The sequence below is a fragment of the Excalfactoria chinensis genome, chromosome 1 (genome assembly GCF_039878825.1).
Source record: "Excalfactoria chinensis isolate bCotChi1 chromosome 1, bCotChi1.hap2, whole genome shotgun sequence".
NCBI classification, from domain to species: domain Eukaryota; kingdom Metazoa; phylum Chordata; class Aves; order Galliformes; family Phasianidae; genus Excalfactoria; species Excalfactoria chinensis.
In genome coordinates this window covers 107,428,421-107,500,509 of record NC_092825.1, presented here as the reverse complement: position 1 = coordinate 107,500,509, position 72,089 = coordinate 107,428,421, and the positions used below count along the sequence as shown (strand labels likewise).

The following is a 72,089-nucleotide window of genomic DNA, read 5'->3' as shown; positions in this document are numbered from 1 at the left end:
AGCCTACATATTACAGATGCTATTGTTTTTCTTGGGTGAAATGGAGTTGTGACTGTTAGAGGGAATTTATAGAAGCAGAGGTCAGAAGACTTTGTTTATCTCACGCCTTAACTCATTTGTTGAATACATTCATATAAAACAAGTGAGCAACTGAAAAATTGTTCCACTTAAAATAGAGACTGTACAGATGCTGGTGTAGCTGACAAAATGTTCTATGACCAGATTATTCATGGCCTTAAAAATGAATAGAGACAAATGGCCTTCTTGAAGTTAACTTGTTAAGAAGCAGAGATCTAAAACATAGGAAGAATAACAATTTTAATGCTGCCCTATGTTATTCAGGGGCAGTGGTATGTTAACTTGACTGGAATGAAGCAGATACTGCCCACACAGAATTGTGTAAGTCTTTCACCTTCTGTAATTAAAAGAAGCTTGTGGGCCAGCTGCACTGTACATCATACCCAGCGTAACTTAAATTGTCTTCCAACAAATAAGCACAGCATGTAAGCTTTTGATAGTGTTGCCTGACATGTTTAATGCAGGAAAGTCAAGATTTTTTTTTTCTAATTCAAGACAGACCTGAATGAAATTAGATTTATCTCCAAATTTTGTTCCAAAGTGGAAAAACGGCTGCTAGAAAATTTGACTTGGGAAATTGGCAAGCAAGGCCTGTGGATTAATGGGCAAAATGGCACAGAGCATTATGAGTTTATTTCAGAATAACATGAGTGATGTGTCCCACTCTTCACTGGCTGTGTTTTACATTAAAAACAACAGAAAAAATCTACTGAACATTTTAAGTTTTTGGCATCTTTTTGTTTGTGTCGCACATAAGAAAGTGGAGAAGACAGAATGGAAACTTCATTAAAATGAAGTAGTAGTATGTGTAGCGTTTCAAATCCTATTCTTTCTCAGACTATAAAATGCATGCACAGTTGTGTTTTTTTACCTCCTAAACTCTATGTGGCAATTCTCGATGGTATCATTCTGTAATTAAAAACAGTGTGTACAATGACACAGCTTGAATAAAAACTAACACAGTATCACTAATAGCCTAAATATGTTGACTAGTGGTAGGTCAAGCTGATGACACATGATAGAACCTGAAGAAGCAGTATAAAGTGTGTCAGAGGAAGGTCAGGTTGGATATTAGGAAAAGGTTTTTCACCAGGATGGTGGTTGAGCACTGGAAACAGGTTCCCCAGGTCAGTGGTCATGACATGACACTGACTGAGTTTAAGAAGCATTTGGACAGCACTCTCAGTCACAGGGATTGAATTTTAGGTGTTTCTTTGTGGAGCTGGGTTCGATGATCCTTGTGGGTCCCCTCCAATTCAGGAAATGCTATGATTCTGCATTGCCTCTTGCTTCAACTTCTTTTAGCCTATTAAGTATTTAGAAACATTTTGTATTTCAGTAGATAGCCTTTCCATTGCAGAGGCATTTAAGAAATAGTAAAGTAGAAATAATTACATTTACATGCCACAGCCTGATTGTCGCAGTGCAGAGAGATCCAATGAGGTCCTCTTCCATTATCCAGTCCTATTACTATATCTGTTTTAGTTTAGCTGCTTTGATGATGGTAGCTTGCTAATGTGCAGCCATGCCTGACCAGTCTAATTTACTTAGTCCTTTGTTTCTCGGCTATGTCCATCCTTACAGCCATTTAATAATACTTGATTTCTGGGGACGGAGGTGCTATAGAGTGAGGTTGCAGTATAGTATGTTTGTAATAATGAAGATGCAGTGATTTTGTACTATGGATAGACTGATATTCAGAAAGGTTATGCAGCTTATTTATCTCAAGTTAACTTTGCTTTATATAATTTCTCTTCTGTATTTTTTTTAATCTTGTCCACTGGGTTCTTTACTTCTTTGAAGTCTGCTGGAGATGTGTACAACATCTGAGTTTGTAATATTACAGTAGTATCAAACAATCCCCTCAAGTTATTTTTGATGCATCAGTTTTCTTGGAAGATAGCGTTGTGTACATTAAGCATACATACGTAAATGCCATGGAAATACTGACTGCCTTTCATATTGTGTAGGGTTGGAGATTTTTATATCTTCAGAAGTATTGTGTGAAATGGTACCGTTAATAATAAAGGTAATACTCTCAGGATAGCAAAGGCTAGATGGCAGGAAAGAGTTTGCAAAACTATGTGGCACTGAGTGGAAAAAAAATGAAATTCAGTGTTACCAAATGCGAGGCTCACTAGGGAGGAAGGATCATTCCTCAGATATATATACACATATATGTTTGCCTCTGGAACAAGAACTGAATTTATAGATTGTCTGTGAAGACTTGAATTTTTTAATGCTTAGCAGCTACACAAAAACAAATAAAAGCCTGTATGTTAAGAATCCTGGGAAGGGAACAGAGAAGAAAATGGGGAATGTAACTACGTGACTGTTCACTTGAATCTTGAATGTGTCATGTATTGCACTTCAAAAGAGAGTAAGTAGCTGAGGAAAATCCAGAGAGCCTGGGAAGCTAACTTGAAAGGTTTATATAACAGCTATAGATTGAAAACAGTTAAATCAGGGAACATGTAATAGATGTCAGTAAGGAATATGAATATTGATCAGAGGTGAATCATTTAACATCCTTCTGACAGTGGAGCTTAAAAGGGTCTCCAAGGAAATAAGAAGGTGCAGGTTCAGAGCAAATAAAAGCGTCTCTTCTCACCACAAGTAGTGGAGCTCTGTGACTGTTTGGCCACAGGAAAAAGCTTATGTAGCTTCAGAGAAGATGAAAACAATTGGGGACCATTGAATAAAAGGAGTCAGTCAGCTTTATCCAGTGGGAGTTCTTGAAGTACAAATATGTGAAAGCTGCAGGAGTGTCACTCTGCTTATGTCTATACTCTTCTGCCAGTCTGTGTTTGTTGTCAGAAGATAATAAATTAGGTGAACCTTACTCCTCATCCTGTAAAGCTATGCATATGTAGAAGGGATAACCAGATAGCACTTTACATGATCATTAGGCAGTTGTCAGAGTTTGTTGGAAGGCTCAGAGATTCGCAGAAAGTGACTGCAGGGTGACATGGTGTGTGATGGAAGCTCACTTCGCATTTCTCATCCATTAACTCTGGTTTTAAAGTGATACAGCATCATTTAAAAGAAAACACAAAACCAACCAGCCAAACAAAAAACCCTCATGTTTTATCCATAAGTGTAAAAATGCTAAAATGCCTAGGAAGCAAGTCAGAACTTGACAGCACCAGCTCTAAAATGTTGTTATCCAATAAGACGTCAGTCTGCATGTATTTAATTATGAATGCTGGGTAAATATCTGGGAGAGAAGGTGTAAATCTGAAATTGAGAGCAAACAGAAGAAAGCAGAGTAGCAAGTATGCTCATTTCCCATTATTTGCCCTTTACCTACTGAACACCAAACAGTCTTCTGATTGACATATTATTAGTCTACCTGACAGCAAGTCAGATGACTTGACCGAGTGTCATTTGAGGCTGACAGTGCTGCTGAATGTGTAAAGGCCTCAGCCACAATTCTCAGCAGGGTACTCTTAACTTTGATGTGGATTCAGTGTTCCCATCTGAATTGACTGAAGTCAACTCTGTTTTTAGTAGTGATAGTGAAATATTAGACATAAAGGGAAAAAGAAGGTGGCAAATTGTCCATAGCAGTTTGTGTGTGATGCTCTTGAGAATTCTCTTGGTTTATTTCAAACTGGGGAAAGTTAGTTCATGGCAGGAATTTATACTAGATGATTTTAGGCCTTTCTCATTGCAGTTATCTGATGCTGTAGCCTGCTTAATGTAGTTTTTCAACCTTTTAAGGCATATATGTCTTGCAGCAGTGCTGTGCCCAAGGGTAAGTGATTGCTGGAGTGCCCTTTTCATAAATCACAAGCTCTTAGTTTTGTCAAGTAAAAAGTCCTTTTTTGTTCTTCTGGTTTAAGAGACCAAATACTGTGGAAGGGATGTTGAAGTTTTCCAAGTTTCAAACTACTCTTTAACATTCTGTATGACTTCTACAGCTGTCTCCTAGAACTTCAGTATTTCTCCTCTTGTTTTTCCTTAGCAGACTGTATGAACCCTCACACTTCAAGTTCATCAGAGTTCTCTGTGTTTTTGTTTGGTGATGGACAGTACTTGAATTTGATCAGTTGGCTTGTCTTCCTTGTGCCACCGCTTTTACAGAGCAGCATAGCTGTGACAGAGCAGAGGGAAGAGCTGCTCAGCAGCTGAGAAACTCAAACCTGAAGTATTGGTTTCTTGCAGTTCTGGTAAATTCCAGAACTAAGGGTCGTTATGGTTCCCTTTGGTACTAAACCTTGAGTTTAGTACACTAGCATGCTGTTTTTCAAAGGGAAAAAATAAAGCTTTTCTTTTTTTCCACTTTATCTTTGTATTTTTCATTTTGTGAGGACCTTTATTCCTATCTCTGCAATACAGCCACAGACTTGAAGTCAGGTATTTCAGTTTCATGAAGAAAGTAGAGGTATTTTCTCAGGCAGATACTGTTGAGCTAGAAGTAGCATGGAAACATTAATAGAATACCAGTTACAACTTACCACCCTTACGTTGGGGAGGATACATTTTTCTCTACAGTCTCCAATATAAAATGCATTGCAAAGGCAAAACTGACTTTTTTCTAAATTTTCATCTAAACCACCTTTGCCTCTACAGAGGCTTTAAAATGACGCGTTTCTTCATAGTTTATTTGGTGACTTTCAGTAAGTCTTTACAGCTTTGGCCTCAAAAACAAATGTTATACCATTCCCTTGCTGCTGCTGCTGAAGTAGCAGAGCAGTGAAGTGAGAAGCTTGGTTCCAGTATAGACAACCACAGTTAATAACGCTAATGAATCTCTGTCTTTTCTGCTGCTTTAGTTGAGTGTTTGTTATTTAGTTCTGTTCAAACCAGATGGAAAGGCAATGGGTAACGGGTCTTCTTGTCTGTGTTGACAAGATCATCAAATCTTGATTTGATGGGGAAAGGTAGGGTGTTTGGTTTTGTTGGACTCTCTTTCAATCATGAAGAGACCCTAAGCCCAAAGTCGTGCAGCTCTGAGATCTGCTTGGTTATGTTATTATCTGTGTGACACACTGTTACATTATCTGTGGTGACGCACTGGAACAGGTTGCCGAAGGAGGTTGTGGATACCCCATCCCAGGAGGCATTCAGGGCAAGGCTGGATGTGGCTCTGGGCAGCCTGGTCTGGTGGTTGGTGACCCTGCACATAGCAGGAGGGTTGAAGCTAGATGAGCATTGTAGTCCTTTTCAACCCAGGCCATTCTATGATTCTCTGTGATTCTCATGCTGTTCATGTGATAGTAGCCAGTAGTCCTGAACTTAAAAGGAAAAATATATCTATAGATCTGAACTGTCTGTGCACAAAGTCTGCAACATGAGTGTATCACTGACTAGTTGAGAAATGTTTGTCTTTTTTCCTGGTGAGAATTTTTTAAATACATTTTTGTAAGATGTTACTTGAAGTGGATGCTTGCATAAATCTGAACAGGTCACATCTCTGCATTTTAAAAGGAGGCTGCAGAGTTCAGAGTTTCTGGCATCAGTTTCGTTTTGCTTTATTTTTTGCTTTATAGATTGCTATAAAACACTGTGGAAGTGATTCTTGATAAGAGAGGGTTTACATTACAGATGAAGTAGGGTATACTCTTCTTTGTACTAGTTTTGCACAGCATTCACTGCAGAGCAAATGGGAAGGTGATGTGATCTTTGTGCTCCTGCTTGTGCTTGTTAATAATGTAGCAAAATTACTTAGAGTACTAGTCCTCCTTCAGCTGTTTTTCCCTTCTTGTTTTCACTTTCCACTGTTCCATTTATCTATAGCTGTGTTGTCAAAGTTTCTAGAGTATAATAAGCTGTGTAATTTTCTCACACTGCTAAAGCTGTATTTACCTATAAACAGAGGATTTGAAGCAGCTCAGAGTAGACCAACGATTGCTTTATGAGCCAGAGGACAGAGGAATTCTGAATTAGGAAGTGACAGTACAATGTTACTATGCTTTGCTAAGATGGTTTGTTGTTCCAAAGCAGTATTTTGCTGTCATGTTGCATTAGCATATTATAGTTTAAAAAATTAAGTAATAACTTTGAGCTTGAGTGGTACTGAAAAACTTTGGTCCACTACATGGCTGATGTGCATGCCGATTAGATTCCTTATTCCTATCTGTGCTGCAGATTTTTAGATATGGAAGTGCCAATACAGGATTATTACAAGTAGAGCAAGGAGCTGGTGTTTTAAAAGCCTTCTGCTTCTGTAATCGCATGAGAAGAAAATTTATTTTATGTGCTTATTCATATCAGTTCTCGTATTGATCATCGGTAGTTAAAATGCCATTTATTTTCCTCATTCATTTAAAACAGCTTGAATAAAGTCTTTGGTTTGGTCTTTTGCTTTTAATGTCTTATCATTTCTGACTTATCCTGTCTTGCTCTTCTAGAAGGAGTTCTGGAAAGTCTACAAAAATGGACTTCAGGGAGAAAGTAACACAGGACATAGCTGGTATTCATTTTACCTTGCATTTCCGTTAATCATTGGCCTTTTCGTTATCCTCATTGTCATTTTTGTCATATGGAGATGCCTGTTTAAAAAGAAAACACGTAGACAGTCGGTGTACGCGCACAGGGGAGCCCACGACGCAATAGGTGATGGTGCTGACGGCAGAGGTTCGCTCCCGCAGCCTCTCAGCATTGTTCATTCCCCACAGGAGGAAATGTTTGAAGTCAGTGGGCTTTCTCCAGGAGGTCTGAGCTATGCGGATACACGATCAGACTCAATATCCACAAGGCTGTCGAACTGTGATCCTCCTCCTTCATACGAGGAAGCCACTGGAGAAATCGGTCTGAGAAGAAGTGAAGCTGAACAACATTTAGATCCACCCCCACAGTATGAAGACATTATGAGTTCTAGTTCAGCCAATGCAATTGCACTATCTCCTGTTATCACCAGTACAAAGTAAAGCAGGAAGAATGCTTCTGGACTTTTAAGAAGAAAAAAAAAAGAAGTTTTATAGCACTTTATCTTGGCTTATTATGCATTTCTGTGATTTAATGGACCTGTACAATGAGCTTCCCTTTTGTTTTAGATTCACTTGTTCTTCAAGTCATAGATTTTTCTTTTCCCCTGTGTCTGTCCTTAGAAGATAAGGAGTCTGTATTGTGAGCCTAATGCAGGTACAGAGATGGTGCTCTGTCATTATTCTTAAAAGTATCTCTGCTTTGAGGTATGTCACTTGTTTTATTCCAGATGCTGACCACATTCCTCACAAGATTTGTGGAATCCCCCTCCCTTCTTGCTGCAGACTCTTGGAATTACCTGAGTCACAGAACCGGGCCAAACCAGCCCATAAACCGTTGACATGGGGAATCCTTAAGAAACATTCTAGAAACTTAGTTAAGCTAAAGCTAACTGATTTTGAAGTATTTCCCCTACCTGGTTGGTTCCTTTTTCTCACCTGGAATTTTTTTACATGCCACATTGTATCTTGGGCCCTGGAATGGCCAAGAGCCATATGCCTTGGTATTCAAACCAATATGGCTTCGTAGCAATAATTTCAGAGCCCAAGCAGAGGAGAGAGATTCTAAAGCTTTTACTATTAGGATTGATGTTTAGAAGCTAGTAATTCAAGACAGTAATTAGTGAATTTGAGTACTTTTTTTTGTTGTTCATTCTGCTTTTCTTCTGTTTTTTGTCTTTATTAGTTTATTCTAGGGCTGAGAACTGTGTGTGTGTTACTTTCACAGCTTGAAAATTCACTCAACACTAAAGAATGAAATACTGAAGAATGAATAAAATCCTGCTTGTTTTGAAGCAGATACCAAAACTACCATAGTCTTCACTGGGAGCAGGATTTCATCCATTATCTGTAAACACTTAAACCCAAAGATACTGTTTTCCCTTTAAAAGTAAAAAAAAGAAAAGAAAAGAAAAAAAATAGTGTACAACTTCTTTCCACCATCCTATGACTCTGTTCTCAAATCCTGACATTATTTTGCCTCTTGCATACTTAAGTAGTGTCACATGCATGTGTTGTGTTAGTGGCTGTGGAAATGCATTGCAGAGAATTTTGGTAACTTTTGTCAACTGGTGTATTTATTGCTGATTTCACGTTTGTTCATTCAAGTAAGAGGTGCTGGAAGGCATGGGTAATGTAGGCTAACTCAACAAATGTGGCCAGTGTAGTTCTGCTATCTCCTGATGCAGGGCAAAACCATGAGGACCTTCTGTGTTGTTGCATTTCTAGCAAAATAACGCAGACATAACCCCAAACTTTAGTTTGGAGTGTTCTTTTGAAGCTGTAGAGATGTAAATTTCTGTAAGAACTGACACAAGTTGATTGAAATTCTATACAAGCCTCAGTTTCAACTGCTTTAGACACGGATGATGGTTTAGGTGGTGCACGCTGTGATTTGCTGATTTATTTTTCTCTATTTAAGAATTCATTGATCAGTTTAGCTTGTGACTATTTTTTCTTCTCACGTCAAAGTGGCATGGCATTAATTTTAGTATTGTTCTGTTTTCTGCTAATGAATTAGCACCAACTGAAACATATTTAGCTCTGGAGGACTGCTGTATTATGTTGGCTTTCTTACAACACAAGCCTGAAGCTGTGTCATCTTCCAGAAACCCCAATTGAAATACCAGTGCCATCCCTTTGAAATTGCTGTTAACGTGCTCGGTTAATTGCCTGTTGGCATCTACGATCTTGTGTGAGTCTGACCCACCTTTCTCCTAAGGAATTTTGTAGAAGATTGCTGAGAAGAAATGGATGAGTACACGGGTGTGCGTATGCGCGCTTCTGTAAGAATTTGATACAGTAGTTTGACAAATGAAGTTACGATCCTGTGATTAATTTTATATTCTCATTTTTGGCAAAGAGTAGGTTACCGAAGATCTCTACTGGGGATCTTCAGTTGCTAAAGCAAATTTATTGGAGTTAATGGATGGAGCTCCAGGCTAGACTGTTGTCAGAAAGATAACTCATGTATTCATTATTCATTATGGATATCGAGCAGATAAGTACTATATATTTTGGACTCTCTGACCTTTTGAAGTGCTTTTAGCTCTTGGGCGAAGTCCTAAATTGCCATTTGTAGAAATTTAAGCTCCTTTTATACTGAGCAACAGTTATACTGCCTTTAGCCAGACATTACCAAAAGAAAGTGCCTCGTCTCAGTTGCAGGAGACACCTGAAAGAGCTGGAATTTATGTCTATGCCATATTGGCATCTCCTGTACCTGCCAACATAGCTGGCAGTTTTAGCAGTAATTTTTTTTAGTTTAGAGATTTGGTTTTCCTGTAGGAAATGCCTGGAGATAACCCATTTCACATTAGCTAACTCAGTAGCTGTCAACCCCTGAGCAGTCTGGTTTAGAGGTGAGCCACCTTTTTTTCCTCTTTGTTTGTCCATATTCTATTAGAAGTCTTAACAACTTTCACATTTCTGTCTCCTAAGAAGACTATGTTACTGCATTCTGTAGACACTTCTTTGTGCAATGCAAACATAATGTTTGTCTTTCCAGAAAAAGCCACAGCCAAATATCTGAAATGATCTGTGACTAGGATTTATTGGGCTATGCCTTTTCTGCATCCACACACATGAAATGCGAATGCTATTTAGGGCTATAAATTTTAAGTCTTGGTGTGAATAAGCTTTCATAAATAAACTGAATTTGTACATGCCAGTTATCTGAATGCTTCCTCTGAGACATGAGCAGCTTTCTTCCTGTCGGAGTAATGTCAAAGTACTTATTATTTTATTTTACTTTGTGAAATGTGGGGAAATAACTGAAGTCTTGGGGATAGCTGTTCTGATCTGGGGAAAGTGTAACATCTCTTTCATAGTGGGTTTTCCTACAGCTTTGTTTTTCAGGGCACTTACTGATTCTTCTTCTCTTGTAGTTGCATTATCATGCCATAAACATTATAAATTTATAGTCGTGTCTCTCTAAAGGCTTTCCAAGTCTGAATGCAGTACTGCCTTGACTAATGACACAAATAGTCAGGATTCTGCTTTCCCCACTTTCAATTGTAACACCAAATTTGTTGGTTAAATCATTTTTAGTCCTACTAAAACAAACTTGTCTTTAAATGTCACGGTTTGAGAAATTATGGAAATTAATCATGCTTCGATGGTTTTTAGCATTAATGGAGGTTGTTGTGTCTTCACTGGGTGTAAATAACGTCTGATTACAGTATTGCGTATTTTGAAGGGGTCTGGTTTACATTAAATTATCATATTTAAACATTCTTGACTGTTTATAGAAAAAAAAAAAAAGTTTTGTAACATTTGTTTTTGGATATGCTAAATAAAACTTTTTAAATGCCCGTAGTGCTCCCTAACATCAATCCCACGCATCTGCAGTATTAACTTTGTGCGTTTAAGTGCTGTTCTTTTCATTTCTGTTGATCACCAAATGTATTGAATCGGTTGCAGGGAGTCAGTTGATTTATTTTGATAATTAAAAATGAATCTAATTGTAAGGTATGAAGGTATGTTCTTTCACAATTTGATCTCATTTTTTTTAATTAGATTTGTGAATTTGGTTACTTTGCATCTCAATGTATTTGTGTAGCCGTAGTTACATAGCAGTCACGAGCACGGGGAAAGGAGGAATTAATTCTTTATTATAACAAAATGAAACGGTACACCGTAGAAAGATTTGTAGCCAAGAGAACTTGATCTCAAAGTTGGCTTCAGCCATTTCAAACTGTTTTGCATCAGCTCTGTGATCTACAATGCATTACTGATGATTTAATAGCAATTAAAAAAAAACAACAGAAAACCTTTTATGGTGATACATGCTGGAATCCATTTCCATTCCAATCCACAAACTGTCTTCCTTACTTGCTCAGCTGCTGATAAATAAGATATGTCCCTGGTATTTTTTGCTAGCTTACTACGAGTGCAGTCTGTTGCAGAGCTTAGCGAAGTGTTACTGAAGGTACTGTGAACGTGTGCAGTTTCACACCGGTCATAAAGTGCCAAAAAGAATCACGAGGGTGTGAGAAGAAAACAGACAGCGTGTGCAAATTTCCAAGCTGTTGTGTGCATACTGCAGCACTTTCATCCCCGGTAAGCTTTTATTTGAAGAGCTCAGAACTTTTCAGAGTATCAGCACACACTGTTTTCAGATAAGTGGCCTTTACTGTGCATGTACACGTCCAGGATTCTGACCATGCATCCGTCAGCGTTGGCTAACATGTTTGCACGTGGTTCAGCACGTGATTGCCTCTGCATGCCTGGCTTCCAGCTATTGAAATGTAGAGGGTATAATGTTTAACTGGTGTCGTGAATCTTGATCTCTATAGAAATCAAGTCATCTCACCAGGTTACTTGGTGATGAATGTTCATTATTTATTGTTTTGTATGTCTAGAGCACTGCTCCCTGTTGTTCTAAATCACGCTGATAGATTCCTTTTTATCTTTGTATAATGGGAGCCTTATAAATATTTCCTGGTGCTGTCTACTGGTGTTTCGAAGAGAAGCCACGTTAGCTGAAGATGGGGAAGGTAACATCTGCACTATTTCATTGCTCGCTGCACACAGCTTTGATTAATTTGCTGCAGGGTAATTGAACTTTGAGCTTTGCCAAAAGGTTGAACTACCCTTTTCCTCCTGCAGCAGGAGCTCGATAATTGTATTTTTGACTTGGCAATGGGCTATTGAATGCTAGCTAACAAGTTGGTGCAAGAATGTCTTGCCTGTATTTTTTGGAGTATATTACAGTATGCAACATTTATTTACCTTTTAGCACTATGCAGTGTTTGCTGTAATGGTAGTATGTGTTTTCTTTCTCTGTCCTGTTTCAGCGTGTTGTGCATTGTAATCACACTGACTGCATGCAGTTTTTCTCTGTCCTAAAAGCAACAAGACCTAAGAATCAAAGCTGTTTCTTTTTCCAGGTGAAAGCTTTGTATGGTTCTCTGACCTGATTGAGTAGCTTAAGCCAAGAAGGAAACAAGCGCTCAAACAAATGCCAGTATTGAAATCTCCGCATAAGAAGGAATCTGTACCAAGCTATCTCCCTGACCTTTCAGTGATGTGGAATGTTTTCTTGTAAAACAGACCTTGGATCAATTTCATAAGTCAGGGACTGTCAGTTTTATTTTCCTACACTCAGCTGCTGTCACGGGCACAGCAACAGCTCTTTGCTGTGCAGAAGGATTCCCTTGTTGAGTCAATGATTGCCTGCTGTGAGGTCTGTTCATACGAGGGCTTGGAACCTAAACTCTTCAACTTTCATGCTTTGTCCTCTTACCTTACTTAGTCACACCCTGTGCAGTTTCAGTGCTGGGCGAGCATGAAGGAAAGGCTGAATATATGCATTTGTGGCCAGATACAGGCATCAGTCTGCTATTACACCATATGAGGAACTGGAAGTTATGTGTGAGCTTTTATCTACCATTTAACTTCAACAGAAATTCCCACTTCGCATCTCAGTAGTGCTATTTATCTCCCTTTTAGATGCAGCCATGTGGGCTTATGGTGTGAATCAGAAGGTTGCTGTCTCTTAAGTGTATTTCTCCCATTGGACAGCCATATAGAATCACGTCCTGGATTGTTTCTGGATCAGGAATGCTTGTAAAAGCATGACGACATCTGGGCACACGTGCATGTTCATATGGTAGTAGCAGTAGGTAATACTTAGCGTATTCCTCTGTGAAAGTATCTAATGGATGGAGAAGGTCAAAGGTAAATATAAGCTTTAAAATGAGGAAAAACTGCTTTCAGTGAAGGAAAAGAAGGAAAAACTGGCCTAAGAACTGAGGCTGAGTCTGTGTTTCCCAAAGTTTGGCACGGCACCAGAAATGGGTGCTGCAGCTGTTAGTGGTGTGGGCAGCAGCCTGTCTGCTAGGCTAGTGAGGCGTGTGGGCTGGGAGCAAGGCAGTCAGCCCACCAATTAGCAAAATAATGGTAATTGTTGGTACTCCTGTGGGTTCTGCCCACAATAAGTGTATTGTAATGTTTTAGGTCCTATTCTCTGCATGTAAGTGCTTCCCAGAATTTAAGCTGGTGGAGGCTCGGGGACAGCTGAGAACAGCACATTGCTTTGACTCTATGAGCTTATAATGTTCTCCTGGGTGTGTGTTGGCCTCATCCGCACTGTGCCTGTCAGCCCCACAGGGCCTGTCTGACACCGTGCCCTGCAGAGCATTGATCACTGATCTAGAGAGCCTGAGCTGGACAAGGCAGCCAAAGCAGTGCTAGGAGTATAGCTGTTACTAGCTATGGCAATTGGTATTGGCATCTCTGTAACCCTTTTACTGCCAATCTGAGCTCCAGCCATATCTTTTTTAACAATTTAATAACATGAAAATGAAAAAAACGTCTATCGTGTTTACTCAGAGATGCCTCGTAATAGCAAAAACGTAGGTGCTTTTCTGTTTTCTCCTAACTTCTGCTGATTTCTGCATTTTATCTAATAGCACTCCTTGTTCTGTTCCCCCCTCCTTACATCAAAGCACATGAAAGCCGGTACAGTTGTGCATGTTCTTTAGAAGAAATGTAACCTCAGAAACGTCTTCTGATGTAGTGTTCGCTGCATGATTGTTTTTCAGCCTTATAAAATTTATAGCTTCATTTCCCTTTTCTTACCCTTTCATTACCTTCCAGTCTTCGCACTCAGCCTGGTCACTTTCAAACTTTAAAATCTCTTGAAATGTCCTATTTTATATACAGTTTTCTGTCTACAGTGAATTTAAACTACTTATAATAACGTTAGTTTACTTAATTAGCTTCGAGTGTGTTGCTGGCAATCGCACCATTAGTTTTCTGCTCAGGTATGCCAGCAGGGTGGGTTTTGGTATGCTGGTGAGACCAACCTTCCCATTCTACTTCTTGGTTTACAAATTCCAGGTGAAACTTGAAAAGCCTTTGCTAGTGCAGCTTCTGTTGCTTGTTTTCATCGAGGCTGGTATTGTCTCATGAGTAACCTTATCTTCACTGAATTACTTTTCAGTATAGAACAGCTCATTTAAAAAAATCCTAGAGCAGCAGTGTTGATGGCTCCATGTTTGACTGCAGTGATGTCTCCTAGCAACTTGGATGAAAAATGAACATCATAGAATCATAGAATTACAAGGTTGGAAAGGACTTACAGGATCGTGTAGTCCAACCATCCTCCCATTACAGTAGCTACCACAAACCACTAAACCATCTCTCGTAGCTTCTCATCCAGATGCCTCTTGCACACTGCCAGGGACGGTGACTCCACCACCTCCCTGGGCAGCCATTCCAGTGCCTGACCACTCTCTGAGAGAAAAAGTTCCTTCTTCTGTCTAGTCTAAACCTCATCTGATACAACTTGTGGCCATTTCCTCACATCCTGTTTGTTGCCTGGGAGAAGAAGCCAAGCTCCTCCTCATCACAACATCCCTTCAGGAAGTTGTAGAGTGCAATGAGGTCTCCCCTGAGCCTCCTCTTCTCCAGACTAAACAATCCCAGCTCCCTGAGCCGCTCCTCATAAGACTTGTGCTCCAGACCCCTCACCAGTTTCGTTGCCCTTCTCTGGACACGTTCCAGGGCCTCAGTGTCTTTCTTGTAGTGAGGGACCCAAGACTGAACACAGTGCCCAAGATGCACCCCACCAGCAGGGTTGCTGTAACAGCGACATGAAGCCAAGTTTCTACTGATGAGTCTAATTCAGCCAGCTTACTTCACCGCTGTCCTCTGAACAAAATGATGTGCCATACTGTTGAAAACACCTCTCAAGATCAGTATTAAAGGTATAAGGCCCTTTCTTAGCCCTCAGTTCTGGGTGCAGTGTGTCTGCAGAGTGCACTCTCTGGCTACCAGCAGAGCGGTGCCACCCCACATCACCAAATCATTCATTTCCCTCCAGCCTGCCCATCCCCAGCAGCTTTTCTCTGACAGGGCTTGCAAATGGTAGAAACCTGCCCTTTTATTGTTGAATGCAGGTTTTACAGTTGTGGCCTCTTTTCTGTCTTGGTAACTGTGACAAATGTTTGAATACAGTCATCATCCTGAAAGCTCTTTTCTTTTAAAGGGACTGCCGTTGTTAGTTGTAAACAAATGCTCTTCAAGGTTTCACAGGTAGTGTGACCAAAGCTCATACGGAAAGTACTTTTCCATTGACGAGTGGGGCACAGTGACAGCCCTGCAAGGTCTACACAGGCAGTAAGCCAGAAGAGGTAGGTCTGCTTGACAAACTCCTGATCTGCCTTTCGCCTATGTACTTTTTGTGTCATACACCTGCATCCATGCATAGCAATGTCTTGGCTGGAGTTTTCCCACAGATGAGGCTGGGCGTACATCAGAAGCTTTCTAGCTCCATGCCATCGCCTCTCTGATTTTAATTTCTTGGACATGTGTTGTAAAAGCTGCGTGTAATGTAAATCTTTATTTTAATAGAGTGCTGCAGAGTGGGTTCTGCAAGTATGGCTATTGGAAGGGCACTCAGAAGTGTTGAAAGGTCTCTTTTAATGCCAAATATAAAGAAATTGATACAATTAAATAATGGTCTAAGCTTTTTATTAAAAAGAGAGAGATGGAGAAAGAAAGAAAAGGAAGAGGCCTGAAGGTCAATTGAAGAAATTACACTAATAACGTTATATGTGTTAGAAGTCCTCCAAATCACTTGTGTGTTTGTTTTTTCCCCATGTACATATATCGGATTCCTTTATAATGTGGTTGTCTGTATTTGGGTGGAGTTAATGCAAGCTTTTCTGCTTTGATGTGACCTTCCTTCGTGCAAAGGCTCAAACCAAGAGACCCAGCAAATCCTTGTTTGGGATATCTGCAAAACCAGAGAGGTGCTGCTCCAATGAACTGGACCGGCCAGTTCAGGCTCCCACGTATCTGCGTGAAGGAGTTGGCCTCAAGAGAGTGAGTGGGAGGGTGGCTGAGTGCAGTGAGGCAGGAAGAGGTGGGCTCACAGGATCCTTTGGGTTGTCCTAGATAACCTGCAGGGAGAGCCTAAGCTGATAGAGCTTTTCATACCTTCATGTTTTTGAAATCACTTTTGGCTGCGTACAAGGCTAACTCTACTGGGCAGGTGTCCGCTGAAGCTGAGATTTGTGATGTTTTGGTTTGGGGTTTTTTTTGTAGGAGAGAATTTCTGTCATCAGTGTCCCTCCTTGTCCTTTTCTATTTTCAGGCTGTAATTGAAACAACAGTAGGGTTTGGCATGCAGTATTTCACCTCAGGAAATCAAAGAAGCAGTTAGAGTTGGAATTCTACATGTTTATATACTCAAGTATTAACTCCACTCTGCTTTGGGTGTGAGAATACCTCTGAGGCTGGACCAGCATGTTCCTGTACCTGCCTCTGGCCGTAAATGATTAAAGGTGCTGAACAGACGACTCTGGCGTGATTGAAAAGCACTGATAAAGAGCTGAGGGGACTTGAATCTTGCTTTTTTTCCGATCTTTTCCTTTTAGCCATGTTCCTCTTGAACAATACTCTTCAAAATGTCTCTTTGCAGATGAGGCTTTCTGTTTTATTCTACCCTGTGTCAAGGTAAATTTATAATGGGAGTTTTCTTTCACTTGTGTATAGCCTTGAGAAAGAGCTTTTCAGCTGCTGATCGGAGCAACTTCACAAAGAATAGAGCCGAACAGCCTTGCCTCATCTAATCACATTGGTATAAAAATGTATTGAGCTTCTGTTAAGAAACGAACGGAAAGATTAAAAATGCAACAATTTTGCACAAATCCATTCTCATTACGTCTTTCCAAGTAACCGCTTCAAGCTTTTACCAGTTGTTGATCTTCATTTCTGTCACTGATAAAAACAGTATGTGACAAATAATGGAATATCGATTTAGTGACTTGAAACTTGTGAAATTGCCATTTTATTCAATGCATCTATAGGTAGCACAGCAGAATGAAAGTTTTATTGTAGAGTGATTGAACCTACTGGTTTGAGTGTGGCACGGTGAAATTATAACACAGCAATAAAATTGCCAGGCACATGTATGCCATCTGTTTCATAGTGGGAAAACAAACAACATCTTGGTGATGGCCCAAACAATAAATCTGGATTTCAAAAAGAAAAGCAATTGTAGCTTGTAACATTAGGAGCAGCCCTCGGGGGTTGCACATCCTCCTTCCTTTCTCTATTGTTGCTCAGTTGCAGTGCTCTCCCAAGCGTTCCTTGGTTTTGGTGTCTTTAGTTGTTACAGTATGTTGAGTTAAGGTCTAAAAAGCTCTTCTAGTCACAGAACACTGATTCAACAAAGCGTGACTCTTCCTTTCCTGCCTATGGTTTCTATCACATTTTCATTTCTGGAGCAGGCAGGGAGGAAGATGGTCAAGTTGTGGAATAACAAGAGTGAAAAGAACACGATCTATGAGCAAGAGTCTGGCATGAATCCGGGATATGTTCAATGATCCATCAAAGCAACATAAGATCTAGTAACTGGGCCTTGTGTTACCAGGAAATGAAGCAACCAGATCACTGTAATGCAGAAAAAGTATTTTTCTTACGAAATTGGAGATGTAAAATAAGAGGAATCTCTCATTCTGACCGACCTTTAAACATTCTGAATTGCAGCCCTTCCATTGTCAAATGTCCTGTGGTCTTACAGAATTGTCTGAAAGGACTGACCTGGTAGCTGCTGACATCTGTAAATGCAAAATGTGACTAAGTTAAGTACTGCTTCCCTTTTCAATTATTCTTGTTACATTAGAAATGTTATAGAGTTATGTCCCCCTTCCCACAACAGTCCTCTGTACCACACCTGGATGACCTTCTGGATGCCATCTGGTCGAATTCCATATATTGACCTTCTAGGGGAACAGAAGCAGACAGAAGACATCAGGGTTGGTGAAACTATTTGTTTCTGGTCCAGTTACAGGGCTCTAATCACCTTGGGGCATTTATATATAGTCTTAGTGGCAAAGCCTCCCTCTGGCATTCCCTTCTCCATTCACCTACCTGTCTCCACTTCCTAGTCTCAATTGCTCCATCTTCCAAGACCTACCGAATACACGTTTTCCTCCAGTCTCCCCAAAGCCTGCTGCTTTGCAGGATCGGACCTTCACAGATTATTGCTGTAAGTATACATTCACTTCTGTGAAAGGAGGTTTTCATCCTTACTGAGGTGCCTCCATTAGGCGTTCAGCCACCCACCTGGCTCAAGTTGGCGTCTGTTGGATGGTAAATGAGAAGGATGGAAGGAACTTGTTTTATTTGTGTTTGAGCCGCAAGAGGAAGGCGAGGTTTTATTTTATTCTTTTGTTTTGTTTTTCTTTTTTTATAATGTTCACCAGCTTTAAGATGAGAGCTTGAAAAACAACATTAAAATGAAGAACGGTTGAAAGGTAATAAAGAAACAATCTTCTCGCTTTAAGGACTTGAACTAAGAGCTAAATGACTGTAGTGGTTCAGATTGTAAAAGCAGTGGGAAATTTAATGAACACTGACCCTACAGGAAAGTCAATCTGTCTGTTAATGTTCGGTTATGTTATTTCTTCCAGAAAGCAATAAACTTCTATTATCTAATCTGTTGGTTATGGAAGCTGGGGTCAGACACCCGTTGGGCTTAATTCTTCCTCTTTGTCCCACATGAAATGACTGATCTTTTTGGTATATCAGGTAAGTGTCCCAAGCAAGAAATAATGTCTCAGGAAAATAACATGCAGGTACTCAGGAAGTGGTTATAGTTGTGGACAAATTGTCTTGAACTTGACTGTGGAAGTTCTGAACAGTCTGCAAATTCCCCTAATATTAAGCATATCCAGCCAATTCTATTACTTGGACAGGGCAAGAACAGAACTAAGATAGATTAATAGTGGCTGGTGCCCCAGTTCTGTAACAAGTCATTCAGCAAGACGCTGTACAATATTTATTGCAAACCTCGTAGTAAAAGTGGCAATCCAATAAGGCATAAACATATGAAGCTCTTTGCTTATGTTAAACTGTTAAGAAAATTTATTTACTTAACCAGGTGGTAGAAAGAATGTGTGCAAAAGGGCACCTTGACAGCTAGCTGATTTAAAGCTGAAATAATTCGGCTGAGAGTAGTATATCCCTTTTCCAGGCTGCAATGTTAAGAAACCTTTGTAAAGCAAAAAAGCTGCCTGCTTTTGCTCAGCACCCTCTGCATGCGGTGCTGTGCAGGGTGCGGGCCTGGAAGGGGTTGGAGAAGTCTGCTGCTTTTCTTGCCACGTGGCAGAGCCAGCCCCTGTCAAATGGCTGCCAGAAATCATAGAAAGACCTCCAGCTGCAGGCAGCAATTCTGCTAGCATTCTGCCTGATGCATTACCTGAGCCTCTTCTGCTGCAGTGTAAACCCTTTCTTGTCTAATCTCCAGTGCATATTAAGAACTGTTTGTCACCGCCTCCCGAATTTCAGAAGATCGCTATCATGTGATCAGCCATCTTTCCTCCACGTTGTAATAGTCTGTTTTGATAGAATCATAGAATGGTTTGGGTTGGAAGGGACCTCAAGGATCGCGAAGCTCCAACCCCCTGCTGTATGTGGGGCCACCAATTTCCATAGCTAATACTAGACCAGGCTGCCCAGGGCCCCATCCAACCTGGCCTTGAACACCTCCAGGGACGGAGCATCCACAACCTCCCTTGGCAGCCTGTGCCAGCTGCTCACCACTCCCTCTGTGCAGCACATCTGTGATATCCAACCTAAATCTTTCCTTCCTCAACTTATGTTGGTTTTGGTTGTTGTTTTTTTTTTTTTTTTTCATTTGTATATGTCTTTCAGCTTTTGACAAATCAGTAATCGCTGCTCCTAAGCTTTAGCCCAGCAAGTGGGTGCAGTGTCACACAAGAGGAAGCACAGAGAACCAACTGGAAAAGCATTGGTTTTGAGCACTGAGCCAAAGGTGCACTGTGCATCTTGACAAATCACAACTGTGGGCAATCTCTAGTCTTTAAATGAGTTTTAATCTGCGGCCTGGTTGGAACAAGTCTCACCAGATTGTGGCCAAATTAAGTAACAGCCAGAACAGACACATGACAGGACTATTCATATCAAGAGCCTACCCTATGAAGTTATTTATTTTGGGTAAAGCTTTAGCTTAGCTTGATTTTAATCTTATGTACTTCTTAAATTAGAGTCTGATTGTGTTTGGTGATGCTTTAGGTGGCTTTGCATAGCAGCTTGTCCTGTGAGAATAGGACTGTGTGGGTGTGGGATAAGGCTTCAGAGGTGGCTGAGCTGGCAGCGCTCACCAGGCCCCAGCACTCTGGGTTTTTCCTGGTTAACTCACAGCTTGTGTACATGCACGTAACTCACAGTGCACAAATGTCAACAGAGGTGTATGAATTAGCTGCACACTGAATGTCACACTAACTATTCTCTTCCTTGTGATGCTTTAACAGAAATGGTGTAGCTCTATTTACACAATCCATCTCAGGTGTCAAGTCTATTCAAGTTTAATTTCCCTTCAAAGCTTATTGCAATTGAGGGTCAAATATATCTAATACAGAGCTTCAAATTTAACAAGTTACAGAGCTTTCCATGGTTTCCTTGATTTTCCCCCCCCTTTTTTTATCTTGCTGGCTAACAATTGGTTCTGTGGGCTGAAATACAGCTTTTCCAGATGGCAGCGTCTTCTTCCATTAATCAAATCTCATTGATGTAAAGGAAATGTTCAGGCTGGCAGTTGGCTATAGCCAGCATTCAGCAAAATGTCGGTAAAATATAGTCTGGAGAAAGTTGTTGTCTTGATGAAAATGAAAGAACCCTCAGAGGCCGTCCTGGCCCAGCAAGGGCCTGCAGTGTGGCAGGTGCCTCCCCTAGGGGCCCTGCCCATTTACTGAGCAGGGCTGGGCTGGTGCTTGGGGCCACAGAGACCTGAGGACTGCAGGGCACAGCCAGAGAGAACAGCAGACCTTTTGCTTTCCATCATCTCCACATCTGAACTCAGACATCAGTGGCACACCACAGAGATCAGTGATCACGCAGTGCACGTGCACCATGCGGTGCATGCGGAGCACCACGTGTCTGAGTAGTGACTGAGAGAATGACTAATTCAATTTGCTACTTCCTCCATTCCACTGAGCTGCCCTATCCTTTACAGCAATTAAATATCATGACAGTCACGTCTATGCTATGCTAAAAACGTTGACCTATCTGTGGCTGTGAGAGGCAAGCTGCACCCAGTCCCTGCCAGTGCCTGCTAGGCTGCCCTGGGAGTCTGTAGCATCCTCCCCGCAATCCTGCCCTTATCGCGTGCTGGGTGCTCCTTATCTCTTAGTGGTTTATTCTTTTTAAGCTGTTGCATGTAAGAATGTGTTTCCTTCCTTCCAACAGCATTAGTCAAAGCAGTTGTGATGCGTTTACCTGTCAAGATCTGCTTAATGATGCTGTGTTCGCCTTCCTAATAGCAGGTGACACTGCAAATCAGCAGCGAGGCCTAGAACTGGCAAGGAACTTCTGTGTGAGGCAAAGCTGGGACCAATCACACAGAACTGAATCTCTCAGAAGAAAAATGTTTCAGCCGCATCTGATAAGACGGTTGCAAAATATGCGTGGCCTTTTGGAGTGTAAGACAGAATATGAAATATGTAGAGAAAACATTTCTGGGTGACATTATCGAAGATGTTTAGCATATGGTTAGCAGCTTCCAGTCAAGCAGAAGATAAACCTTTTGTAGGCTGTAGTAGGAGCTGTGATTGCCTTTCAGAGGCACGTTTGGAAAGCACATTCAGGACACCCAGGTTAGGAAGGTGGTACAGACATTCATCAGCTGAACAAAGGGGATCACAGACCTGAGGGCAAGATGCAAACGAAGATATTTAATTGCAGAAGGGTCAGTGCAAGTGAGAATGTGAGGCTAGAGAATTTTACTCACATGATTAACCTTCTTTAAGCTGCTGATAAGTGGGTTGTTGTTTGGGGTGTGTTGCGGCACTGAGCCTCCGGTTTCCTTGTCTATTCGAGTCTCTGAAATAGAGGAAAAAAGAATACATGAAGTTTTCTTCCAATGTTTAGTCATTCTAAGCTGGATAGCAGCAGAGGGTCATGTTAGGCTCCATGAGATGAAATAAATGTAATGCATGCTGATTATGTGTTACTGCTATAAGCGAAACAGCAACACTTTAAAGAGTAAATGCTCTTTCTATAAATAGTATGCATACATTGTGGAACGAAATTCCCGGTTGAAGATCCTGATTGTTTTTTTAATGCCTTCTCAAAGGAATGGAAGTGCAATGGGTGTTGCCATATTGCCCTCTCGTGGGGCGAGCCTGTAAATAGCAGCCAAGCACGCCCGGCTGCAGGATCTCCTCTCAGTGCCTCTGGGGTTTTCCCTGTCCTGCGGTTCCCCGGGGGTGCCTCACCTGAGGACACGGTGTTCAGAGACCTCCCTGTGGGAAACAGCCAAAGAAATCCACATTGTAAGCGTTTTCTCCTAATTCTGTTTCTGCTCTTTGGTAGAACACAGCTTTGCGGTTTGTTCCTTGTCAGAATTTCAAAGACCAGCCCAGAGCATCAAAACAATAAGAGGCCTAAATACAATAAAACTGAATTCTCCTTCTGTGGGACTTTACACAGCAAACGCCAATTACAAAGCAGGAGGATGAACCCCAGCGTTACTTTGCGTTGCAGTGCATGCCTTGAAGCAGCTGTCAGAAGTGAAGATGATAGCACGCTGTGAATGGGAGTCTATAGGCAGATCCATTTTGCTGTGCTGTGAATGATGCCATCTATCACACGGATTGCTACAACCGCCTCCCACGTTGTTATACCTCATCTCTATTCCGTGTTGTTCTCGAGGAATTTTAAAGCAGCCTTCTCCTGTCTGGCCAAATTGCTTTTGCCACCTGTACTCAGAGAGTTGTCTGGGTGCTTTGCGGGCTCTGAAATATTTATCATCTCTTTTCTCCTGTAAGGCAGGGGAACTCTCAATTTGCAGATAACAGTGAGGCACATGGATTAGTTCTTGGATCCAAAAAGAGGTTTACGCATATAAAGTGGTGGTTGGGCAGAATTTGAGAGTCTCTGTCCAAAAGGTACATTATCAAAAGCGCCGTTTGGAGGCTGGAGATGTCTGTGTGGGAAGCTGCACAGCCTGAGGGAGAGGAACAATAACAGCGGTTCGACTTCTTGTTACAAGTCCTTTATTGCTGCTTATGACATAGAAGTTACTGAATAAAACCGCCTTCAGAGCAGACTTCTCATGGGGCCTGCTAGCTGCATCATGGGGGAAGAGGATGAAGCACAGCCTAGGGAGATCCCGGAGGGGAAAGAATTAAGATATGATCTTGTCCCACCCCGCTGTGCCCAGCTGAGGGAAACTGCCCTGCTGGTTTGAGGTACGAAATGTCTACAAGCCCAGAGAAAGGCTCCCTGGGAGCCTGCTGCAGGGTCAACAGGCATGCTGTGCCATACATGGCTGTGGCTTGCTGAGCTGGCCAGGCAGGGGTACATTTAATGTGGAGCTGTCTGGGGACTTACCTGCTGTGCGCATTCAGAACTCATTTCACTAGCCTGAACTACTGCAACTCAATTAACGGTGATTCTGTCCCACAGCACGGTGGGACACATCTCCAGAGAACACAATAGCTGAGTCCTAGGCACTTCTAACCTCAGGGAAAATTGAGTCCCCAGCTCTCTGAGCTTAGAAGTATGTCCTAAACTTCAGTCAGAACATGGTTGGAATGGGAATTCTCCCTGTGACTCTAGAAGCTGGGCTGTTGGACATCTGAGAATGGAAGGTTGGTGGCACCAGCAAATGCAGCCATGACCTGGAGCTCAGAGGGCAGTGCATATCCTGAGATGAGGAGTCTGGCTCCTATTCTAGGGCATTTTCCCTGCCTTATGAGCACTATGTTTCCATTTTCATAGCAGTCCAACAAACCACAGAACACCCCCTATCCAAGCTAAATGCCTAATCCTGAGCCTATCAAGCCACTCAGATATTCTCTTTGAGAAAGATCATTCATGTTGGTTACTAACAGCTCTTAGAGGTATGCAAATAACTGGTGGGCACAGAAATTAGAAGACTGCTCTGCCTCATTTCCTTTGTACAGTGTGTGGAAAGCAGAGCTCAGCCAGAAGCCTTCCAAAATTGAAGCTAAAGGTCAGGGGTGGTTGCAAAAGATCAGTGGTGGGTTACATCAAAATGCAGTGCACCATCTGGATCTTCTGGTTTGTCCTCTGAAGGACTCCCTCCACACCAACTATGAGCGCGGGCACACGTGAGACTAGGCACCTCCTTCCATTAAGTAGCATGAGTATCTCCTATACGTGACTGTATGATGATGAATAGTGTTGGGACTTCTTAATGATGCAGCACAGCAGTAAAGAAAAAGAACGTTACACTAGAAAACAAATCCTATTTTTTCTGTAGAATGCAGATTTCTCCTTTTGAACTGTCATCCAGAACTGACTTGGAAGTTGATTCAAAGCCCATCCAGAGAGGGCTGTGTCTTAATAACTACACATCTTTAAGCAGATGTTTAAGGATATCTCTACTCAGCAAAGCACAAAAGCCCATCCTGCTGAAGGCCTATTTCCTCCATAAGTGCACTGTTGAACTGAGATCTGGAAATAAATCATCACCTTTGTTAGAAATCTTCTCTCACTTTGGAGCTCTACTCTATCAGAAAGAAAAGCAATATGGAACTAATCGTGCACATTTTGTCTGGCAGATAGGCACTGCAGCAGATTGTGTTTTCCCTTCAAGCGATGATCCATATGAGCATGCAAACTGTAGTGTGCATATATTCCAATATGCAAGACAAGATCTTTCATTCTGACAAAATCCACGCTGATGTAGATCCTCCTCAGTTTGGTAATAACCATAGGAGATGAGCACACTCATCACTGCCTATGTGCCAGTCAAATGTGACTTTATTTTCTTTCTTTTTGGAAGCTGCCCTCACACAAACATTAATCTTCTTGAGGCTGTTTTCATTCTTATTATATTTCATATATCACTTGAATTTATTTCCTTGCCTGTTGGCTCCTCAGGAGCATAGTACAGTTCAGATTACAGATCCCACATGTGGCTCTGAAGCACTGTCTGGTGACAAACTTGAATGCTAGCCTCAAGGCAAACTCTTTTCCAGAGCCTGTCCAGCCCCTGTGAGACAATACAGACTGTACTTCTAATTGCTTTTCTGCCTTGCACAGAATGGGTTTCCTTGAAGGTTCATCCAAAGGTACATAGCTACACAGGTTCCTTGGCTCTTATAGATGAGACTGTATGTCCCCTTGGATTGTCCCATGCTAGGACTCAAGCTTAATGTAACATTCGTTTATATAAGTTTATGCTATTTTCAGTGGATCAATCAGTTAATGCAAATATGGTGGGAAAAAAAGACTTCTTAACCTGGAAGAGCTTGTGCTAAAATATGAGCCAGTGATACCACCACCAGAACCTGAAGCTGGCTTTCTTTTAAATTCACCTCATTATGAAATTCACCTGGACTTGTTAGTGGCAGGAGGACCTTGGAGATGTCTCAGCTGTCCAATACTGTTTATAAGGGAAGACTGGACAGAGATGATGATATACAACTCAAAGGACTGCGTACAAAAAGCATTCCTTATTTAGAATCTCCAAGTATTCATTTCTTTTCACCCCTTACTGTATACATCTCTTCTTATTCTAAATGACAGCAGTTGCTGATGATCTGTCTCACAGAGACCTTAATCCTTTCCTGATTCAAGATGTTGCCTTCTTGTTTTAAGCATAGCATTTGATACCACGGTCACAGCCATTCAATTCCTTGGCTCTTCAGTCTTGGTTTAAGGTATGCCAAGGGAAAAGCACCAGGCAGTGGAGGATCTGGAGCTCCTGAATCTAGGTTCATGGAGATCTTTGGCCCCAGAGCAGATGGGACTCTGGGGAGTTCAGGAAGTTAAAGGCTCCCATTTGATCTCAAGGAATATCTAGAAACACTAAATGTAAGCAACAGCACACACAATGTTTATTGGCTGGTGTGGTCAGTCTAGAAGTCACTTATGTCCTGCAGGACAGCCTATCAACTGTACCGAGATATCAAGGTTTAACTAGATAGCTCTGCTTCTGGAGACCACTTGTCTGCATCTACCAGTCTCTTGCACCTCCAGCTTTGGAGGTATGATGGAGGACGCAGTCCTCTTTCTCCCCACACTATCAATCATCGTTATCAACCCCTTTCAACACCAAGCTAGTGTTGCTTCTCCTTGATTCAGAAGTCATACAGTGTAAGTGGGGAGAAAAACATCTTTAGAGAAAGAACAACTATTGATCTAGGGCTGTTTCAGTTCTATTAATCAAGTTATGAATGGTGTCTGAAAGCAAATCACATCTCATTCATCAGTGGCTTAAGATACTGGGGAGACCGGGTTGATTTGCAATATTTTCATTGTTTCACCACTTCATTGAGAAAGCAATCATTTGAAAAACAGGAGTGATTAGATCCTCAACTAGAGTTTGATTAAAAGAGAACAGGAATATAGCAAAGGTTTTCTTTCCTTTTAAGGGGGTTCTGTTCTGTATCTTAAATGCTGTTTGATTTGATTGTCCTTGACAACTTTCCTCATACGATGAAGAATTCTCCATCTGGAAGAAATATCTCAGTTCTTATGTTTGTGGTTATTCAGGACAGCAGTAATTTTCAAAGGTCAGCGTGTGTTACAAAGGCTTACATGTGTGTTTGATAAACACTAGCATTTTATTTATGGTACTGATTCTAAATCTTTGCATCTCTTGCAGTGAACGTGTAAAAGGTGATTTAAGTATCGGCATGACATATTCTGTGTTCGCTTCACTCGTGACTCAATGAGGTTGCGAAGGTTAAAGAAAATAAATGTGCAGCTGAAAGAGGCAGATTTGTTGATCATGCTTTAGAAAGCTCAAGACCAAAATCCACATGCTGTCATACAAGTCCTACTTTAAACCGTAGAAAAACAACAATATATATGCCTCGATAATGTTTCATTTCTCGTTTGCAGATATCATCGTTCGTGATTGTGGGAAATTAAAACATAATAAAATCACGGCAATGTTTAAACAAGTATTTTTATCATCTGAGCAGCTCTTCTCTTTATGATGGAAAGCACGTACCGCTCTCCCTATGTTATTCCTGAGAAATTGCCACAGACACTGAAGGCACACAGTAGATCATTAGCTAAGGCAAGAACTGAGATGAGTTTCTTTGATTTGTGAATGTGTCCTCACCACCTGATTAGGTAATTTTTATTGCAGAAGCAAATATTCAATCTTTATTATGTGCACTGCAGTACAATCTAGCAAGCTACAAGTGTGGGTCTGAAACCCACAGTTGTAGTCTGCAAACTCAAAGCAAAAATGCAGCGTAGCAGGAAAAAAGATGGACAAAAGAACAGTGCATCTCAGTGCATTTTTATCGGGGGTCTATTTCTGGCCACTGCCACAGCCGTAACATGAATCTGACGGCTTTGACGTCTTCTTCTCTCTCTTTGGAAAACTGGTGATGAAACAAGATTTCTGAATTAAGAAGCTGTCAGTCAATACCCAATATGCACACAGGTGCTGATTTCACACTCTTCTAAACAAAAATCAGCAGTAAGTGGAAAGGTAAGCAATACTCAATTATAGCATGGAGTCTAAAATCTTTTTGTGATGTGAGGTTTAAAGAGAACAGACTCAAATATTACTTAAAAGAGCCAAGAAATGTTTGTTAGCAAGCAGCCTTCTGTGGGCTGTGTTCAGTGGGGTCTATGAGATGCTGATAATGAATAGATTATATACAGTTCTGATAATTTTTGCAAGTTTTTGTTGTGTCTGTGATAGATAACAGAGTATTATCGCCACAAACAGCCTTATCTGTCAGAACCAGCACCTTTCATTGTGAATTTGAGTTATTTGTAGTGATAAGCACTGCAGTGACCTTTGGTAGTGCACATCATTACACCTTAGGAATGATCACAGCTCAGAAGAGGAGAGTGAGAGGGAGCAGCACTGCAAACAGTGCCACTTCAAGGGAGGGAAAGGAAAAGAGCATTGCAGAGCCCAGAAGGACTGAAGTCTTGTGGCAAGAAGGGCAGTGTGTGACCCAACCCCAAGACTGAGAGACAGCACTACAAACAGACAGCAGAAGAGATCATTTATAGCCCGACTTCAGATATATACACATGATGAAATCTGGAAAGCCACTGGATGTGTCGAGATGAGCCTCAAGTGAAGATTCACCTTGAAGTCTCATTATGACATTAGACTGCTGCCAAGTGGACAGCTGATCTCAGAACAGATCTGACAGTGCCTGAAGTATTGCTTGCAAAAACTGTTTCCGACAATTAAAAAGGAGTAAATGAGAAGGGAAGAAAAGGGGGAGAGAGAGAATAACGGCTATCTAGGTCCATATCACTGTAAACTTAGGAATGGCTTTAATTTTTCAGTCCACCTATGCTTTGTGCTTGCACTGAGGCTTAAAGGCAAGGATGTGCTTTCAAATGTACATGCTATAACAGTTTTACATAGTAAAAGAGTGCCTTCTGCATAAATACCCATAGGGATAAAATTCCGTGGTAATCAAGCTTTTCAAAACTTTGTTTTACATTCTCACTTAGGTATCACTTAGATGTACATCCGCATGGGTGTCAGCTCTGAAGTACAGCACATCCTTTACCTGTGCTCTGTCAAACAGTCACTTGCTCACCTCACTGCTCACCCTGCAAGGGCTGGGAGCAGGACTCAGACGCACTGGATTTCACTTTCCCAATGCAGCCTTCTCTTCTCCAGGCAGAACAAGCCCAGCTCCCTCAGCCTGTCTTCATGGGGGAGGTGCTCCAGCCCTCTGATCATCTTTGTGGCCTCCTCTGGACCCTCTCCAACAGCTCTCTGTCTTTCTTGTATTGGGGGCCCCAGACCTGGACACAGTACTCCAGATGGGGCCTCAGAAGGGCAGAGTAGAGAGGGGCGGTCACCTTCCTCTCCCTGCTGGCCACCCCTCTTCTGATGGAGCCTAGGATACCATTTGCTTACCAAGCTGCAAGAGCACCTGCAAGCATGAAAAATATTCTGTGAAAGATGCATTAAGGGGAATGGATGGGGAAATATGATACAAAATGAATTCTTTTCACGTGGGGCAGCTGACATTTCCACACAGCTACCACTACCAGATGTGGACATGGATGTTCTTCTTCCTCCCTTCAGCACTAAGGGTAAAAATGCAGCAGCGTGGAATAAATGAAACGCATTTCTATCTCCATTAAACATAGCAAATTTCAAGACAAGCTGAATCTGGATGTAGAATCTGGAGCACTTAACATGTCAGCCATTAAACAAAATACAACATACTTTTTTAACCCTAAGAAACAGTCATTGCCCTATAACATCACTGTTGTTTTAATTAAAGTACCTCAAATGGGAGAACAAAATGGAACCTGTAAAAATCGTAAGAAATTGCTTGTTTATTGCTTGTGCAGATGTCACAGGGAAGCATAAAATACAACAAAGGCAGACAATCTTTTTCTCACCTGGCCTCGCCTCACCTCTCCTATCTGGATTCCTTACCTTAACAAGGTGAGCAGCAATCCTATAGTATCACTTCCCACCCTGTAATAGCCATAATACCAGCTCTGCAAGTCTGTGAGGCCAACACTGTAAATAGTCCAAGGGATAATTTACAACAAAGAAGTCGGGCTTTTATAGGGCAGGAGAATTTTCAGTCTATCATCTCTTACGTAACTCTGAGATCTGCTGAGGAATGAACTGCTGGCAGAAGGCAGCTGATCTCCGCTCCGCGGGTGTGTGACTGTGCATGGCACGGCAGTACGGGGATGTCTCACCAGATGTCTCCCTTGTACCAAATTCTTACGTGCAAAGTTTTTTACTGTGAAGTCCAATTAGAAAACCTTCACCATTTCCATTTAAAAGATTCTGTGTGTGACGACTATAGAAATATTGCTGCGCAGTGAGTTTCCGGATACAGAAAACATATTTAAAGCAGTTTCCCCATTCCGAACTATAATATGTTACTTAAGAGTGCATCATTTGCTGATTAGATGCATCAGTTTGGTTAGCTACAGTGCCTAAAGCTTCAAATTTGATTGCATCCATTTTAATCACATAACTCATTTTCAGTGACAAAGAGTTGTTTATTCCAAATGCATTTATGCATCTGAAATAAACTCAGTTACGCCACATTCTGGAAGCGATATTACTCTTATCAATTATTTACACCATTAAATCTCAGCCTACATGGAGGAAGAAGTGGTGAGGAAAGGAAACATCATCTGAAGTTATTTTAAACAAAAGAGACTTAATTTCCAGTCTTTAATTCTGCTTATGCTGCCCTAAGGGACAGGCTCCAAAAACACACGACCTTTGTGCCTCTGATATGAAAGAGCTGTCAAGTCCCCGCTCTGAGAGTGACACTAATAGGATGGCTCATCTCACGCCTCCCCTGGCTACATCTGCATCCCACTCACTGGCAGTGCTTGGCCATGCCCTCCCAGAAGCAGCCAGCTGCTCTGCCTGCCAGCCCTGCTTCCTCTGGCCCAGAGGGCAGGCAAAGAGAAGACAACTCGGTGAGGGAGCTTTATTTTGCAGCATGCTTTCCTAGCTGCTGTGATCAGGGTGTGAAACACTGCATGGGGAATCTTACTGTCTGGAAGAAGAAAAAGCTTGAGCTTCCTGGGCCTGCAATGCAAGCACCAAAGAGGGTAAGTATTTAACAAAGTAAGGCTCAGAGTACATTTGCTGACAGAAAAAATACATCTAGCCAGGCACCTTCCACAGAATGCACCTTCTCTCTGCTAAAAGCCATTTAGAAATGGCTTTTCATAAATGTTTGTATTTAGTCAGGTGTTGGAGGGGGACCCAGAATGAACAATCTTACTGCCAACACATGTAAATCTCTGTTCCTAACCTATCACCTGTAGGCCATTAAATGAGGAACGGGGATCCAAGGAAATAATGTGTTGGCAGCAAAACATAGCCCAAAGGCCATGAAGTTCCTTTCACACTCCACTTGCTGCCTGCCAGTGAATGGGGCTGCACAGGTATGTGCAGGCATATGTGGGTGGGAGAGGAGGAGGTTCATTGCCTTGTTCCAGAAGTGAATGGCCTTCAGAGCTATCTTAGGAAGCAGCCATCAGTGGGCCATAAAATGCTTGGAACACATCCTCTCTCATTCAGAAGCTCCCTCTATGGCAATGGTGGGGAGGAAGACCATGGAAAATTCCTGCACTCAGCAAATTCAGATAAATTGGGAGGTTTGGGAGGTGGTTGAATCGCCATCCCTGGGTGTGTTTAAGAGCTGTTTGGATGTGGTGCTAAGGGATATGATTTAGTGGAGGGTTTTTAGAGTTAGGGTACTATGGTTAGGCTGCGGTTGGACATGATGATCTTCAAGGTCATTTCCAACCTGGGTAATTCTATGATTCTATGATTCTATGATTGTTTTTCCATCTTTTAACTACACAAGCAGTGAAAAGCAACTGGAGTGACAGCCCAGACTGATCCAGATTGAGATCCAAAAGACAAAGAATAGAACTTTGACATAAAAACGGGAATCAACACAAATGCGAATCAAGCTCATTGACGACATCGGTCTGATCTACTGATGTAGGGTTCTAATCAGAACAGCTATCTGTCTGAAACTTAAATCCAGCCCTTGAACAAAATAACACATAAATCTAAATGTGCAAGGGCTTCTCCAAAAGTAATGCCTCCTGTTTTATTATGTTGGCTCACGGCATCAGAGGTGGATGTTGGTGGAATGGCAGTAGAGGGTGCATTTTCCCACCAATATCCCATCACATGCTGTTCCTGCGTGACAGATGGCAGCAGAGAGGCACTCTGACACGGTGGCATCTGATATGGAAGTGCAGATAAAACAAAGGGGTGCAATTGAATTCCTCTGTGCAGAAAAAGTGGCACCCATGCTTGCTGCTGATGCACTGATGCTTGCTGAATGTTGCTGGAGACCAAGCAGTGGATGTGAGCACAGTGGGGCGGTGGGTGGGGTGTTTCAGCAGTGGTGACAGCAGCAGTGGGTCACCTCCGCTGGTGCAGATTACTAGGAGCACAGCATGCAGGCTCATGTTCATTGTTGGTGAAAATGCATAGCTCCTAGGGGTGATGATGTTGAAAAACAGCGTTTTGTAGCTGAGAATTTGCTCTGTTAAACAGCCGTTATTGTGCTCTTTGTATCTGTTGTAGTTTCCATGGAAACAAATAGGAGCATTACTTTCAGAGCAACTGATGCACATAGGGGGAAAAAAGTGACTAAATACTGCAGTGTGCATTTCTGAGCTTCTCTAAGCTGGAAGGTGAAGTGGTGCTAAAAAGAAGGAACAGTTCGTACATTGGCTAACACTCAGAGATTTAATTTCTCCACAGTAGGTAACCAGCACTGACATCTGTAAAAGTCACTGTGCATTAAAGAACGAGACTCCAATGTGGGTCATCCAGAAAGCCTGCCAGCCCAGCCCTGCCAGCAATGGCAGCTGCGATACAAGCACAAAGGCAGAAGTTTTTATTGCAGTGACTTCTGATGATTGAGCCCAGCACTCTTTTCAAAGGAGGGGCTGGCTGCTCACCAAACCTATTTTAATGCTCGATTCCAGAAAGCTGATGGCTTTGAACTTGACACAGAGGAACAGAGGACAGGCAGCAAGAGAAGAAGGCAAATGCAGGCAAATTCATTTAAACCAGTTGTGACTTGAGGTTCTTTGTTTGTGCACAAGCGCTGAAGGCAATGAGGTGAAACAAAACAGGCTGACTTTACCAACAGCAGTGTGGAAACGGAGGTGTAAAGTTAAATGTAACAGAAAGAGAAAGGAATGCCTCCGTTGTGAAATAACTCAGAGACTTGCCAGAGCAAAATTTATCTCCAAATTTGCAATGAGCTCATGTATATGTAGAAAATGTATGTTTGTGTATATTCTTTTTCTCGACCCTGCCATTTTCATTTAACAAACTTCAGTCATCTGGCTTACAAACAACTGATAGTAACTGAGCCTGTGTGGAAAGGCAACGGGTCATTTTCTGTCAGTCATTAATGACACTTAGCGGAGTGGCTTGAATTGCCCTATAAACAGCCTTAATTCTGCTCACTTGTGGTGGTTTCACACTGATGGCAACAGAACAGATGAAGAAAACATGATGAAAAGAATGCTGATGATTCGAGATAAGGACAAGGAAAACGCTCAGCAATTACTGTCATGGGAAAAACAGCCTCAGCATAAGGGAGATTAATGTAATGTATTTCCTATGGATAAAGGACAAGAGCAGTGAAAACAAAGGCAAAGTAAAAACACCTTTCCCCTCCATCCACCCTCTTGGACCTCCTGCTCCCAGACAGCGAAGGGGAACAGGGAGTGGGGGCTGCAGTCAGTCTGTAACGCTCCATCTCTGCCACCCTTCCATGGTCACTCTGCCCCTTCTCGATGTGGGTCCCTCCCACAATGGCATCCACCCCGAGCTGATCCCGTGTGGGCTTCCCACAGGCTGCAGCTCTCCTCAGTGCCAGCACAGCATGGCTCCAGCATGGGCTCTGCCCACAGAGGCCATCCCCACAGCCCAGCTACCATAACCTTGGGCCACATAAGCCCACCACACTACTTCAGAATAATCTTAGCTTACAGAAAATTGCAAGGGGTGAACGTGCTACATCCTGCACCGGGCTAGTGTAGGTCTACATGTTTCTTTCTAAGGAGAGTGAGCAGTACTTCTGACCCAAAAGGTTTTGTGAAGCAGAGCCAGGTTTTGTAACACCCCATCCAAACCTGTATCTCAGTACCCAAACATTTTGTTTATCAACAAGGAGCTGGAATGTCTCCCTGCATAATTCATGATGTTGTGAATTATTTTTATGTATCTTCCAGCTCTTCTTTTGCTTGAAAGGCATTTACTTACTGAAGACCAGCAAAAACAAAAATGCCTAATGGCATTCTGGAACAATCTTAGGTCACGATCTGGCAAACAATATTTCCTGAGAACAGCGAGGAACTGTTGATGTATTAAGATAAATCCCAGGTGCTAAACATTTGCTGGATCAGAGTTTACACGTTTGAAGGTGCAAACATAAAGCAAAAACATTTTTGTTCCAAGTCCTGTATCAACGTTCCATATTATTTTCATCTATAATTTGAAACTGCTGAAACAGCTTGCTTTTATTAAGAAAAAAAAACAAAACAAAACACAGATTGCAATGTATTTCATATTTCTCTTGCCTCCCCCCAGGATGCTGAACAAGCAAAATGGCATGAACTCCCCTAGATGGATCTTCATCTAGCACAGTCTAGCACAGCATCTCTGATTCCCATCAGGCTAACGTAGCAATGAAATGAAGACAGACGGTAATCCCATCACACAAGCTGTAAATGCACGTGAACAGAAATTGATTCTGAAATGTTCTTGGCAGCTTCCCAAGAAAACATCATCGCCGTTTCGAGAAAAACAGTGCGTCGTGCATTGCTTCAGGATTCCTAAGAACTAAAAATCTCTGACCTTGGTCTGCGAAATGCTAAAAAATATCTATATAAGAGAGAGAGAGAAATAGAGAATTTTATGGCCTCTCAAAATATAGTAGAGCAAGAATATCACTGGTGCACTGTGTCCAGTTCTGGGCTGCCCAGTACAAGACTGTCATGGAGCTACTTGACAGTCCAGTGAAGGAGCACAAAGATGAAGTCACTGGAGCACTGGGGCACGGTGAGGGGAGGCTGAGAGAGCCAGGCCTACTCAGCCTGGAGAAGAGGCGGTTCAGGGATCTCACCAGTGTCTGTAAGTCAGTGTTCTGCCCACAAGAAGCAGTGGGCACAAACTGGAACGCAGGAGGCTCTGGAAAATTTCAGGAGTGACTGTAGTTTTCTTGTATATCAGCCTATTTCCAACATCTTAAATGAAGCCATCTGTTCTATTATTTGAATGGACAATGACCATACATGCTAAGTCAGGTTATTTTATGTTCTTCTAAGTCTGCAATTGTAAAGGATAATTCATCAGGGCCCTGTGGAGGTAAGTCAGCATTTTGCTAACTCATGAAAGCATCTAGAACAGACTGCTCTCACACAAAGATAGACCTATGCAATTATGCATGACTTCATGTTCCCTAACCTAGGCTTCCTCGCTCCTCTGGGTCTGCTGAAAATAGCTGGGATAGAAAGAACTTAGAAGTATCTTATTACAGTTTTCATTTTTGCAAACCCAGCTTTGTCGTAATGCTATGAGAGTTTGACCAAAAAAGCCTGAAATTTCAACAGCGTTTAATCATTCATTGCTTGTGGCTGTGCCTGGTCCGGGGGATGCAAAGAGTGGTCACTGTCCCCAGCTTTCTTCATCACCTGCAGCTGCTGTGGGTGAGGTCCTTGCCTTCGCAAGCACATTTCCATCACAACAATTACCAAGATAAGGTAACACAACGGCAATGTAGCTCAAGGTACAGAGAAGAAAATTCAAGTGAAATATCACAGACAAAAATGTCAGCTGTTTTTAAGTAAAAACGTTACTTAACTTCAGATATTGATTTTATTCCTGTACTTTGAAATGGTTCCAAATTCCAGACCTGACAAAAATGTTACAAGTAAAATCCTGGATCTCACATTAACATCAGTTGTAGTGCAGAGGCAATTAAGGAAATTTCCAATTGACATTGTATGTTGCACTGACAGACTAATTATTACTACAGAACTAGCTGTTTTATTTTAATATCGATAATGGAGAACACAGCAGGGTTTTGTGCTTCATTACTGTGTTAGCCAATGCTGGAACCACGCAGAGAGCTGCAAATTAACTACTGTTCTCTAAGCATATAAAGGTACTCTTGGTTCATTAGAAATCACCTTGAACATACAGAATTGGACATAATCTGCTTGGCAAAGAAACTGGAGACTGTGACAGAGTATCTGCAGGGAAATGTTCACCACCCTGACAGTTTCAGAAGGCTCGAGCTGAGGGAAGGAACTCTAGGAATAACCATATCAATGGGTGGCTCGGGGTAGGGCTCAAGTGTGCTCTTTTGGAAGATAGATTTTTGCCCAAAAAGCCAAAACTTAGAATGTCAAACTTCCCGCTCTGCAGAAAGCTTTGGCATTTGTCAGCAACGGTGTGGTGGTGATTCACCTGTCTGCAAGCACAGAAATGAGAATGCATAGAGGTACTGAAGATGATGTAACACTTTTCCCTAATGAAAAATGAGACACTTCATAACAGCTGCTGTGTTTTACCTATACTGATACTCCTGCTAAAATAATCCAGTCTTTTTAGCCGACTGTCTAGCATTGTTTTCTTGCCTCCTAGAGAATTAAGACAAACACGGTCACGTATGACTGTCCATCCATCTATTTACCATTCCACACATAATCCCATGATTTTGCATCTGTTTGCCAGTTCCAGCCAAATTCAGCAATAAAGACAGCCTCAAAGAAATTAATTTTCTATTCACTTCCTAAACTCCATGAAGCTGAGCTGTGGACAAAAATGCAGTGCTCTCTCAGAGCAAAAAGCAGTTCAGTGCAGCCCTTAACTGTGGGCCAACTACAACTGCACTCACCAGCCAGATGGGAACAGCGTGATTGGGTGAGAACTGCTGGCATGGGACAGGCTTGGGAGAAAGATGGTCATTATGGAAAACAGAAAACAAATCAGTAAGACATCCAATCTTACTAGTTTCACTGTCCATGGACCAGCTTGTTTAGCAACAAACACATGCAAGTCTCCGAAGGTAGGTCTGCTTCATGAAAGCACAAGAACAGTAAAAGTAAACCTACTGGCCTCCAAATGATGCATGATAATTTAAATATTTAACACAATATTTAGCAGGACTGCTCCTGCTGTGTGTCTTCTGGTCAGACTTGCCTGTATTTTGGCTGCCAGCACGGTGTCTGCAGCACACAGTGGTATGCTACTCTTCAAAAACCCATGTCAGAGAAGGTAGGAAAATGGCATAAGGGGAAAACGGGCACTTGACGGTTGGACTTGACGATCTTAAAGGTCTTTTCCAACCTTAATGATTCTATAATCCTAGTGCAGACATGAAATAACTCTGTCTAATTCAATCCCTTCTGCCAGTCGCCCAAGAGCCAGCTGCCTATCAGCCAAGAACTGATTACAAAGCAGGGAGAGGCTGTCCTACGAACTCCAGAGACACACATTTAGGAGTGTGGGTTCCCAGGACAAAGCCTGAGCAGGCAGGGTGAGGTGCTAGCTGCAAACTGTACCTGAAGAGCTCTCCCAAGAGGGAATGGCAACACTGGGCAGTAACAGGTACTGATGGCTGACTTCAATACATAAGAGTGGGAGCCACTCAACAGGCAGTGAACTCTAATGGGTCTGGACAGCCTCTAGGACAACTCCAAACACACATCTGTTACTGAAGTTCAGCCTAGGTGTGTGAGTCCAATGTTTCACCTTCGGCTTTGGAGAGATTTGGAATACAGTGCAGGAACTAAACTGGACACCATGTGGGTACCCCGAAGCCCCTGTGTTCAACAAACCAATGTGCTCTGTAAAGACAGATTTTCTAGAATGGAAGCAACAGCTTTGAGGATTCCGCTCCCCTCTCCACTACCTGTATACACCACACCTGTCTCACACCCTTTTACTTCTACCATCTGCAATTTGCCTCTAACTCCTTGGCTTTTTGGATCAAGAAGCACGGCATACCTAGGAAGCATAAACCAGTGTAAAAGGGCAAAAGGGGGGGGGTGGGGGGGGTGGGGGGAACTCACATTTTTCTTATCTTGAAACCACACACCATAGGCCCACAATTCCTCTGGGACACTAGAAGAGAGCAAACTAAGATCTGGTGAGGACCATATGATAAACATTGGACAAATAATATACCCTTCCTTCTCTTTCATTCATATCTGGAGTGCATCTAGGTATTATCTGAGTGAAAAGCACACAGAACATATCTAAAAGCACGAAAGTTTTATACAAGGCAACACAGACAGTTTAAGGCAGTCAATTTAATACATATATAAATATAAATGTACAGCTGTAAGAAGTATCTGTGTAATTTGCTTTCAGCTCTCCTATTGGCTTCGTTGCTCCTCTGCAAAAAAGGTACAGCTGAAACCGTCTCCCTCATTTCTCACTGACTGCTGCATGACATCTGCTTGCCCTGCAGTAGCTAAGCACTCAAACTATTACTTGATTTCCTAAGCTTACATGTGTAGCATTTGCAGATAACCCAGAGGAACATCTGCCTTTCAGAGAAATGCAGGGAACGTGAGTAGGGAACACTCGAGAGAAAAAAAATGATGACTATAATGCACTGAAGGCAAAAGGCATCCAACAGCAAGAATATGGTGCTTCAAGCACCTGGTGATGCCCCATCTGGACTACTGTGTCCAGGTTTGGGGCCCCCAGCTAACATATGGAGCAATTGGAGCAGGTCCAGAGGAGGGCCACAAAGAAGATTGTAGGGCTGGAGCACCTCTCCTATAAAGACAGGCTGAGGGATCTGAACCTGTTCAGTCTGGAGAAGTGTCCAGGGAAGACTTCATTGCAGCTTTCCAGTACTTAAAGGGAGCTCATCAGCAGTAGGAAGACTTTTTGTACAAGTAGACAGCGATAGGACAAGGAGAAATGGTTTTAAATTAAAAGATGGGAAATTTAAGTTAGATGTTGGGAGAGATTTCTCACTGAGAGGGCGGTGAGGCGCTGGCACAGCTGCCCATAGAAGCTGTGGTGCCCCATCCCTGGAGGCACTCAAAGCCAGGTTGGATGGGGCCCTGGGCAGCCTGAGCTGGTGGGGGACAGCCCTGCCTATGGCAGGGGGTGGGTGGTTGGGCTGTGAAATCCCTTCCAACACAAACAGTCCTGTGATTCTGTGTTCTATGAAATGATTGCTGTAAGTGGTTTAATCCAAACCCCCCTGGAGGTGATGGGATTCTTTGACTTAAACCATATCATCTGCCCTGCCATTGTGTACCAGGAACTGAAAGATGACAGGTTCTACGTGCAAAGCAACTATGGAGTCACAGCCCTTGGAAGGTCTTTCAGTGCCCATCAGTTCACATAACCAGGGAAAGATGGACAAGAGCTGCTCTTCGTGTTTGCCTCAAGCTTTACTCTACTGTTGTTGCTGTTGACTTAGTTTAACTAGGAGTCCACTCGGTGGCCTATATCTTCTGTTCCTCACAAGCTCTGCTTGGCTCATGCCTGAAGGAGCCACAGATGGCCCGGTGCCATCGCGATGCTGTCAGGGATTCGCTCAGCTTTCCCCTCGTTTACATCTGGCTGCAGCTCCTGGGGGCAGCTTCCCAAATAAGAATAACCCAGCATCTCTCTGGCTCCCCTTCTGCCCTCCCGCACGCCTCCCAGAGCCCCATCCTCCAGCGGCGCGGGAAGGACACAAACCCCCCGTACACCCCTCATCCCGGCGGATCCTCTGACGGCTGAGAGCAGACGAGCGGCAGCCAAGAGGGCAACGCGCGGAGACGGGCGCCCGTCCGGGAGCACCGAAGGCGCGGCAACCCGCTCCCCTCCCGCCGGCACTGAGGGGCGCCCCTTCCCGCCTCCTCGCTCCTCCCTGCCGCGCTCCCGCCTCCCGGCCGCCCCGCGCTGCCTCCCGCTGCGCAGAGCGCCGCGCCGGCGGGGGCATGGCGAGCCAGCGCTGCTTCGCCAACCGCTTCGATGACTACGCGGGCAGCCTGGCGGCCGCGCCGGATAAAGAAGCGGCGGTGCCGTTGGTGACGGCCACCATCGAGAGGATCTTGAAGGAGCTGCCGCCGCTCGGCGGAGGGGCGGCGGGCGGTCCCCGCGGCTGCCAAGGCGGGCTGTACGGCGGAGTGGCCGGCGTGGCCTACATGCTGTACCACGTCGCGCAGTGCCCGCTGTTCGCGCCGTCGCGGGAGGCCTACCTGCGGGCGGCCCGGCGCGTGGTGGACGCCTGCCTCCGCTACCAGGAGGCGGGCGGCGAGGCCGACGCCGACACCCGCGCCGCCTTCCTGCTGGGCGGCGCCGGGGTGTACGCCGTGGCCGCTTTGGTGTACCGGGCTCTGGGGCTGCCCGACTTCGCCCGGCCGCTGGGCAAGTTCCGCGAGCTGAGCGAGGTCTGCGCGCCGCTCTCCTTCCTCGAGTGCGGCTCCGACGAGCTCTTCGTGGGCCGCGCCGGGTACCTGTGTGCCGCCCTGGTGCTGAAGCAGCGGCTCGGCATGGAGGTAAGGCATCCCCCGCTCCCCTCGTGCCGCCGCCGAGGGAGCTGCCCTCTTCCTGGTGCAGGCGCTTGTCGGTCACCCGTGGCCCAAAGGAGAGCGTGGGCAGGTGCCGAGGGATCGGCCGGGGGGCTCTTCCAACGTGGGTCGGAAAGCGGTAATAGAGGATAAAGCTGAGTAAGGGAGCTTATTATTACTCTGAGTGGTGCAAGGGAGACGGTGATCATAGGCACGTGTGCTTAGTGACCCCAGAGCACGGCACAGGCTTTTGGAAATCCGACCCTGCCTTGTTGAATGGGAGCTGCACGGGTAAGGCTTGCTTACGATTCAGCTCGCTGCTGATTTCAAGGAGTCGGGAGTTTACCCTCGGATATTGCCATTGGCAGCTCTCGGCGTTCCGAGCTTCCATTGAGTACGGTCTAGTAGCTAACCCGGCTGTGGGTTGTGGTGTTTGTTACCGAGCAGTCAGTAGATCTTCCTTCCTGTCCTCCTGCCGGGTCTAATCTGCGTCTTCTCTGTTCATCGCTGATATGCAAGTTTGTGTGTTTCTGACATTATTTTTTTCCTCCCGGGTGAGTAAGCAACTGTTACAAGTAAATGAATGCTGCGGGAAGGAGCCGTTCTGCCCCCTCCAGTAACAGGCGTTGAGATGGGAGTCCAAGGAAATTCACTTAATGGAGGGACTGCGGGGACTCCAGGGGATCAGAGGTTAAGTCAGCACCGTGGATTTTTTTGATTGCCTTGAATAGAAATTCTTACGGTGCTAAGCATTTAAAGGAGCCTGGCATTCATTCTAATGGGATTCTGTCTGAAGACCTTTAAAGATAGGATGAGTTACGTTATTCTTGAACATAACATATCTGTACTTTTCATTCTGACAGCATTTTCTGCGAAAGTTCTGTAGAGGCAGCAGTACCAGTTCTAGGGGGGTGGTTCTTTGCAGGGGTGTCAGCTGTCTTGGCAGTTGGGGTCACACTGATAAGAGTCTGTTTCTGGCCGTACAGTGACGTACCAGCTGTACAAAAGAGCACCCTGGGCTCTACTACTTCAATTATTTCCCCCTTCCTGCTGGTCTCACATCCTTGTCAGCAATCTCTGAGCAGTCTCTGCGGTTTAGAGAGCGGGTGCAATCTCCTGATGTCCTCTGACAAGCAATACAAAGAAGGGGAAAGCTCTCCCTGTTTGCTTGCTTGCTGAAAAGGCACCCTTTACGCAGCTGTCAAGAGTTAAAACTCCCTACAGGTGAGCACAGGTGTGCACATATTGTGGAGTTCCTCCAGCAGGTGAGTTAAGGACAGTCGTAGGAGATCTGTTATGCTACAGTCGCAGTAGGACATATTCTGTGTCCTTTTGCTGATATTTCAATCAGTAAGCTGGACGTCCTTCCATAGCGTTATTAATTCTGTCTCCACGCTGCAGTTTTAAAGGTGCAGGGAAAGAAAGAAATCAAAATATTTTCAATTGTTAAGCATTAATTCTTTTTAAATAATTTCAATAAAAATCAAAGCTTTTAATTAAAATGCGTTGCTCCTTAGGAGAGCGCAGTGATGATGATCTGCAGTCTGTGTACTCATGCGTTAGCAAAATTCAGATCGCTGATAAAAGTTTCTGTCCTCGTACAGAATTGTTTTAATTAGTTCATTGCCGGAGCGGATCCTGCATCTTTTCACAAATGAGGAGAGGGATGCCCAGAGAGAGAGTGCATGCAGTGTTATTGCCAAGGTCAAACAGAAAGCCAGGTACGTCCCAGAATAGAAACAACTCCTTGTGATTCTAACCGCTGGAAAACGCTGCCTCCTGTAATTTGATTGTGCACAGCCTCACATGGCTTACTGCAGCATGTTTTCTTGTTGCACATGGTCTTTGGATGCTTCTGTGCAAACATTTCCAGCACAAAGAGAAATCCATTCCTTACGCTGAAATACGGCCACTGCTGCTCATGTGGTTGTTTATTCCTCTGAATAAGTCAAACTATAACCTATGTACAAGAAACCAGTTATACTTGAAGGTATTTGCCATTGATGTTGTGGGCTTGGTTTTTCCAGGCAACAGAGGAAGGGGACCGTGTTATTTCAGTAAATACCAGTTTAGCTCGGCTGCTGTGCCCCAGTGTTTCAGTCCTAGCTAAACAGTCTCAGTTCTTTAAAGCTTCACATGTTCTTCAGGAAGTCAATCGACTGTCCTGAAAGATCCTTTCAGTTGAATTACTTTGACCTCCTGTGAAGAAGACATTTGCGTTCTGCTGGTTTTTAGAGTTTTAGGCTAATACAGCATTTCTTTTTTTCCCCTGATGAATTAATTGGGAGTTTTTGCATGAGTAAGGATTACTTGAACAGACAAGAATTAACAGTCTGATCTTCTTGATGCACAGTGACTCTATGCTTCGGGAAAGATGGTCATTTTCTTTCATTAATCTCTATTACGTTGTAATTGTGCCTCCCAGAGAGAGATAGGTAGAGTGCTTTTGCAGAAATGATACATCATTTGTACAGGGTACACACAGATAAGGTGCATGTACTTGAGCAGTCTATATCCATGTGTTTTCACTGTTTTCTGCTTCTGCTTCTTCAGGTCATTCTGATGCTGCTAGCCTTGCCTTATTGTGTATTCTGGACGGAATCCATCAGTTCTGCTTTAATTCTGTTCACTCTTTAGTTGGTTGTGCAAACAGTAGTAAGAGACCACTAAAGTGGTGGTCTTGCCCCTCTGTTCAGATGGTGTTTTGTCATATGCTCGCGTTATCTCAGTGACGTTTCTGTCCCATTTCATGGTTGATGGAGCATGGTTTGCCTCAGTATTTGCACTTCCTTTTGGCAATGTCACTGTCAGGTGATGGGGGAAAAGGTACAGAAGTTCAAGTGGCTTTTTGCATCACCATCTGCTGAGATGCTACGACCTTTCAGCACAACTCAGGTTTTCTTTTAACAACCGTCTGAACCTGTGGGCTTGACTGACTTCCACCAGCTCTGGACTGCAGCAAAAAAGAGAACAACCAATAGCAATATACCTTCTAGGAGGCAAAACAGCATTCTGCATGACTGCCTGGTGCTTCATTCAAGGGGCAGGAGTTTCTAAAGACACTGGGGACATTGTAAGAGATGGTTGCCTGCAGTTTCAGTGGTAATCTGCTTGAACCAGCAGGCTCTGAGCCACTGGGGTCATTAATGAGAGCCTATGTGTTTGGTCCATTTTTTTCCATCTCTTAGAAAAGAATAGAGAAAAACAAGAGGAAGGACCTTCCTGATGAACATGTTCAGAGGGATTGAACAGTGCCCGTATGAGGGCAGACAGAGAGCTGGGGCTGTTCAGCCTGGAGAAGAGAAGGCTCTGGGGAGATCTCATTGCTGCCTTTCAGAATCTAATGGAGGGCTATAACAAAGAAGGGAATGGACTCTTTAACAAAGCTTGTTGTGGTAGGACAAGGGGAAATGGTTTCAAACAAAAAGAAGGGAGGTTTAGACTGGATGTAAGGAAGAAATTTTTTACAGTAAGAATGGTGAGGCACTGGCACAGGTTGCCCACAGAGGCAGTGGATCACAGAATCGTAGGGGTTGGAAGGGACCTCCAGAGATCATCGAGTCCAACCCCCCTGCCAAAGCAGGCTCCCTACACCAGGTCACACAGGTAGGCGTCCAGGTGGGTCTTGAATATCTCCAGAGAAGAAGACTCCACAACCCCTCTGGGCAGCCTGTTCCAGTGCTCTGTCACCCTCACCGTAAAGAAGTTCTTGTGTACATTCGTGCAGAACTTCCTGTGCTCCAGTTTCTGTCCGTTTCCCCTCGTCCTGTCCCCACACACTGCTGAAAAGAGCCTGGCCTTGCCACTTTGCCCCTCACACCTTAGATATTTATAGACCTGGATCAGATCCCCTCTCAGTCTTCTTTTCTCAAGGCTAAACAGACCCAGTTCGCTTAGCCTTTCTTCATAGGGGAGATCCTCCAGGCCATATACCATCTTTGTGGCCCTCCTCTGGACACTTTCCAAGAGATCCCTGTCTTTTTTGTACTGGGGAGCCCAGAACTGGACACAGTATTGCAGATGAGGCCTCACCAGGGTAGAGTAGAGGGGGAGGATCACCTCCCTCGACCTGCTGGCCACACTCTTTTTAATACACTTCATGTGCCCCAAACCTGGAGACACTCAAGGTCAGGCTGGACAGAGCTCTGAGCAACCTGATGTAGCTGTAGGTGTCCCTGTTCATTGTGGGGGAGTTGGATCAGGCAACTGTTAAGTGTCTGCCCGTCCCAACTCAAACAATTCTATGACTTGATGTTCCTTTGGGACTTTCTGAAGTGGAAGTTTCTTCATGCTGAGCACAGTGTTTATGAAAGGCAGTTGATGGATGGGTCTTAGAAAGGAAGCTCTGCCGAATACGCGCTGAAGGGATGTTCTTCCACATGCTGTCATGCAAGGTCCCATGCTAGGCTTTTATTCCAGTCTACACCTCAGTTGGAAGAGTTGTTCTTAGAGGTGATGTTTGGTTCTTTCTGTATGTTGAAGTCCTTTCTCTCATGTGGAAGAATTTGCCAGTTCATCTGAAGTGCTGTGCTATTTGTAATGTCAAACACACAAACTGTGGTGCTGGAGCTCTGCTGATTTCATTATTTCATTTTACACAGGCCACTACACAGACAGGATGTCAGTTTTGCCACAGAGGATTTAAATGAGATACCAGGAGTGATAACAAAGAAAAAAAAAAAAAGCTTTTCATCCTAGCCTGCTTTTTTTAAATGTACATTCTTCATTCTTTTACTTATGGTTTCTCAAGCCACACAGGACAGATTTTGCATTAATTTGCTTAAATTGATGAATTTAAGCTGGGGGTTGACATGGGAGTTTTCTAAAGTAAAGAGCGACTCAAAGGGAATTATATAAATCTGGATTTGTTTAGTAAGCATTCTAAAATAGTTTGGGTCTCCATTTCAGAATTTCTCTCTCTCTCTTCAGCACGGCAACGTGAGCCTGTATTTTAAACAGCCTTCAAATTCTGAATCTGGGCCACTGTGATAATGGCCGCCTGGATCCAGCTCAGCATGGTGAATGTCCAGCTGTAGAGATTAAGCAGAAAAATTAATTTTGAAAGTGTTGAATTTCAACAATTCTGTTTAACTGGCTGCCATAATAAAAAAGCACTGTAGTACAGAGGTTACAGGAAGGATCCCGCCAGGACTGGAGACTTGATTGACACAGTTTTAACGTTACATATACATTTTCTGTTCGGCTGCAGAAATACGGATTTTGACAGCTTGTAGCTTAAGAGTGGTAATAATCTGCCATCGTCTTCTAAAAAGAGCTTTATACAAAGGCAGTCAGATGTGTCTTTACTTTTTCACGCTGCTGGAAAAAATGTTTGCCAGTTCAGCATCATCATCTTTGCTGAAATACCAACCCAAGCTCTAATACTGACATTCCAATATTTGTTTTATATATATATGTGTATATATATATATATATAAAGATTCTTATTCATAGTAGTCTCTTATAGCCAGTATACATCCCTACTTTCTCATCTTCCTCCTAACGCCTTTACATTTCACATACAGTGAGTTCACTTCTAAACCTTATCTGTTCCATCATCATCCTCATCATCACAAGGGACAGTTTTTAGGGCACGCTTTGGAGTCTGTTGGTGCCTCTCCTTGGCCTGCTGGAAGTGGAGGTGTTGAATACTGAGTGTCTTTGTTTTCTGTAGTGCAGAGCGTACTGCCTCTGCTGTGCTCCTGGTGTGAGGAATGGGATCTGAGGAACAATACACAGGCAGTGGAATGAGGGCGTTTTGGTGGTCAAGATGCATAGTCCGTTCTGTGAACTGAACTTCTGGAAGCATCTCCAGCCACCTGAGGATTTGAACCAGAAGAAAGGAGCAGCTCTTGAGCAAAGTGCGGGTGTGGAAGTTGGTGGTCTCGAAGCATGAGTTACTACTGATCTGGTGAAGGGGCTGGAAAACAAGATCTGTGGGGAACTGCTGATGTAATTGGGGTTGTTTAGTCTGGAGGAGGATGGGGGGAGAGCTTATTGCTCCCTATGATTATCTAAAAGGAGGTTGCAGCAACAGGATGTTGGTCTGTTTTCTCCAGTGACAAGTGATTGGATGTGAGAAAATGGCCTCTGTTTGCACCAGTAGAGGTTTAGATTGAGCACTGGGAAGAGTTTTCTCATGGGAAGTGTGAGGTTGAGTGTTGGAGGAGGTTGCCCAGAGGAATGGTAGTCACTATCCCTGGAGGTTATTTAAGAGACATGCAAACATGACATTTAGGTACCCAGTTTAATGAGAGACCTAGCAGTGTTAGGTTGATGGTTGGACTTCGTGGTCTTGAAGTTCTTCTTCAACCTAAATGGTTCTCTGACTCTACATGGTGCAATATGGGGATGCAGAGAAACAGTTAGAGGCATGGGAAAAAAATAATGCTTGACAAAGGCTGAGCAGAGAACAGAAGGAAGAGTCAATTTAAAAATAAAATAAAAAATAATAATAAAAAAAGGAATAAAATAATAGCAAAAAAATTGAAGTCTGTGTAGGCATAGCAGAATTTGACAGTGAATGAAAGAAGCAAGAAATAGCTTAGACCTTGGAGCAAGGGAGATTTAAATCTGAAATGAAAAGGATTGGGTTCTCTGGCAAACTCATGTTGTTTTGACAGCTAATGCAATCAATTTAGAAGAAGGTAAACATACAGCAGAAGAGTAGGGACAAAGAGAAAGCAGGTTAGGGAAGAGGTTGAGGACTAAACACTACAGTTGGTTGAATAAAATTACTGTTTTTGTCTGCATGGATTTTGCTTGTCATTCATCTGTTTCTGTATTCTCTTTGCGTATGCACATACAGAAGTAGCTGTCATCACATTGAGTGCTTGCAAATTCAGAACACAACATTATGTCTTATTCTATAATTTCTTTCTCTGAGGAATGGTGGAAATAACTACTTGATGCCTGGAATCCGATAAGGGCATTTTTATGGACATTCCTGCATTTTGCTTCCAGCACTGAAATTTTCTTATTACATGCATGTAATACTATAAATTACTGCATAACCTAAATGGCAATTCTGTCAGAAAACCTTATTTGCAGGACTAAGGAAGTAGAAGCGTGGAAGATTGAGCAGCTAATGAGAGAAGAAAAGAGCACAAGGCAGTTCCCAACAAAAAAGTGACATCCTCATACCTTACAGAACTGAAATGGATGGATAAAATTAATCCTTATGCTTCTCGATAGTCATTTAATGTGCACCGTTAGAACATTAGAGTTGTATATAAATCATAGCACAGCTCTCCACCACATGTAGCAGGGATCCTGTCTGGAAATCATTCCTTTCACTATGTTAAATCGATAGTCCCTACTTTTCTTGCTTAATTCAGCTAGACAGTCTGAACATCAACCTATGACCCTCTTCAGAGGCTGTATAAGGATTGCAGAGCAGGTGTGGGTGCTGCTCCTTGGCTGGTAAGCTGCTGCCTTCAGCCTTGCCTCCAAGTGGTAGAAGAGCTCTGTAGAAAGGAGCTGGGAGGCAATTAAAATGCTTATGTCCCACGGGCTTGCGCTCTGCTGCCCAGCATTGTGTAAGGCATTTGTTAAAACTGGGATCTTGTTTGTCAGCTAACTTCATTATCCCCCACTGCCTTTATTTCCTAATCAGAATTCAATATATGCAGTCAGGTCACCGTTTTTGATAAGGCAATATGTCAAAATGCCTCTTTGTCTGTGTCTGTCACGCAGTTCTTTGACTACTGACAAGAATGAGATTAAGCACCGTGTGATATTGCATAACCTTCTGTCCACTCCATTACAACAGTTCTCAATGAAAACAGCATCAAAAACAATTACTGCTTATCTGTGTTGTAGGATTATTTTCAAGTGACAGTGAGCTGCTTTATTTTTCCAGAAGTAACAAGGAAAATAATTGAAATAGCTATTTCATTTCAGACAAACATGATCAAGAAGTATCTTTATAGCAATTCAGGCCGTTGCTGAGTCATTTGGCATTTCTCAGCTCGGTGTATTTTGATGTCTGAGAGCAGAACCATAAATCTATTTTTGCAACAGTTCAGTTTTCCTGAATTCCTCAGTTTAATGGCTCAATATCTGTTGTGCATTGTGAGTGAGATGGAATGGATGTCAGCTCTGAATGACCAAGGAGAGAAGAATTGTGCCAGATACATACAGCTTCTGGCTGTCCAAGGCATTTAGTTATTTTGTGTGGATGTTTTGTTGTTGTTTTTTTATTTCTACCGAATATTTCTGTAATTGGTATGGTGGTTTGTTTGTTTCTTTTTTAAAGGAGAATGATTAATTGTTAGTTAATTGAGTATGATAAGTTGGGAGTGTACTGGTCAAATTTAGATTTCAATATCAAGGATATTGAAGCTGATCTTCCCAACGTGTGTGGGCTGGCAGTTAGAAGAAGCATAGGACAGTCTTTTAAGTAGCGGTGTGCTGATGAGTCAGTGCACAGTGTGTTGGAAAACAGTTGGTATTGCATACTCTGTACTGGTGATTTTCTCTAGTCTCTCTACTCACTCCTGGCAATTGAATGGTAACACAGAACCAAACAACCGGTAGGATCCTTGAGAGGTCATGTAGCCTGTCTCCTGGCCCCTAGGCAGCTTTATGTGTGCCCGTGTCATTTCTGACTACCCCTCTCCAACCCATTCCTCATACCCTGTGGTGGTGGAGGTTCTGCATCTGCCGTCTGAGACATACTTTTATTACCTTGTCTGTTAGAAAGTCTAGCCTAAGGGCTAATCTGAATCTCCCTGTAATTCAAGCCTGATGTGCCTTGTCCTGCCTATTGAAAAGTACTAAAACAGATTATTTTGCTCTTTTTCTGCAGCAGCTCTTCATATGTTTCGAGGCTCTTATGGTTTCTATCTTCAATCTTTTCTAAGCAAACAACCCTATTCCTTCCAATCTTCCTGCATGCACCATGTTTTCTACAGCTCTGGTCATTCCCATTGCAGCGTGCCAGACTCCCTCTAGCCTTTCCTGAAGAGTGCCAGAAGTTGTATGCATAGTTCTGGCACAGATCTTTCTAATTGAGTGAGGAGATAACATTGTGTTTCTTCCTGATCTTCTTTCTATTTATATGAAGATGTTTGCATCTCGCAGCAGTGTGACACTGACTCACATCCACCTTGTGACTTGCTGTAGTCCAGCAGGCTTTTAATAGGTTGCTGCTACATGGACAGGTATTCTTTAGCTCAGGCCTCTAAATAAGTGACACAGTTAGGGATCATGTGAAGTCAGGAGTTACAACCATGGAAGCTGTGCTGTGGTATACAAAATGAGGTTTGTTTCATTAGTGCCAAAGAGAGAATCTCCTTTCCTTTGTTCTTATGGTAAAAACAAGAATATTTTATTCAGTGTTGTAACGCTAGATATTATGTATTCAGGCAGTGATAGGCTTTCTTTGGGGAAGTGTAATTTGAATAACGTATTTTGGAGGCCTATATTGAGTCATTAGTGAGGCAACACTGGAAATCAAGGAATAAATGAAGTCTGAAGGAGCGTGTGGAGGTTAAACTTATCTGTTCTTCAACTCACCAGCACCATTAGTCAATTGAAAGCAGTCTGTTTATTTTGTAAAAGTTTATTAGAGCTTCATCCAGCATCACCAAATTTAATGTTTTGGCTTGCTAGAACTTGGTCATAAAAAAACAGAGATTGTCTTGTATTAAAGTAGTTGGGTTGGAAGCAGCACCCTTGGTTCAGATGTTCGTGGGACTTCAACCTTGCTATTTCATCTAATTCTTCATTCCTTTGTAAACCTGGCTCTTGTTCTGTAGGTATTTGTGCTTGCCATCTGTGAAGAGGCTAACGTTATGCTTCATTGTTTTAGTTTTCCAAGGCTAAGCCAGTAATAAATTAGCCAAATTACAGTTGTAATAGCAGTGGCCACCAGGATACACATTCTGCATGTACCTGTTTAGATCTGATCAGACTTAAGATAGTCAAATATGAACCTGGGAAAAAATCTTTGTAGTAGAACAACAAAACAAACTTCTTTATATGCTTGAAGTAAATATTGATTTGTTTGTTCTTGGTCTTGCAGAGCTGAATCAATCATGAGCTTACTTATGCCTGCCTGGCTGCTCTTTTTGTACACTTTGTTAATAATGCCAGCAAAAATAGCTTGGAATAATGCTTATGTCACTTCTACATACCCAGAAGACAAAATGTAGATAGAGTTATAGTAAGAATGCTTTCATCCTATTTTGCTACTGTTCTTTAAGTGCTGTGGAACTGTTATTGTGAGGTAATTAAAAAAAAAAAAACAAACCACAATACCAGTCAGCTGAGCCAAAGTTAGAATGGAATCAAAATATCTCAAGAAAAGTAAAATTCTCACAGCTGACTGAACAATATACTGACATATTCACTTTTGAATTTGGCTCATAAGTCAGAGTCGCAACATGATCAAGACTGGAAGATGCCTCTGAAGATCTGCCCAACCCCTTGCCCTGAGCAGATTGCTTACAGCCATGTCCTAGGGTTAGAGATTCAAAGGCAGAGACTCCATAGCCTCTCTTGGCAACTTCTTTGTGTGTTTGACCACACTCACAGTGTATTCTTAAATAGATTTTCCTGCCACTGAGAACCACTGAGAAGAGCCTGGCTCCATCTTCTCTACTCCCTCCCATCAGGCATTTATACATATTTATAAGATCTCCCTCAAGTCTTCTCCAGGCTGAGTCCCAGAGATAATGCATGGAAAAAAATCTTGGACAACAGAAAAATTCACTGTTACTCCCATAAATTGCAGTCATTCGTGCTTCCTTTGCTTCTATCAGCACTACCAGCTTCTCAGTGCTTTTCCTCCTCCTCTGACTTCCTTTAGTACATTGGGTGGACAATGTATTGCAGTTTCTTCAGTCACACTCAATCACTTGCAGCTACAAGCAGGGAAAATCTTGTGTGAAGTCTAGAAAGGTCAAAAAGATCCATTCAGTACCACATGCTGCCATAGAGCCTTGAACACTAGCTGTATCCCTCCATTTCAATCTTGGATATGCACCTACACAATGTACTTTTACAACCATTTTCTCAACCCAGACAGCCATATCTTTCCATAATTCAGTGGCTCAGATGGTTTTGCCTCTGCTACCAACTGTTCTATTTCCAATGCTGCAACCTCCCCCATTTCCCACCATCCATGGGTCAGTACAGAGGTAGAGGACTGGCCACTTCTCTCATTCAGCAGTACCTAAATGTTGCACAGTTCCTACTGTACTGCTGCAGAGAATAATCATGTAAAATGGTAGGTAAATTCAGTGAAAGAGAAATAGGCCACTAAGTGCTCCCAGGGCAGCAATAACATAATGTAGCCTGTAGTGTGAGGTAATAGTGATTCTCACCAGTTAATTATACAGCACTTTGAAATTCTCAAATGCAAGGCAACAGCTAAGTGCAGTGAATGACTTTTTATTATTATTGTTGCTTCCTTATGTCTGTTATTCCTTGTCCTCCTTTCCTTGTGAAGTTTGTACTCTAGTCCTAAGAGTAACCTGAACCACAGCTTCTGTCACAGCGGTGTCTTTTTCCCAGTTTGCATTGTTTATTGAGTCACAACTGAGAATAAGTTGCATAAAGGGAAAATTGATAACACTTCCCTAGTTTTATTCTAGTATCGAATGTCAATCTTTTAACAAGGAGAAAAGTACAGACTGTGATCCCATTACTTATTAAGTTATGTTTTAAAGGATATGGTAGCTCACACTTCCTCAGGGTAATCTCATGACTGCCCTTGAAAGGCTAGAGTTTCCAGGCAATGCTCTTTTGCTATGATCTTCTGTTTCAGAATTGTCTTTGTTAGTGTGCCTGAGAAGATCTGGGATCCAGCACAGAGATGGTCAGGCCTTTTACTACCTCGGACAGCTACTGCAGTCAAAGAGTGGGGCAAAATTCAGATGACTCAGAGGACTCGATCACCTTCATCTGTTTTTACTCCATTACATTGTCAGCATTCTTCTTGTAGTTTGAGCTTATATTTCTGTTTGGCTTATTGGCATGGCACAAACTGCAGATCATCACACAAAGTAAAAGTGGCGTGAGGCCAGCATGGAGCTCTCTAGAATTACCTTTGCTTGAAAGCAATGCTGATGCTACTTTAAAGTGACAAGTGTATGCATCAATTAGCCAGTGAATTATGCTGTTGTGTTGTTTGCTTCATTTAACTGATTTTGCAGGTAGCCACATTTTTCTTCAGTAGCAAATGCTTAGACATACTTCCAGATGCCACATGTCTCATCAATATCTACATGGTATGACTATGCGTGTAAGGCAGTGTGGCTTAGATGAATAAAGAAGTTTTGTGAGACAAAGAAGATCACTTGTTGTAAATAACAGAATTATAAAATTAGTGGCTGATGAAAAAGCAGTAGCCAAAACTCTGTTTGCATTTGAATAAAACTTTTGTTGCAGTGTCAAATATAAAGTTCCTTGAAAACTTAATGCGTGCTGATTTGGATGGGGATGTTGTGCATTTGGAATTGGCTGAAAGACCACAGTCAGAGCTAATCAGAAATGCTAATAAAGGACTAATGTAGGAGCCAGACTTATGTATTATCTTCGTTAATGATCCAGAAGAGGCAGCTTACTGGATAAAGAATTGTTTTGGCATCTAAACTGAGAGAAGTGCCAAATACTGTATGCAGGAAGAGGGAAGGTATGAAAACAGTTTAAGAGATTAAAAAAAAAAAAAAAAAAAAAGAGCTAAAAGGAGGTTTATTTTTAGCAGTACATGTATCTGGGGAGAATTATCTGTAGTACTTATCCTCTGTGCTAGGAAGAGACTGACATTCAATTAAGCTGAACATGACAGGGCTTGAGTTACTCATGTACTGAGTTCACGTGAGCGCTGGCAAACAGTCTGCACGTGTGATCCATGGCTGCTTATATGTCTGGATGCAACATGGTAGCACATCAGAGTTCTACATGTACATTAATGTAAATTAACGAATTAACATCACATTTCTTTGCATTTACTCTGCATGGGAATAAGCTCATGGAAATGAAGAGTCATAACCTATCCAGCTAGAGGCTGACAGAGTATGACATCAAGAAGGGCAGTTCAATTTTGGACTGCCTACACAGGTGTACCACCCAGCAGGGACATTTTTTATTCACTCTTTGTGTGATTCTTCAGGCTTTTCCATTGCCTCAAACCTACTCTGGAAGCCAAACCTCTAAAGTTATGCCTAAGGTAGGATGTGTCTGAATGTGCAAGGTGCTTAGTTTACACACTTGAAGTCTTCTGTATATGTTTGATAGGCATGCAAAGCCCAAGAGTGTTGCATTGAAGGGCACATTAAGCCACACCAGGATTCGTAAGCCAACCACTGCATCACTGACAATCCATGGAGCCCTAGAACAGGTTCATCTCCATGGTTTTGATGCTACTCTCAGTCTCACCTGCTGCAATGCTCCTCTGCATCCTCTAAAGGAGGCTGTTGAGCTGCAACCCTGACCAGCATCTGGGGCGCATGTTCCACCTGGTTCCTTTCTCCCTGTATCCATCTCTCCCAGAGTGTGGAATAAAAGCGAACTCAACATCCAATCATTTCCTACCAGCAAGGGCAGGTTGCATTCGCCTTTGGTCACCCTTCCAGATTTTAGGACCAAACTGGGCTCTGGGCAAATCAGTCTGAGTAGGGGCTACAGTATCTTCCTTCTTATATGCAGTAACCTTGAGATTTCATCACTAACCTGGCAATTCTAATTCATGTCCCTTCTTTTTCTGACACAGTGCAAGCATTTAAGCTGATGCCTCTAATCTGAGTGTGCTGATTGCTGCAGCAAGTCTCCTATATTGTGGCTTTGATTGAAATTACTTATCTAAAGTACTGAGATGTTCTTTACTGCAGCTCCTGGAGGGAAGTGCCCAAATCTGCCGTTTCCAGAGTCATTCAGCTTTTCAGTCACTCTGACTGTTAAGTGCAGAAAGAAGCAGTTGCTGCCTGGCAGAGACACATTAATAGAAGAGCTCTGAGTAACAGTTTGCAAACTGCATTACATACAGCACAACATGGCCATTGTCCAAACACTCTAATGCTTCCACTTGCTGGCAGCGAGGAGCTGGCAGTGTTTTCATGGCAGTATGAAACAAACAAATTCTTCCTTCTCATGATTTGTTTCCAGTGATCCATCTGGTTTGGTATCTTGTACCTGTACTAAGTTGCTCAGGGTAGCTGAACTAATCTCTCTGGAAGGCAATTTTGGGATGCATTGCCTATAATATTACTAACCTGTAGTTTTTAAGAAGTAGCATTATGCTCTGAAGCATAAGTGTTTACCTTTCTTCTAACATTGTTGGCTTGAGTTCTGCCAATTGGTTGCGTGGCCAACCTCGTAACATCTGTCAGACCTAACTGTTCGTATATTGCAAAATTGGATTAGTCAGAAAATGAGAAAGTATTTATTTGAGTAGCACAGACTCCAAAGAATTGTAATTGAGTTCATTTGGAGCGATGGGGCACTGCTTGAGCTTAACCCAAAACTATGTTTAAAAAATTCTCACAGAGCAAGTCAGTTGGTCTGTTACAATTTCACAGTAGATTCAGCAGAAATTTACAGGAATAAATTCCCTGGCTTATCTGAGTCCTAGAGGAGTTGAGAAATACTTTGTTTTTTAATTTACTTGTTTTCATAAGCTATTGTTTTGTTCTTACTTTGCTGTATAAAACATCTTTTCGTGTTCTTTATCACGCTAATTACCTCCTGCCCAGAAAATGAACTGCTGCCTTTTTTAGCTTTACTTCTTAAGAGAATCTCTTGCTTGTCTCTAAAATGTGTTTCTTCGTGATAAATAAATATTTTTTGATAATGGAAGAACAGGCTTAGAGAAGTAGCAGGGGAAAGAGCAATGCCTATAAAGTAGCTTTTTAATAACCATTTCATTATTACTCTCATGCATCCCAGCAGTATTTATTTGCTCTTTACAGTGATGTAGTACACTAAGGAGAGATTTTCACCAAGCCATTCACAGCACTATGCAAACAGTCATATGTAGTTTAGTTCCTACTCTTCCATGAGTATAAGATTTTGAGAAGGTCAAGGGCTCCTCTAAGGTATTGAACCGTCACCACCATGCAGGTATTATGCAGTCACTATCAAGGCATTTAATGCGTCCATACATAGCACCTTAGTGTGTAAAACCAAGCTTTCATTGGTTGTAAATAAAAAACCAAACCCTGAAAGCATTGTAATTGGGAGCCTGTGACTGAGGCTGCAACTGTGTTCTCTTTCTTGAACCTTAATTTGAAACAAATGAATAAAAGAATATTATTGTGCTCTTCTGTGCTTCTTTGGATCACCTCTTTAAATTTAGCACAGTAACAAGCCATAAAGTCTTCTATGGGTAATTTACCAAATGCTACTGTCTGTAGCAGAATTCATTAGCAATAAGTGCTACTGGTTGTGAGTCAGGAGCAAACTAGTTAGTGCTGTGGTTGGAATAGAACGGTATGAAATGGGGTGCTCTGCTTTAGTAGCTCTGTCCTGAGCTACTGGCATCTCCCATTATTTCATTTTATTTTTCTTTGGACACTTCTGCCATGAGTAGCTGAAGAAGCAGATATGTTTTCTCATTTCATTCTAAGCCTGTGCAAATGCTCACTTGAGTAGAAGGAGGGAATCTGGACATTTGGAATTGAAGCCTAAAGGCATTGGAGGTAGACTGGGAATTCTTGCATGGAGAAGATAAGAGAACTGAATGATGATGACAGAAGAAGAATTCAGTGTCTTTAACATAAGGAGAAAAAAAATTATAAGGCTGTTTAATAATTTATAGAATTAAGTCTCTGTGTTTCAGACGTACCCAGCCTATTTTGTGAGTTGCAACCATGTAAACCATGTAAACCATGTAAACACCCAGCAGCGTGCTTCGTATTCCTAAATAACTGGATGTGCAGTTTCTTGCTTGTAATATTTGATTAGTTCAAAAGCAATAAACTATTTTTGACAGGTGCATTCTAGGCCCCAAATACTGTAATCCGACAGAAAAATTACCCCCCTGCAAAACAGTGGAAATTTGACCTGTGCACTATAATTATAGCTGCATCTGTGAACCGTGACCTAACACGACAGCTCAAATAGAAAATAAATTCCTTTTATTCTACTGAGTATTGAATAAGAGCAAATAGGTATACTGACCAGTTTATGTATCCATTTTGATGGTGGGTATGTAAGCTGCCATCTTTTATTTTCTTGCTAGGTTTTAGTTCCTTAAGCAAAGCATTTACCCTAGCTCTATAGCAGGAATGCAAAGCTCTGCTTTAAAGAGATGCAAACCATTTTATTTTGTAATTCTAGCATCAATGGAGTGGTGACTCATGCCTCAGCTGAAATTTTTAAGTATCTTCCATTTAGGTGCAGCAGAAGTTGTATTGTCCCGCTTGCCACAGGAAGCAATCTCCTTAAGAATATTTGTTGACACAGAGCAAAACTTCAGGAATTCCAGGGAGAAATGCTACTTATACATGTAGCTTTATTCCATGGAGACATAGATTGTACATAGCTTTGAACTCAAGGAAAAAAACTATGTGTTTGTTTTTTCATTGTAGATAGTTCACACACATTGATACAGAGTAATGAATAAGGATGTACCTTCTGATTACTTCCTTCCGAACTGACAAAAAGGAGAGTTGGATCAAATCTCTTAAGAGTTAAGGGGTTGCTCAGTTTTATCTATTAGGTTTTGCTAATCACCTTTTACAAGCAAGGTCAGCATTTTACTCTGACAAGTAAGCCGTATTCTTGTAGTCACAGTCTTTAAAGGCTACCTCAGGCAGAATTAGACAGGATGTGAGCCTGCCCATTGATTTTATTGGCAAGACATGGAACCACAACAATTTAGAAGAATAATTGCATTGCATAGAAAACCTAGTTTATTGACCTGTTTGCCATGTGTGTTATTGAATTCCATTCTTGGGGTCATTAAATGACTCCATTTTTCTTTCTGTGTTAGGTAAGAGGTGAAACTTGTGAAACCTCCAGCATTCCTTACCAAGAGTAACACCCCTCAAGTCAAGACCCATTAAAGTTCATGGGGACTTTGATATTAAAAGCAATATGAGTAACCTAATAGGTGAAATGACATTGACAAAATGAAAAAAACAAGTATTGCATGAAACTGCAAAGCCTCTTTTCCTTTTTTGTCATCCTGAGTGGTTAAGATGACTTTATTGCTTATGATAAGCTGAACCTATTTAGAGAGGTTGTCTAGGAACTCATTATCAGCCCTTGTCTGTTCCCATCTAATAGTTTTTATGTATTACTTATGTGCTTTCTTCCAGTGTAAACTTTTGTTTTAATTCCTCAGCAATCTCACATGAGCATTGCACTTACTGTTGATGAAAATAGTGGGGCTTTAGTGATATATTGAATTGCAGCATGAAAATGGTATTTATGATGATCATAGAACCATGGAAAGGCTTGGGTTGGAAGGGACCTTAAAGATCATCTAGTTCCAGCACCTTCTGCCATGGGCAGTGTTGCCAACCAGTTAAGATTAAGTTCTGTTGACATGTAGATTTGTACAAACACCAGTGATTTCTTTTCCAAAGAGAGGTTTGCCTAAGCTGGCATAGCAAATAAGCATGCCCAACGATTTGCATCTTGCAGACAAGAATTGCCAAGGTTACTACAGTTTTTGGGGAGGCTCTTGCATCCAAGCTTTAATCTTTTGGAAAGCTGATTCATACATCCTGTCTCCTGTTGCCCTGGAACTGTGAACAGAAGCATTGTTCTGATGCTTCTGTGGAGGCTACGTGCATCAACCGATTCAAGCAACAGGACAGCTCTGCTACAATACAGAATATCAGTGGAACAACTGAAGGCCTGGATTGGCTTTCAGCGAACCAGCAGACCTGCTGCTAAGGGAAAGTAAGCTAATCCAAAATACATGGGTAGAGCAGATGTTCCTTTCATACCAGTGTAAAAAAATGGGTTAGCATCGTGGCACAGCGCAGCTGCAACACAGTGGGCAGCTTGTTCCTCAAGGCCAAGTGTGAGGTGCCCAGCTTGGAAGATGTTTATAGTCATAATGCAGAATTGTCAGGAACACTTACCTCAAGTACAGATGGATAGACCTCCCGTCAGGATACAACAGCTCACTGCTGCATTTTTTGCTTAAGTTAACTGCAGGACTCATGTATGGATGTACATTATGACTGAGACTAAATGCAGCCAAAGGATTCCCCACTGATGAAGAAGATTTTACATAAATAATCTTCTTCCTTCCTGTGTGGGGGAGCACAGATGGAAGGAAAGTGGTATCTTTAGAGTACTGATCTCTGACTCATTTGCAGTTTTGAATGCTCTGATGGAGCTGGGACAGGAGGGTTGACACAGAGGAGCACCAACAAAGGATTTGGATGGCAGAAAGATGACAATTGATACATCTATTATGGCCACATCCTGAGGTCTCTATCACCAGAATGTCTGCTCAAGCAGGGACACCCAGATCAGAGTGCCTGGAACTGTGTCCAGGCAGCTTTTGAACTCAAGCTTTTGAACAGCTGTGCCAACCCACTCTCTTGAAGTGAAGAGGGTGATGGGGACTTTCTGTTTCTTTCCCAAGATCTAGGAAAACTGATGTATTAGAAGTAGCTGGCAGCATCCAGACAGCAATTGGTGCGTTTGTCAACTGAGAGGGAGATAGGAAAGAACAGAGTGTAAACAGAGAGGCTGATACTTTTCCCCTCTTTTTATTGACCTGGGGCATAGTTTGAGGAAAGGCTGGTTGCTGTTTTTCCTTGAGTCTCCCCAGTGTTTACCTTGACACAGTGAATAACAGTGCTCATTCCATTTGACCCACTGTGTAGCAGCACCAACTGCTCCCAGGCAGCTTGCTAGGTACAGCAGTAGTGATACTGTGCCCTTTTTTAGAACACTTCATCTGCAGCATCTGAAACTCTGCCTTTCTAAAGGAGAGTTTCAATTGCAGAATATGGTTGTTTTAGTGCTATACAGTTCTGACAAGTGAGACCCATGGACTTTTTTTTTACTCTGTTAGTGATAATAAAAGTGATGTATTGTCTTTACCAATATCTGATTCATGCACCCACATAACGGGATAGGACTGATGTTGTTTCCATGCTGCTAATAGAAACAAGACTCAAATGAAAATGGACACATTAACCAAACGCAGCAGTGGGAGTCTATAGGGAAGGCTCTTTTTTAGTCAAGTACCATTGGAAATGAATGGGCATAATCTTGTTAATGCTAAGCTTACACACACTGCCATGGAGTTTCGTTAACATGAGAAATCTAGGAGAGTGTGCTCCCTACAAAGTACTTTTCTTGGTCATGTTACAGCACAAAACTTTCTGTATTGGTAGCATTAGTACTTCAGGAACTAATCTTATATCTGATCTCTCAAAAAAAAAAAAATGCTTTCAGGACACTTCATTTTAAAAAGCTTTGGTTTGTTTTGTTTTAATGTACCTGACACTGCCTATAGGGGATGCAGCCAGCTGTATAACTGGAGCTGGGTTTCCCAGCTTTCTTCAGCAGAGGTGCATCAAACAAACTAGAACAACACTGTGGAGAGGCAGCAACTGTATCTTTGTACCTTCTACTGTTCCTTGGTTTCATAGCATCTTCTGAGAGAAAAATCTGGCTGTGACACTGCATGGAAGGGTTCCTGAATGATCCCAAGCCCTGTCTTGGGTAGAAAAAGATCAACCTCAGCAAACCGAACTTAAACGCCATATAGTGCAGTAAGTTGTCATTAAAATATCAGGCCGGCTCCAGTCAGCTGTCCTGCCACATAGAAATTTGCTTCCCGGAACTGAGGTTTTGAGTATTATAACTAATTCACAAGCTCCCTCTGCTGGTCTGGTGGCAAAGCTGCTGTCAGCTCGTTTTCTGACTGACTCAATTTCTTCAGCTGATTGTGACATTTCCCAAAGCATCTGAAGAAACATATGATCAAATTCATGTAAACGACTTTTTAGAAGTGTGACAAGGAGAGGTTTGATGGGTTAGATATGTACTGAGAAATTCTACATGCATGGAAGAAGGCTTTTTCCATAGTAACTTAAGGGTGCCAGTTACCTCCTAAATGTACTGATACATCTACAAGCAGATAATGGTGCTTGCTGTTCAGTAATGCCTTCTGTTTCACACATATGGGAAAGAGCACTGAGAAAATAAATATACGTTGGTGAATTAAAAGTTTACTGTCCTCAAATGCTCACTACAGTATGCAGTTCTGCATAGATCTTCAAAAAGCCTATTGTGAGCCCAGGGGTTTGTACTGAGCATTCAGGGGGATGATAAAGTGCAGAATATGTTAACATAATCAGAACCAATGAAAAACTGGTTCTGCTGCTGCTTTCTGCTGTGTTCTCAAGGTCAAGATTTCTGTCCACGGTTTTTGAAACGCTTATCTAGGGCGCAGCACTGTCTTAGTCAGTATATTAGTAAATCTCTCGTAGCAGATTAAATGGAGCTGTGGAGTTATTTACTTCCAGCTAAACAATCTCAAGTTGAGAAAGGCCTCTAACAACAAAAAGAGCACCATGCTCTGTGATTGGTTCAGACATAGCCTTTCCTTGCTGTGTTTTAGCATAGATTGTCTGAATAATCTACCTGGCTTAAGTCATTCACATAGCTGTGGAATGCCTTGATGGAAGGATGCACATTGCCTGCAGTGACACAAGAGAAAAGCAGAGAGACTATGGAAGCAATCACAGCAGTATTGGTGACTCTAAGTAGGGCTCCAGGGCATAGACAATACAGTGTAAATACTCTATTATATCAGTACTGCACATTTATTCTGCTTCAAGTAGAAGGTGAATGGAAATGCACTGTCACCAGTGTGAATGGAGCTTCTTTTTTAGTAGCATCGCTGTGCAGTGATGTAAAACAGAAAGCAAAGAACTCCACCAACCTGCTGATATGGAAATTGCAGGCGAAATGTAGAATACTTTTGCAAATGTATTTCAAACTGTGATCTAGTGGGGGAACTGAAACGAACACTTCTAAGGTGACAGAATGGATTTAGATGTCTTTTAAAATACAGAAATAATTAGCTGAAATATTAAGCCACCAGCAGCATATGTCTCAGTGTCAGTAGTCTTTTGGTTGAATACTGGCATAATAAAGAATACTTCTACCTACTCTGCAGTATGCACACAGTAAATGCCATTCAGGCTTATAAAAAGAGTAGCTTGAGAAGTTTGATGTGTGCATGATTCTTTTCCTGGGCAACATATTCTCATGCTGATGTTATTCTTCATTAAAGCTTCATCTAGGTTTTGCCAGCGGATGTGACAGCAATGTGCAGTTTATCCTTTAAAGACTTTGGGAAGATTGGTCTGTTTCTTTGCTGTCTCTGATATTAGTTCAGTAATTCCCAGGGGCGAGTTGGCACTGTGGGTACACTGGAATGAAAATGAACTTTGTATCATGGCAGTTAAACCATCTGCGCTTATGATCTGTGTATTAGCCAGTGCAGTGAGGGAGCATACAGAGAACACCCACAGTTCTTGATCTGTGGCGAGATGAAAGACGTCTTAAGGAGCTTTTAACACAGATTTTGTTGAAAGAGAATGTAGCAAGGCAGTGAAGAACTTAAATATGATATTGGATCATAAAAACCCTTGGAAGTCTACTTCCAAGTAATTATTATGAGAGTATTCTCAGTTAATCACCTCCCAGGATAAGGAACAAATACAAATCTGTCATATTTAAGTGTTTTGGAAAACAGCAGCTCTGCCTACAGTGCCTGTGGATTGAGGTGCTTGGGAAGAGCTATTTGCAGTCAGCACAGAAATGTTCTTATTCAGCTCTTAGTACACATCTCCTACCTGTCTTACACTTACTGACCAGTCCAAGTGGCCAGAGACAGAAGGTTGCTGTCAAGATATACGCGTTATTTTCCTCCCCATTTTCTCTTTGGTCACGTGGATGTGACAATTTCTATCATCCATTCTAATCATGATTTTCATCATGGTTTTTATCTGACCTTGCATATGGGAAGTGATATTATTATGCCAGCCAATGGGGTATACTGTGCGCATACACGTACGTAATCATAGTGCTTAAGCTTTCTGTGTTTTACACGTGCCTTTTATTAAAGAACGGTGAATGTGGCAGTTCTTACTAGCTGAGATTTCTTACCCAGCGTTGTGCAGTGCTGGATTTGGGTAGAAGCAGAAATCCGTTTAAAAACCACAATTAGCATTTTGAAATGGTTTTTAATTCAATTTAAAATTAAATGTGCTGAACATAAAAAATAAGTTGATCAAACGCGGTTTATATTGAAATCCAGCTCGTTTATTACAATTGCATGGAGAAAATGAACTGATCTCAGTGCCTCTCATCAGCATGCTTTTGCCTTCCAGAATGACAATAAGGAGATCTTAGCCTTTTATTTTCCAAGGGTTACCTTACTAATCCTTTTGCAAAGTACAGGATTTGGAGGATTAGGTCTCAAAGTGCAAGACTAAATCAGAACTCAGGAGAGAATGAGGTGTGTCTGGCCGTGTCTGTGATCTGCTCATTTGTTTTGGATTTAAGCCATTATTAAATTCAGTGAAGCTGAAACAGTTCATCTTAAAATGACTGGAAATGGGTGAAAGTCTCCAGATGTTAACAGCTTATTTACTTCTACTTCAGTAGCATTAAAGAACACTAGTCAAGATCAGAACCGGGTTCTTCACCAAGTTGTACAAAGGCAGACCAACAAGATCTCTCAGTTATTATTTCTCAGCCAAGTTCTGACTGGCATTAATTATCCACAGTATCTTTTCCGTGCCAAAGAAAACGTATACATTTTTATAACAAATGTTGCTTCCAAATTTAACGCAGATGGCGTTTCTTAAAGAATTAATGGTGAGTCCCTGATGTTAAAAATTACAACAAAAGCAAATGTGTTCACAGCCATTTTAGAGACACTAAGTTGATAATGTTGTTTAGCTTTAGGATCATTATCTATCTTGTTATCTTTTCAAGGGTATTTTGCCTGCCCTGTTTTACTTTTTTTCTTTCCCAGTGCTCTTGTCAAAATTGGCAATGTCTTTTTGCAGAGCACAGATGCCATTCAGGCTTTCCCGTAAAGCCTAAATGCTAGGCACTGAATGATGTGAATGACCTAGGTGCTGTCAAGAATGTGCAGAGGGACATGCAAATGATTGCAGTGAATTACGTATCATTAGCGCTGTAGTAAAGTGCTGCAGAAGAGATTGCTCACTGAGTACTTCAAGTCAGTAACTTGGAATGGTTCGTGTCTGGTGAAATATATGGCTTGTCAATCCTATTTACATTTGACACTGCTGAGTGGGGCGTTTCCTAGCACTCCTTTAAAAGAAAGGTGGTGTTAATCTGTTTGTAATGACAACATCCAGTAAATATAGCTGGCCATTTCTGTTAGGATTTCTGTGAAGAAAGAAAGGGTGATTCTTTAGTAAGACGTTTCTGAACCTATATATGTACTGTTGATTTTCAGTAGTTGTATACTCTCTTGCTTCCTCTTTTTTTATTTAAGGGAAAGTGCCTTGTTCTGTATGTCCCAATGAAGCCTGTCATATTTACTTCTCTAGGTCTGCTTCTCTTTGCCTGCTGCTTCTTGTCTGCTTCCATCAGGCTGAAGTACCTCTGGGAAGGGAAGGCAGTGACTTGACAGTTGGACTAGATGATCTTGTAGGTCCTGTCCAGCCCTGTGATTCTATATGATTCTTAGTGAGCCTTTTTTCACCTTAGATGTGAACCTCTTCTGTGTACTGCGCTCGGGTGTGGAAAGGTATGAAGCTGTTGGAGAGGGTCCAGAGGAGGCCATAAAGATGATCAGAGGGCTGGAGCACCTCCCCTGCGAGGACAGGCTGAAGGAGCTGGGCTTGTTCAGTCTGAAGAAGAGGAGGCTGTGGGGTGACCTCATTGCAGCCCTCCAGTACTTAAAAGGGGATTATAAAAAGGAGGAGAAACACCTTTTTACAAGGGTAGACAAGTGGTAAGACAAGGGGAGAATGGTTTTAAGCTCAAGGAAGGAAGGTTTAGATTGGATGTCAAAGGAGAGTTCTTTACAGAGGTGGTGGTGAGATGCTGGCACAGGCTGCCCAGAGAGGCTGTGGGTGTGTTGTCCCTGGAGGTGTTCAAGACCAGGTTGGATGGAGCCTTGGGTAACCTGGTCTAGTACCAGATCTGGAGGTTGATGGCCCTGCTTGGGGTGGGGGGGTTTGGAACTTGATGATCCTCGGGGTCCCTTCCAAAACAAGCCATTCTATGTGATTCTGTGATTCTATGACCTAAGGTTTGATTTTTGCTTTCCTGAGATGGGATGAAACTGTATTTTGGAGAAGCATTATGTAAAAGTACTGCATTATGTAAGGAGCTCTTAATAGGAATGTACCTTACAGCATGCTCAGAAGATTGAAGGCAGTACTTTGTCTTGCGCACCAGGGAAAAAGCAGAGTCACGAAAACTGTCTAAAATTATTACAGTGTTCCTTATGTTTGTTTTGATGTTTCTGTTTAGGTGCTGACCCCAGCACAAATAAAATCAATTTGCCTGGCCATCCTGGAATCAGGAAAGCAGTATGCAGTGAAGAAGAGGAAACCTTTCCCACTCATGTATTCTTACTATGGAACAGAGTATCTTGGTGAGTAAAACATGCCAACTGCTTTGTCAGTGATGCAGTGCATAGATGCTGAGACAGTAGGTAATTTACAAATAAAATATATAAAACCTACAGTGTGGGATTTCTCCTGAGTAAGCTGTTTTCCTTTCCTAAAAGTGATGTTTCTTATTCTTAACCCTTTGAAAAAAGTGTTAAATTATCATTATTGAACCCTTAAACTTTTCAGTCTGGTTCCAGTTTGGTTTGAGTTGTGACTGAGGTTATTTCTCTGCAGGAACTGAGTCTAACAAGGCACAATCAGCTCCAGTTGGAACAAAGTGTAGCAGCAAATATTCAAGCAGATAGCGCAGTAAGAGTGTGCTTTCACACTTATCTTGGGAAGCTAGAAAAGGCAGAAGCAGTAACAAATTATTGTATCATGCAACTGAAGTGTTCTCATTTCAAGCACTGATCTAATGTGCCTTGAGAAGACCAGAGATCCATGCGCTTGACAATGAAATAAGTCCCCAAAGAAAGATCCAGGGGGATGGAGGTGGGACCTAAACCTCCCCTCTCCTTTTAACTGCTGCTGTTCTTTACAGGTGCAGCACATGGGCTTTCATCAATCCTTCAGATGTTACTTTCCTATTTTGAGTACCTGCAGCCAGCAGATCAGGAGCTTGTGTGGCAGAGTGTTGACTTTCTCATGGACCAAGAACAGAACAGCAACTGGCCTCCTGAGCTGGGGGAAACAATCGAGCGGGAGAATGAGCTTGTTCACTGGTGTCATGGAGCTCCAGGTTCTTTTCCCATTGATGCTATGCATGGCCTGATATTTCTTTACATTTGGTGATTCCATGTAGAAGATAATCTCAGGTTAAATTTGACCGATTATGACATTTTATGAGATGGAGGTGAACTGTTTCTTCTGGAAGTTAAAAATGTTTTATTTCTTGTCAAAGCAGCTGGAAGGACAGGCATATCCCCTACTTTATAAGCACTTTTGATCAAAGCTAAAAGAATTCTGGGGTTCTGAAATACACAGATGCAGGCACATATGTGAGTATTGAGAAGGCATTCAGAAGAATTTTTCCCTCTCATCAGAATCAAAGGTTAAGCCTATGCATATTACATAGATAAACATTAATTTGACCAAAATATTTGCATGTGAAGGAGACTTTGTACTAGCAAGAGGTTTTATTGTGTTTCTTTTTATTTTTTTAATGCATCCATATACCAACTGCTTTTAAGAAAGAAAGAGAATACTTAGCTTGAGCTCATGAGTTAAGGCTGGCGTCTGTCAGCTCAGAATCTAGTCCAGCATCCTAGCAAGTTGGGCAAGGAATGCTGTATGTTGAAATTGCTCTTTCACCCACTGGGTGAATTTTATTGCTGACCAGTCCTGTCAGTTTTGTAACGTGAACCTAGAAGGTTACAGAGAAGCTGACTTCTGTTCCAGAGTGGCCATGAGCAGCAAGGCATTGCTTTTCAAGTTTTTCTACTTAATTAACATCCCTCAAATGAGCTTTTTGTTGGCGTGCTTTATTTTTGTTGATATGATGAAGGAGCAAGATTCTTGTTCTTGCAGTCTAGTGAGGTGACATGAAAACGTAGCTTATCATAATACTCTCCAACTACTTTGATGTGTATTATATTCAAAGACTCTTCACTGCTGCTTTCCTAGGCATTGCATATCTGTTTGCCAAAGCTTACCTGGTTTCCAAGAAGCCTCAGTACCTGGACACTTGTATCCGCTGCGGAGAGCTAACCTGGCAGAAAGGCCTGCTGAAGAAGGGACCTGGAATATGCCATGGAGTGGCTGGTAGTGCTTACGTGTTCCTGCTGCTCTATAGGCTCACTGGAAACTCAAAATACATCTACAGGGCACAAAGGTTAGTATTCCTAACTTTCTGGGTACAGGGTCATACCAGAAAGTCTCAAGAACATTGACAGCTGCTTAGGGCCTGCAATTGCAGCATCATGTGCAGCGCTGTTGTCAGGCTGCCTGCAGTGGGAGAGGTGCCTGAGCTCCCTCAGCTGCCTCCCTGCCTGTGGCCTGAGATTCCTGTTGAGGTAGAGCTGGGTGGTGGGAAGGAACAGCCTTCTGGGGTTTCCTATTTCTGTAATTTACTTTATAATACTCATCATCATCATCTTTTCTTCTTTTTCTTAGGTTTGCAGAGTTCTTATTTACAGAAGAATTTAAGGCTGGTTCCCGGGCATTAGAAAGTGTATATAGTCTGTATGAAGGCTTCTCCGGGACTGTGTGTTTCCTGACTGACTTGCTGCAGCCCAACCAAGCTGAGTTTCCTCTCTTCAGTGTCTTTGTCTAGAGAACAACATCCTTCAGGGCCACATTCCTGTGGTGACGGGAGAGGGCACCTGTGGTTTCACCTATTTGTGAGAGGCTATTTCCAAAACAAGCCCGTGGTACCACTAATGCTAGCCTTAATGTAGCTGGGAGGCAGGTGAGGGTACATATACTTGGGCTTTGGGTAAGGGAAGCATGTGAGAAAAAAAAAGGGGGGGGAGGGGCTCAGTTAAAAAAAGGGAAAGGGGTTGAATCTGGTGGGGTAGATATTTATCTGTGAAGAAGTACAATATATTTAAGTGGTAGAGAAAGGAGCATTACCAAACTTTTAACTTGGTGGCTACACCGGAGGAAAGGCAAGATAGAATTACAGGGACACGCAGAGAAGAATCAAAGTGATACATACAGGATGTTTTAAAAGGAGACCTGCAAAAGCAAGTCTTTATGCAAGAGCAAGTGATGCACTTTCCAGGGAGGGCATTGTAGACATGTCACTACACTGCACAAAGGCAAAATCTGGGATTTTGTACCTAGACCACATTCACTAGTACTAGTGCCATGTATTAGAAATAGCTGTACGCTGGAGCTCTTTTCATGTGTATGTAAAGATAGTTCTGTAGATAGCTATTTATGCAGCCCGCAGTTTCATCGAGTACAGTTTCATGTGTGTAAATGAGAACTGAATTTGGCCCTTCCTTTTGGAGCTCAGTCTGTGGTGAGGAGCTGGTCTCCTTACTGGTGTACCGTAACTGTGGCACTCTTACCAATACTTTCCCTTCTGCAGGGATAATTAGTGCTGCCGTGAAGGAGGCTTGGATTGAAAAGTTACCCAGCAAAGACACCACTGGCAGATGCTTCTTCGCAGTACAGCATTGCTAGAATAGGTATTGTTCAGAGATACAAAAGCTTCCTTTAAAAATCAGTTACCTTGAGCAGCATTTCTGAACAATGACATACATGGTTCAGAGAACAGAAAAACAAATTACCCAATGAACTGTTCATTCCAAGCCCTGCAAACTGAATGCAAACCTCCGTCGGCAAACTGAGCTTAAGAAAAACCTGATAGGAAAACTCAAGATTGCTTCTTCTCGTGGCGAACAAAACCATGTATGTGCCCAAATGATTTGTAGCTGTAGAAATAAATGGTCTCCTCAACACTAGTTGCACCAGCACTTAAGGTCGCGATTATACTGTTTCATTATATTTATGAAATGATAACTAAAAGCTAAAGAAAATGCTAACATAGATTTGTAGTAGAAAAACTATAAAAACAAAACCTATATTAAATAATCTTTACTATTTTTATTTATTTTTATTTATATGGGAATAATGTAATGCAGTTACCTTTTAGGGTGGATTAGGAAGGCCAGTATGTCAGAACTTTGCATTTAGAGTGAAAAAACCAACCTATGTGCACTGCCAAACATTGCAGTCCCTCTTCCTGCATTCTCAGCTGGAGATTACATTTTCCTTATATTTAATGCCTAATGGATTAAAGCTCCCGTTTAATTTCAGTAGCTTGATCAGGCTGTAAGATAGAGCCAAGTCTTGCAATCCTTCTACATTTTAATACACTAATTCCATTCCTACTCATGCCACTCTTATTACAACAGGATGACTTGCATTATTATGAGCTACAGATTAGTATTTTTGCTATTTATCTTGCACTGTGCAGCTCTAATTAATTACCTAATCATAGAAGTAACCATATTTCTTTGGTGACACAAGTAATGCAGTTCAGCTTATCAAGTATTTGGGAATCTTTTGATGAGTATTAAAATTCAATATACAGATGTTACGGGTTTATAATTTGTGGGATAAGGGGTCTTTTAAGAAAGCCATTAATGTCACTTCCTTTATCACTGTGAGCAGTGAGATGCATATACATAGGCGTGTGTATTTCTTAGAGGGGTTACATGTGAGGCTTAGCTAGAATGGAAAGTCCTTGTGCTCTGCTCAGCCATGTTTAAATGCACCTGTTAGATAAACAGTACACATCCTAAGCCCTTTGGGATTCTAACCTAGTTTCTTTCTCTAAAGCAGATGGATAATCTATTTTATAACTGGAACCTTTTTTTATCAAGTTATTAAGGAAGGTAACACTCGGCCTATCCACTTTTTCCCTGTGATCATTAATTTGTCAGTCTCTATTTGTCTTGTAGGGTAGCGGCACTCGGATTTTGTCTTATTGTAAGACAAGAGAAATGGGTTCTGCCGTGATCAGGCTCAAGCAGTCGCAATCCTACCTTTATTGCCAAGTGTTGTATTTACAGATGCAAACATTACAAGGCCTAGTGTTCTGGTAACCACACAGTCAAAAAAACCCTAAACTTAAGCCTTAACAGAATCTACGCCTTTCAGCACAGTAACCATGACCTCCTGATTTTGTTCCCAGTGCCTACTTTTTAATTATCATCAAGCCACAGCATTTAACTGCATCCACTTAGGTTTCTTTTCCTCAGGAGAGGCTTGGAGAAGGAAATCTTTGCCAAAACCTCAATACATCTACAGCACGATAAATAAATAAATGAAGTAATTTCAACCCTGACCAAGTCATGGATGCTGATATAGTAACATATACCACAGGTGTTAAAATTTACCGTAAGCAATACATCTGTGTAGGATTCATTCCTTTAGACTTAGATTTAGAGACGATTCAGATCATTTATGGTAGAAATAATAGTAACAAAACCACCCAGTCTCACAGGATACATCTTGTAAAATCTTGGGTCAGGTGTAGCAGTTAGAGATGGTTCATACAGCTTTCATCTGACCTGGCTGGGCTGAGGGGGAGACAAGACATGCTGTGGTCACAGCTTCTGAATGCAGCATCTGTGTACTCCAGGGCTATTCTGAAATTGCCAGTCATTAAGTGGATATGGGTTTTTGTCTTTTAATACTCATAATCTTCAACTTCCTTATTTTATTTTTTATTACTCCTTTATTTTATTTTATTTTATTTTATTTTATTTTATTTTATTTTATTTTATTTTATTTTATTTTATTTTATTTTTTACTTTTTACTGTTTACTTAAATGCTGTTGCAAACTTCATTCGTTGCAATTAAGACATGGACAGGAAAGCAACCTGACTAGAGCCTTTGGCACTTTTAGTATGATAAAAAAAAATAGGGTCCTTTGTGTTCCTTCCGTATTGCTTGGGGAAATCAATTATGCGTCCTTTGCTGGGTATTCTTAGCTGGATGCTATTTCCTCCTGCTCCACAATCAAACCTGAGAGAGTGAAAGATCATATTCCTGAACAGATTCTGCCACAGCGCTGTGACAAAAGACTGCATTACCAGAAACTTCAGAAGCCTCTTTCAGAGTGTAAAACACAAGTTTCCAAGTCACCTTTGCACATTAGTCTCACTACTTCGTTAAGTTTCTAAAGCGTAGGCAATAGGACTTTAAGTGATACAATAGTATTTCTGATTATGCTGTTAAAGCCAAGAGGATGCATTGTGTGGGTATTGGTGCTTCTTTGTGATGTACATGTGTTTGTGTGGTGTTGTTTGTGAGTAAAGCCGTAGATTACTAACCAGATTAAGGAGCTATATACTCTTCATGACTTTTGGTAGGTCATCCATAGGTTACTGTTGTAGAATAATTCGGAAGGAAATTAGATCTGTGATGTCAAGATTTAGTGATATTAGGATTTGTAGAGCCATATGCAATATGTTTCAGCAATAGGACAGTTCTAACAAATACATCTTTATTTTTTCCTGCCATTCACAACTTCTCAGCATGACAGTATCCTTCTTTTGTGCTGCTGCTTTCAGCATCTCCTTTGTTTGCACCGTTGCTTCTTTCACTTTCCCCACCTTCCTTTCCCAGTCTACAAATAACTCGGGAGGGCTGAACAAGCAGCCTTTGTTCTTGAAAATTAAATCAATTAATTTTGCTGAAGGGGAGCGTTCCACTTATTTGCATTACATTATTTTTAGACTCCCAGGTGGTCTTTTCTCACCGGCTTGGGCATTTCCCACCTAGTAAGGGAAAATCATCATACTGTAGAATAACTTCCATTGATGATAGGCATCATTAAATAAAACAAAAAGAGGGGTGTGTTCACTTCTCTGCTATCTCAGTTCTACTGACAATCAGAAATAAGGGGAATGGATCAACATCTCAAACCACGCATTTAAATTGTTCTGGGAGATATGCACAAATGAATGCAACTGAAGTGATCACTGTCATCACTACCCAGTGAAACTAAGTAATGCCACTTTGATGTTCTAGTAATAATTATATCAACATACAGGCAATATGACAAGTATATTGAATAGGTGTTGTGTTTTTTTTAATTCTATGGGATTCTTAGTGGTTTTTTTTTACCAACCTTAATGATTCTATTATTCCATGATTCTATGAAAAAAAAAAAAAATACAGGTAGGTATCTGATGTATTCAGAAACATACAGGTGCAGTGTGCTTAAGTGCAAACGTTCACGAGCAATCGGTCTTTTTTACTTACAGCATTATCTGCATATAGAGTTCATAGAATCATAGAATGACAAGGTTGGAAAGGACCTACAGGATCACGCAGTCCAACCGTCCTCCCATTACCATTGCTACCGCAAGCCACTAAGCCAGTTCTATAAACCAGATATAGCATCTGCCAACGTGCTGCATGTCTTATGAAAACAGAGAACAATTTTAGCATATGCATGCATTTTGAGGATATGTCCTTGTTACTTCTTCTGAAATTCTGACCTGTAAGATCCATGGACAGAGCGCATCTCTGAGGTCCGCCAAATAAATCTCAGGTGCAGTAATCTTCTCCTACAGAGACTGAATATTCACTGACATGAGTGCATATTGCAATGTGTAGGAAGTAGTTTATCAGGGGTAAGAATTGTTCTGTGGATTGTAAAGAGCATTCTTCCTGTGAAGAAATAACACAGACGAGCAATTGCTGGCTATCAGCAATCTTGCAATTGCTCTGAGAAGACATCTGACTTTATGTAATTATGTCCTGGATTAAGCAGTAAGCAGCATAAAGCCAAATTAAAAATAAATAAGAAAATGACCAAAAATCACAATACTGAGGGAACAACGTACTTCAAAGCCATAATCCAATAATGCTCAGGGCCCAAAACAATACAGCAATTTAAGGATGTGAACAGGCATTTTCCAAGAGAATAGCACAGTTCGATTCATTGCACAGACAGGGGTACAGTATGGGCTGTACTTAGCAGGTGGTTATGGCTGCCTTCATTGC

The 72,089-nt window shown here is 42.0% G+C and overlaps 2 protein-coding genes across 2 annotated transcripts in view; both read left to right on the top strand.

Moving 5' to 3' along the window:
* Window positions 1-7,895, top strand: part of PRRG1 (proline rich and Gla domain 1) — a 27,396-nt gene extending 19,501 nt beyond the window's left edge. The window contains exon 4 of the mRNA XM_072326815.1: window positions 6,435-7,895. Coding sequence (XP_072182916.1) covers window positions 6,435-6,953 — 519 coding nt within the window. The 3' untranslated portion in view covers window positions 6,954-7,895. The remainder of the gene's footprint in view (window positions 1-6,434) is intronic.
* Window positions 7,896-39,396: 31,501 nt separating this feature from the next.
* Window positions 39,397-67,302, top strand: LANCL3 (LanC like family member 3). The gene is made up of 5 exons (XM_072339692.1): window positions 39,397-40,010; window positions 64,476-64,599; window positions 65,160-65,357; window positions 66,242-66,449; window positions 66,731-67,302. Exons 1-5 carry the CDS (start codon window positions 39,450-39,452, stop codon window positions 66,888-66,890), a joined length of 1,251 nt encoding a protein of 416 aa, XP_072195793.1. The 5' UTR covers window positions 39,397-39,449; the 3' UTR covers window positions 66,891-67,302.
* The last annotated feature ends 4,787 nt before the right edge of the window (window positions 67,303-72,089 follow it).

What these genes read in the sequence shown, in the direction of transcription:
- LANCL3 (XM_072339692.1), top strand. Translation starts at nt 39,450, where the DNA reads ATGGCGAGCCAGCGCTGCTTCGCCAACCGCTTCGATGACTACGCGGGC. An exon ending in AGCAGCGGCTCGGCATGGAG is followed by an intron (nt 40,011 to 64,475) that starts GTAAGGCATCCC and finishes GTTTCTGTTTAG; the next exon opens with GTGCTGACCCCAGCACAAAT. An exon ending in CTGGTGTCATGGAGCTCCAG is followed by an intron (nt 65,358 to 66,241) that starts GTTCTTTTCCCA and finishes CTGCTTTCCTAG; the next exon opens with GCATTGCATATCTGTTTGCC.